Consider the following 61977-nt stretch of genomic DNA (forward strand, 5'->3'; position numbering starts at 1 on the left):
TTTTTCGACTATTGGTATATGACTTTGGAAGGTGACAATCCTTTTTTGAGGTATTTGATGTCTAGGTAAAGACTTTAAATTTTAGCATTTTCTGGGAGGCACCCACGCTCATGCTTACGGTAATATCCTTCCTTATTTCTTTTCCATCAAGTGGTAACAGTTTCTCCTTGTTCATGTTTTTAATTTCATCTTTAGAACATTGAGGACAATGTTAGATTTAAGTTTGGGGGTGGGGAAGAAACTTTTTGTTACTTTTAGTTACAATAAATAAACTCCAAAGCCTAGAAATTTATGCATATTAAGGATGGCGCTAACCAATCTAAGTGGATAGAAGCATCTTGATTGTAGGAGTTGAGGAACCAATCTGAATGGATGGAAATAGAGTCTATTCATAAAAGCACAGAGCTCAGGTGTTAGAAATAACATGGTAGTTTCGCCATATCTCGTTGAGTCCTTTTCACCTTCTGTTTTTATTTTCTTTTCTTTTAAATATGTTTCTAAGTGATTTGGCGGGGCACACGAATCAAGTTGTTACCACTGCTAGGGTGACATAGATTGATTGAGATACCTATTAAAAAAAGAAAAAAAAAACTGAGACTAGACCATCAGACCAACCGAAATAAATTCAATAAAGTCGACCGTTGGTTACCTTGTATATGCCAGTTGTGTTGACTTAAAGTTAGGATTATTGACCGCTGGTCCCCTTGTATATGCCAATTGTGTTGACATTAGTCAGACCAGTATCTCAGTCCATTAGGATAGGTTCATCTTGGCAGTGGTCTTCAGGCAGATATGGGAAACACCGTTCACCTTAGTTAACATCGAAAACCATCTACGTTTTTTCTCTCTATATCCATCTTCTTGATCTTTTCATGTGATTGGTTTGACTCCGGATATGATGTCCATAGTGCGACTATATGAGTAGAGATATGTCACTTATATATGAAATTTTAGTATGCTTAAGTGCAAACTCGTGTACAACAATTGGAATTTCGCATCAAGGTACTTCCTCGTGTAGTCAATGAAAGTATGCCAACCAAGGAGATTCTTTAGTGCCTTCCAAGGTTCTGCGTAGATAGCTAGGGTATGGAGTAAAGGTTTTGTGGGTACACCTTTTGCAAACCCTCCCGAGACTATAACTCGGCCACTAGGACCACCTAGGGGTTCAAAGGCTTGTTGCACATGCTAAGTGCAATCGCGATGCTTGCGACAGTGAGATAGGATTTTATTTTCTAGATTAGTTTTGCTCGAGGACTAGCAAATAATAAGTTTGGGGGTATTTGATAGACACATTTTTGTGTCTGCATTGTCCTCAGTGTCTGTATTGTTAGTGCTTGATTTTATCCTTATTAATATGGTGTTTTTATGTTTGTATAGGTGTTTTTGGAGAAGTACACTTGGGCGGAAAAAGTTGGTCGAAAAGTGCTATTTGGACCCCACGAAGAAAATTATTGAAGGCACCCTCAATTTGGATAAGGGCACCCCAGGGCATCCCTCAAGGCGCCTGCTATCGGCACCCCAGACTTCGCTAATGACACCCTCTTCTTCCTCATGAGTTACAGAATTTTGGCGGGAAAATGGAATTTAAAAGTAGCAGAATTTGGGTTGGATTTTAGAGGAGTTTTAGGGAGACTAAAGGGCTGAGATCGATTGGGTATGTTCCTATGGGCTATACAGGAATGATACAAGTGTTATATTCGATCCAGTTTGGATGGATAATCCGAGAGAAGAAATCAGGGTAACACGTTCACCGAAGGAGCATTTCACGGGATTACATGAGTTTTGGAAAGATTTTATGTGTCTGCAACGTGTTGGATCACTTTTACAACGTGTTATATCATGTTTGGAATGTTTCTGCATCATTTCAGCGCATGAAGAGTTAAATCAGGGAAGAAAAGATTCGCGAGAATATTCGCGAGAATATTTTTCTTCAATGCCGAGTAATGGAAGATTTGTTGGAGTTAGGGAGGAGTACTCTCGGCTCTGGGAGGCTATATAAGGTGAAGAGGAGTAGTAGAGCGTGGAGGGAGAGATTGGTACAGTTTAGAGCAACAAGAGAAAGGTTTGATCGAGTTGCAGAGAATATTTTTCTACTGCTGCTGTGAAGAACATGAAGAACATAAGACGCTTTGTAGCAGTCGTAAAGCTACAGTGACAGCGACAGTTTGCATATATATCGTTCTCTGTAACAGTTGAGTTTGTAACAAATATATTTGTTACAAACCCGGTTTTCACCATTTTCTCTTATTTTCATCGTTGTAAACACATTTTGAGCAATGAGAAACCATTTTAAGCGTGTCTGCAACATGAGAAGCTAGACCCATTCTCTGGGGCGACATAGGAAGCCAAGTTTCACAAATGTGGTAATTATATCAATTCTTGTTACGACTATTTACACTATTATTCAATTTATTTATGAGTTTCATTGAATGGTTGTGATTACAATTGATGGGTCATGCTTAGCTTAGATGTTTTGATGTCCCATGCTTTAGTTTTACACCCATTACTTTCGAAATCTACCTTAGACAATGGATTAGAGTCAATGCCACTTTATCATTTGAGCTTTTATTGTTTAGAATTGATATCTGAACCATATGGGTGCGAAAATTGGTGGAATCCTAGCCCAAGTCTCTCCATAATTTTCACAACACTTTATTGTTTGAAGTTTGCTATATTTTTAGTTTTAAAATTAAGTCTAAAATCTATTGCTTTGACAAGTCTCAACGAACCTATTACTACAACACCATTGAAAATACCATCACAATCATCCTGAGACAACGTGTTAGAAGTATTTGTCACAAAAGCGTTGTGAGAAACATTCTCATCTTTAGTGAATATTGATTGAAAATGAGAAATAAGGTTTTCCTTTATCAGATGATGCTCAGATATCCACTGTCCATCTTGTTTTTTTAGAGCAAATATCTTGTTTTTGCTTCTCCTATGAATGACAGAAACATGAAATACCTGGGAATTTTTATCAATGGATGGTACCCATTTTGATTTGTTTCTTTTCATCCAGAACATTTCGTCTCTTTTCTGAAGGCAAGAAATTTTGTTGCAGATTGCTTTTTCCTCCTTTCTTCTGTCAGTCAGATGGGTTGTAACCTGTAAGTCAACAAGTTTTTGTTTCTCATTTTCTATCTCTCTCCTTATATCACCAAATGTTTCCTTACTTCATTTTTTAAAATTTTCCCCCACACCTTGAAGCTTTGCAGTTGTGTCTCCCGAAGAGCTGTCCCAACTAGCTTTTAGGACATTTTTGAAATCTGGATGGTCAGTCCAGTAGAATTCAAATTTGTAGTTGGGTTGTCTTTAGGGTGGTTTTCTCATGGTGTTGAGGATAATAGGAGCATGATCACTCTCAATTCTGGGGAGATGTAACACTGCTGCATCAGAGAACAATAACCTCCATTCTGTGTTACAGAGAGCTCTATCTAATCTCTCAAAAATTGGAGAAGTTTGAGTTGCATTGTTAGACCAAGTGAAGGAAGGACTTGCATATCCCAGGTCTAAAACATCTCTTTCACTGATCATCTTTCTGAACTCACTGCAACTAGTATCAGTATCTGCAGAGCCCCCATGTTTTTCATAAGAGTGCATTAAAACATTAAGGTCTCCAATTATGCACCAGGGAGAGTTGATATTTGATATAGTGGTACTTGTATTTACCTGAGGATGTGCAGGAGGTCCATAGACGCACAGCTGCTCCCAACTCGTAATGCTTAAATGATCTTCAACAGTGCAATGAATTAAGTTCTGGGACTGAGAATTTATTGCCAGTTGTACATTGTCTTTCCAGATGAGAGCCAAACCACCACTTCTACCATTAGCTGCTACAAAAGTGTAATGTTTGTAATCCAAAGAGCTGCAAACTTTTCTGCTATTACTTTCATTTAATCTTGTCTCAGAGAGGAAAAGTATAGAAGGGTTACAGCTGCGCAGGAATGATTTGAGTGTTAGAACTGTCGTATCATTCCCTAATCCACGACAGTTCCAGGATTGTATTAACATCTCTCATGCGACCTTTCATGGAAAGTCGCCACAGCCTCTGTAAGTGAATTGCAGTGTTGTTTCATTAGTGGATCACAGTCCATTGGCTCAGCATGTCGTTTAACACCAATTTGCTCTATTAACTTTTGACCAGAAGTTTTATGGGTTTCTCTAGCATGACGTTTCCATTGTCTCATCATCTTGCTTTGGTTGTTGGTGGAATTATGGTTTCTGGAGGTGGGTGTGGTGTCTTGTGGGGGAGGTGATGATAATTGGGTGAATGGGGGTTTTGGTGGGTTTGAGACATTGGGTATGTTTCCAATAGAATATTTGTTGTTACTATGGTCTTTCTTAGGTGGAAATATTTTTTTGGGGCCACTGGGATTGGAAATGGTGTTTTGAGACATCACAGGCAGCATATTGTTTTGGGTGTTATGGGTTTTGGGTGGGTTGTCAGAGAGAGGAATGGTGGTTGTTTTCTTTGGTTATTTTTTTTGGGTATGGAGGGTGGCTTTTTTCTGGTTGCTGGCTAGGGTTTGAGGTGGTGTTGCTGACATGATATCAAGATTGACTCTTTCTTTCTCAGTAATTAATGTTGTACGATGATCCTGCATGGCTAAATTATTCTTCATGCACGTAGTTTCCTTAGAATTGGTTGTTGCAGGATTCACAATATTTGGATCTATATTTTCCATCTGTTGAGTCAATGGGGTAGAGATATTGAAGGAATTTTTTATAACTGGCATATGACTCATACTGGATTCTGGATGAAAATTAGCCGGAGATATTGAGGAGGGAATGTTGACTGGCTTTTCTTTTTCTGGGAAATTTTGCGATTTTTTTCTGAGGTTTTGTTGATGATGCTGAATCTTGAGTTTGAAGTTTGCATTGATCTCATCTGTGAGACGAGAAAATTTAGTATCCTGCATCTTTTCCATGAAAGTTTCCGGAGAAAAGAATCTCATTTTTTCACACTCCTTTGACAGCTGTGGACATAGTTTCATGATGTGACCAAATCTCCCACAAAAGAAACATACTTTAGGGAGGCGCTCATATCTCAGCTTAACTGTACATTTCTTCTTTGAAGGTAACAAGAAAGACAATTCTTGCCTAATTGGCTGTGTAACATCTATCTTCACTCTGACTTTGGAAAAACTCCCCCATTTTTCTTGTTCTGTTGATTGAATTGGATAAGGTGTTCCAATTTTTGAAGCAATGAATTCCACCATCTTGATTTTTTGATTGCTTATTGATAAACCATGCACTTGGACTGTAAAGTCTACAAACTAAAAATCATACTCATGTGGTTGCTTGTCTGGGTCACATACCTCCATGAGAAGTAGATCTTTATTTAATCCCCATGGTGATATCAAAATAACATTATTGTAATCACAGCCAAGCTCAAACTTAACTTTGTATACTGCTTGACTGAAGTTGGAAACCTCAATGCCTCCTGATGGTCTCCAAGATCTTTGCAGCATGTTGTAGAGAATAGTAAGGCCATATTCTCTTCTTGTGATGGTAGTAATGATCAGTGTGTATTGGTGTTCATCACTTGGTTTAGCCGCATCATATGGAACCTCGAAAATCAAATCATCCTCTCTTAGTAACGATGTCATTCTTGTTGTGATGTCTGTAATCTTCATCAGCAGCTGAAGATGTTTCAACCATGTCTATTTAGGCGACACAGCCAACCACAGATGAGAAACCCTAATCTCTGTAAAATATGATGATCAAGGAGAGATCGATAAAAAGATAACAAACTCAAGTTAACCTGCAAAAATCACAAACCAAACAACATAAAATACAATAGAAAGATTAAGAAAATCGTCCTATTGACGAGAGAAAATCATCCAGGGATGAGATAAAAATCTCATTTCTTTAGGAGAGAGAAAATCGTCCTATTGACGAGAGAAAATTCAACTTAGTAAGATGCTAAATCTTTAGCATTGTTAAGCAAAATAGGTCATTTTTGGACCTTTTTACTAATATCTGCATGTAAATGAAAAAAGTGAAAATAATTTGAGGTTAAAATTGTAAAATATATTACTTAAAAAATGAAAGGAAAAAACGTCACTCACTTTTTTTTTGTTTCTATCTTTTGATTTAAATTTCAAATTACAAATATATTTTATTCCTAAGTCTCAAATCGTCTGTCTTTCCTTCTCAACCTTACTCGCTTTTTTCTCTTTTGCTTCACAACAAAATAATTTTATGGGTTGTTTTAATAAGTAGTTATCTTCGTAAATTATATTTTTAGACCAATAATTTTTCGATCCATTAATTCATAGTGTAAATTTGGGTATCTCGTAGATACCCTAAAATGAACAAGAGGACCCGAGAATGGTTTAATACCCAAAAGAGTACCCGACGGTGAATGGGGATGAGAATTATAGAGAAGATGTTACATGCTCTTGGAGGATTGTCGTCCACTTAAAGGAGTGCGACCGCAAAACTGAGCAAAAGCTGAAGAGTGACTTCGAAGGATGGTCTCCCCTTAGTAAAATAGTGATTGTAGAGTAATAATCCATTATAAAGTACAAGTATACGGAGAGTGTCGATAGGTTTGTAGAGGAGGAAATCAACGATACACATGTAAGCCATCTGAGGACATTCTTTCTTATAAAAGGAAGTGGCTCATTCTAAGAAAGGAAAAACATATTTCTGGTAGTAATGTGTATTCTCCCTCCGTCTTTTTTATCTGTCCTATTTGACTAAAGTCAAAACATTAAAGAAACTGGAAAAGATGTCATGACTACCCTTATTAAATGCTAGATTATTACTAAAATTAAAAATAACATGTATATGAGATAATTTTATTATTTTTTGGAAAGGTTTAAAATAAAATAAAAACAGATATATCCCACTAATTATCAATCTTATATTTGGAGTGTGTGATATGTTATTTAGAGTATATGATTTAATATCAATAGGTAAAAGCTTTATTAGAAATCTTATAGTCATAAATATTTTTATTAAAAAAGGGAATGAAGATTAATAGAAAAGATATTAACAAGATTTATTTCTTTTTATATGGAGATACTTAAGATTTTGGATTGAGTTTATGTTAAAAATGATTTTATAATTATAAAAACTTAAGGGTATATTTGATAGTTTAATGAGGAAATGTCTACATAACAGAGTGGACAGTTAAAAAAAGACAGACCAAAGTATAATAGAGGAAAAAGACAGAGGGAGTATGTACTTGGATGTGTACCTTTCATTTGGAGACTTTGCTGGTCTCTCATCTTCTTGACTGGGACATGATATTACGGAAATGGAACAAACATCCCTGGAAATAATGGAAGCACTTGTCGATAGGACACATGAAACACCAATAGCAGAGAACTCGCAAAATCAATAACATAGCGAACAACTAAGAGAAGAGCAAATAATACATAACCTAAGGAAGCAAACAAGAATGACAGAACTACAACAACAAAATGAAGTACAAAGAACGAAACGTGAATTAGAAGAATTTGAGAAGTATCATACGGTAATCCTAGAAAGATTATCAGTTCTCCGACCAGAGATAGAGGAAGAAAAACTTGACCCATTTAAATTGCAACTAAATCCTCAGCAAACAGGAAACCGGAGTCAACAAGATATGGATCTTAAGGTACTAGTAGCAATACAAGGCGTGCCTCTTCCTCGAGACAAAATGTATCTGGTGGTGGAATGCCATATGCATCATTCACAAAGAGAAGTCTTTTTTTTTTTTTTAACTCAGAAAAGGGAAATATATTAGAAATAGGAAAGCAGGTTTCCATAAAGCACTGGTAAATCTGAAGAGTACAAAACAACAACGCTACCTAGTAACCAATAAAAATATACCAAAATAAGGTCTAAGAGAAGCAAAAAATGAGAAACAAAAACATTAAAAATTCCCTACTACACCATCCCAATTATGCACAACCATGTCAAGGGTAATAGAGCCAAAGATGTTAGAGCACTACTCGGTCGAACTCGCATGCGTTCCTATCTCAAGCATGTTTGTGAATATTAGTGATCAAAACTATAAGTCTTGATTTCTAGTCTACTATTAGCTAAGTCTCGGACTAGTATAGAAAGTGTAGTTGAGCTCTAGACTCCATGGTGATCATCATACAAAGACGAAGAATTACTCAAGGAACTGGTGGAACTTCATCGACTAAAAGGTATGTGGAGACTTGAACTTATCTATCACTCAAAAGTCTATTTACTCTATCTCCTATCGTGAGACAAAAGTCGTATTGCTATATAGACTATGATTATACACATTTTCTATTTCGAGCCGAGTTTATCTCGCTTATCTATTTCTCGAAATATGTGTTGGTAAGCTTTCGCTTTGGCCAAGTTCATCTTTACTAGTGATGAAAGTCATATTAGTTTCAATTACTTGAAAATGACTTTGACGAAAAATAATTTGTGAACAACAACTATATAACGTCCTCTAAGAATGTTTCAATAATTTAAATGGGAGTTTAGAATATAACCTTGAAAGGATATAAACATTGTGTGATAACTCATACGTGTGTAAGTCCTTATTCCTTGAACCAAAGTATGCGTACTTTGCTGCTCAGGAAAACTGGAACTAAAGTCCGCGTACCAGTACGCACACTGTCGGAAGTTCACATCCCGTGAATTTCTGCTGGAGTTTGTGAACTAAAAACAAACTTATTCCGGGTAATTAAGTTCGCGTACCAGTATGCGTAGGTTAGTTTCTAAAAACGATTATTCGTGAACTTAAACTTATATAAACTTAGGAATGCATACTTGCAAACCGTGGGTATAAAGTTCATGAATTGATTCGAGTGAATCAAATCGTTTTTTCTTCGATTGTGTCTTATATACTTCTATGAGATCTAAGAAATTGAACAACTCTCTAACTAGTTCTCTTGAGTCATTTGAACTAGTTATGGTTAAGATGAATATGGTTGATATGAAAGTGCTCATATGGCTAACCATTTTGTTAACTAATGTTGAACCAACTAAATGTACATGTTTGGGTACGGTTACACAAACCTAAACAAACGTCCATTTAATTTATGTGTAACAAGCTAAGTTTGATCTAACGTTTGAAAGATATTAACTTGAATCTAATCAGGTTTGCATCTAACGGTGAATATTGAATGCTTTGTTACTAAGCTAACATTGATTGCAAATCCTGATTTGAAAGACTATATAAAGGAGAACTCTAGAAACTGGGAAACCTAATACCCACACCTCTTGTGTGATACTAGTTGTATTAGCTAGACTCAGATCTCCTTTAACCTTAGGTTTCTATAGAGACCCTGTAGGTTAACGACTTGAAGACTTCATTGGGATTGTGAAGCCAGACCCAACTATTTTCTCTGTAGTTGCGTGATCTGATCTTGATGTTTCTATCGTACTTGAGTACAATCATAAGATTGGCTTGAGATTAATTTCTCCAATAGGCAAGATATAAAAGTAGTCACAAACATCTTCGTCTAATCGTTTGTGATTCCACAATATCTTGTTTCGCTAGTCGATTAAGATTATTGTGAGGTGATTGATAATTCTAGGCTGTTCTTCGGGAATATAAGTACGGGTTATCAATTGGTTCTTGTTCACCTTGATTTATCAAAAGACGGAAGAAAAACTCTTAGGTATTTCTGTGGGAGACATATTTATCTATTACCGTAGACTTTTCTGTGTGATACAGATTTGTTTATTAAAGTCTTCGACTTTGGGTCGTAGCAACTCTTAGTTGTGGGTGAGATCACATAAGGGAATCAAGTGCGTAGTATCCTGCTAGGATCAGAGACGTAAGGAGAGCAACTGTACCTTGGATCAGTGTGAGATTGATTGGGGTTCAACTACAGTCCAGACCGAAGTTAGTTTGTAGTAGGCTAATGTCTGTAGCGGCTTAATACAGTGTGTGCTCAATCTGGACAAGGTCCCGGGGTTTTTCTGCATTTATGGTTTCCTCGTTAACAAAACTTCTGGTGTCTGTGTTATTTCTTTTCCGCATTATATTTTGTTATATAATTGAAATATCACAGGTTGTGCATTGAACCGATCAATTGGGAAATCCAACCTTTGGTTGTTGATTGATCCTTGAACATTGGTCTTTGGTACCGTTCAAGTGATTTCTCTTGTATTCAATTAGACTCGCAGATTTCTATTTGCTTGAGTAAGTATTGAATCGACAAAGTGAGATATAACTCTTTGATATACTTTTAATAAGATTGAGTCTGACTGTCTAGTTGATTCTCTTAAAAGTATATTGGAGTTTGTCCATACAGATTGCTAAGCCAACTATTAGGTGTGGTTGTTAGACCCCCGCTTTTTCAAAAGATATTAGTGCCTAAAAACCAATTGTAAAAAAACATTTTAATTCATTCAATAACAACTTCCAAGATTTATATTTGCTTGCAAAAGCCTTCTATTTCTCTCATTCCACAATGTCCACCAAATTGCAAATGAAATCATACTTCAAAGCTTGTCCTGCAGTTTCTTACCTTTATTTTTATTCCACTCCTACATAGTAGCTCAAACGTCATCCCTGAAAATCCAGACAATCTGAAATTAGATAGAAATTTTTTCCATATCTTCCTTGTTTCATATGAACTGGATTCAACAACTTTTTCACATAGAATGCATCTATTAATAACAACTGAATTCCTTAATTTATCTGAAATTGGAGCAACATTGTAACACGTAGTCCCTGTGAAAAAGATTACTTTTTTCACAAAGAGAAGTCTTCTGCAGTAAGAACCTTGAAAGTCAATCGTTAGGAGCAGGACAAGCCGAGATAACATTGTCCGAGTTTACAATTGCAAAGTACTTGGAAAAGCATTACGGGCTAACACCACGAAAAACCATATACAATAGACAAGACGATTGTTCTGTATCTTTAATTTATGTATTTTCTCTTTAACCGTGAAACAATACACTGTTTTATTAATATTATACGAAAGACTTTCATTATGAATATCAGATTGTTTGGCTTAGCGTTTTGAGTTAATTTATGAAATTATAATTCTTAAAGCCGGTGATGTAGATTTGATGCTTCAAGTTTAGGTTATAATATTGTTAGCTAAGCAGGTGTCTTTGTTGAGGCGTCATGACGCTGCCGACCAAATAGAAACCACCAAAATTCGAACTGTTTGAGGGCACCGGAAGCGAAACAGAACATATGCACACATTCCTCAGGGAACTCAATGAGCACGCATCGAATGACTTCATATGTTTGAGATAATTTGGAATAAAAAAAATATCATAGCTTACTGGACTAAAAGAAAATATCATTGCCCACTTTCACATGGTTTACTGGACTAAAAGAAAATATCATTGCCTCATGGGAGTGACATTGCACTCTATCCATGCAGAAATTCTTCTCACGACCAAAACTATTAACACCTATGTAAAAATAAATATAAAGTGGTAAGATAAATACTTAGATTTTGCGTAGTCTTTCCGAACAGAATGTTTACAAAGCAATAACGAAGTCCCGAAGAGGGGATTAGTTAAAATATGCATTCTCATGCTACTACCAGAACTACGCTTCATCTTGGGAACTGTACCAATGGAAACCTTTTCACTGACTTTGAAGATGCGTGTGCATGCGCTGATGATATGACATAATCAATACCAGCGGACTCCAGACAATGGACACACTCAATAGTAGATGCAAAGAAGGAATGAGGTAGTAATCAGAACAAGCGATCCCCTGACTTTGAAAGCGTAAAAAGATTCACCAAAAGTGGCGACACATTTGACAAGCGGGCACCAACTCTATATTTCGCATGTTCTTTAGAGACGACCATGAAGCTCCTGACCGAATGGAAAAAATATGACGATCACACACTACCAGTAACCAAAGAGCCAGCCGAACTAGACAAGAGGCATGCAAAATATTGTTATTATTAGAGAAGACTAGATCATCCGACAAAAGATTATCGCACATTAAATTAAATGGAAGATTCACAACAGAATGCTGAAGGGAGAAATTGACTTGGACATGACACCCTCATCCAGAAAGACTCGTTGCTGACACATCAAGTGTTCTTGTTCACCCATGATCCAATAACATAAAACGAAAAAGTGTGCATGGTGTCAGAAATGGATAATATAGAATATATCGCAGCAACAGTTGCAAAGTTTCCTCAATTCATGAACTTTTTTGATACCTTGAACTTTATAGCAATACAAAGAAAGGTTGTAATGATGCTCTTTACCCTAGTTAGTAAGTTCGCGAATGATTCGCGAATCATTCGCGAATTTTTCCGTATCACGAATTTTACCGTCTTATTCGCGTACGTTTGCAACTCCGAACCCAAGTCACGTATTATGTGACATTTCCGAATTATTCGCGAACCGTTCACGAATTTTACGTATCCCGAATGATACGTCCGTTTAATTCGCCATAAATTCTTTAGCTTTTACTTTTCAAAGACTCCATTTTTTGGGCTTTACTGCCTCCCGAGCATACACGACCGAATATTAGACGTGTTGTGATTTTTATGAAACAAAAACGACTGAAGAGATTTGAAGGTGAAGGTGAGAGAGATCTCAAACTCACTAACCAAGCATCTAAACCACCATACGACGTCCTCTTGGATAACTAATGTTGTATATATTATTAATATCATCATATTAAGTTTATTTTTTCTTTAAATAACTCACACATATGCATAAAAATTGGTCTATGACCTTATAAATACAAATTATTTGTTATATATAGATACCGAATTTTCAGAGCCGAACTCACATTTATAAATCGAATCATACACGTACGTATGCCGTTCCGAATTACTGACGAATCACGTCCCATTGACCGAATTTTGGTCCGAATCTGAATTTTACAAAACCGTATAATACTCGTACGTTTACCGTTCCGTACGTTTGCCGAATCCCAAATTACTAACTAGGCTCTTTACCAAATTGCAGCTAATGAAGGCCTACATAAATACCTAGAAAAGAGGTAGCCTCTCATAACCAATGTCATTACATTGTCAAAGGAGGACCATAAAGTCAATTGTGATCGTAGAAGATCTGTTGTACATCACGACTGCAATAAAGAAATGCGCCTTCAAGGGAGCATTCGTGGATATTGAAGTGTCATTCAACCTGATTTATCTTCACATAACAAAGAGCATTGGTATCAAGGAAGATGATACTAACAAATTTCATACCAAAATCCAAGGATTTGGTAAACTCACACAATAGACAATAGGAACGGTCAAACTGGAAATCCGAGCCGGAACAATTCGAACTACCGAACCATTCTACTGATGGATGTTCACTCGGCTTATCACCGGTTGCTGAGCAAACCTTCGCTTCATAAATACAAAATATTCTCTTCAATATACCATTAGTGTATCAAGTTCATTCTAAAAGAAAAACAAAGAGAGTACATGCCCCTGTAAACCATTCACAACATAAGAAACACATTTAACAGAAGCGACATTCTATATGTCTCTTCAACATTCTCAATATATCTCTTTGAGATGTATTTTGATTGAGTGTGAATCTAGACTTGACTATTTCGGTAGTTAAAGTTAGGTTGATCTAACCAGACAAAAGAGTTTATTAGATTAAACGGAAGAGCCTTTGTCAACGACTCATCTATATCTTGTAACAAAGATTGATTAGAGCGGTTACCAAACAGATTCTACCTTTGCTGTTTGGAATACTATCCAAAGGACTTGCTATTCACGTGCATGATTCTAGAAGTCGAAGGCGCAGGGACACTGAGGGAACTAAGTAGCTAGGGGTAGTCTGCTTGGTCTCAACTATATGAAGTTGGTATAAGATTTTGTATCGCGGCTTGTTAAGTGCATATTTTGCATATATTTTAGTGTCGAAAGAATGAAGTCAATCCGACGCCGAGTGAAGAATTTATGGGCGAAATAAGAAGTGAATCCTGTCGGTTCTCTGGAACTGACAGTTCAAACAGTTAAATGGCGATTGTTAAAGGCAAACAACTATTTTACTCGGGGATACCACCATCATCTTCTTCTAAATTCACGACCAGAATATTCTTTTCTTCAACAACACGAGTAAAACAACAATGATGGAAAAGGGAGTTTGCTGGTGATGTTGTTGTCATTGCCGCATGGCAGTGATTGAGTCTTGTTGACTGAATGATGGAGTAAGTGGTATAGTAGTCGCTGCTAAACCAGTGAGCAGCAGACGATGGGAGTGATGTATTGCTGGCAGTGAGAACGAGAATGGAGCTGCAGTCATGGATGCCGAGGTGGAGTTTAATGGCAACTGCAAGATGAAACTTAGCTTATATAAAGACAACTCTCTTTATTGATGTTTAGAAAATCTCTCAAAACTAAACACAAGCTCTAATCTTGCTCATATGATCAACCACAACTTTGGTGATCATATATATATAGAACTATGAATTCCTTTTCCTATTCCTATTACCTTATTACATGTCTTTCCTTTTCTTAGAACTAGATGACTTCTAATTCCCTTAGTATTACATCAATTTCCTAATCTTGTCCTAACCAGCTTGTTAGTGACTTCTATGTTGAAGTTAATCCAACATTCTCCCCATTAAGCTTCAACTGTGCTTGTGAGAAATCTTGTACTCCTATTAATTTCCTCATTTCTTCGAACTTGATCCGAGCTAATGCCTTTTTCAATATATCTGCCTTCTGCTCAGTTCCAGGTATGTGTTCTACGTTAATGACCTCCTTCTCGATGCATTCTCGTATGAAATGATACCTTTTGTGAATGTGTTTCGTCTTCCCATGAAACACTGGATTTTTAGTGAGTGCAATTGCAGACTTATTATCAATCTTGATGAGAACTTTTTCAGGTTCTCTTCCTTTGATTTCACCCAATAATTCTTGAAGCCATATTGATTGTTTAGCTGCTTTTGTTGCAGCCATAAACTCAGCTTCACAGGATGAGAGGGAAACAATGTCTTGCTTCTGTGAACACCATGTAATATGTGCTTCTCCTAGATAAAATATATGACCAGTTGTACTTTTTCCATCATCTTGGTCAATATTGTGACTGCTGTCACTATACCCAACAATTCCTTTTGATCCTCCTCGACCATACTTCAATCCATAGCTGATTGTTCCTCTTAGATATCTCAATATCTGCTTTATTACATCACCATGAGACTTGCATGGACTCTGCATATAACGGCTTGCTACTCCCACAGAGAAAGCCAAGTATGGTCTTGTGTGTAACAAGTATCTAAGGCATCCAACATTTCTTCTATAACTCGTTGGATCAATCTCAGCTTCTTATTGTGCCTTTGAAACTTTAAGTCCAAACTCCATTGGTATCTTAGTTGGATTACAAGTTTCAAGTCCTGCTTCTTTCAGAATTCTCCTTGCATAAGCTTCTTGTTTAATCTGAATCCCATCTACTCCTTGATGGACTTCTATGCCAAGGTAATAAGTGAGTTTTCCGAGGTATGACATCTCAAACTTTGATGACATTTCTCTCTTGAACTCATTGATCACCTTAAGGGAGTTTCCAGTCAAAACTAGATCATATACATAGACTTCAATCACAAGAAGCATTCCATTTTCTTCTCTTCTGTATACTGATGTTTCTTTAGAGCACTTAACAAATCTGATTTCTCTTAAGATTTGATATAACTTTGTATTCCAGGCTCGACGAGCTTGTCTTAGACCATATAGATATTTTGATAACTTATAAACCTTATGCTCTTGTCCTTTTACTTCAAAACCTTCTGGTTGAAGATCCACTTAAGACCAATCACTTTTACCCCACCTGGCTTATCAACTAGAAACCAAGTCTTGTTTCTGTTGATTGAAATAATTTCTTCTCTACATGCTTGTGTCCATTTAGTCGAGACATTTGCTTCCTGAAAATTCCTTGGTTCATCATTAACAAAAAGTAGCATTATCTCACATTCTTCTGCAGCTTGAAGAACATAATCCTCCAGATACTGTGGCTTTTGTATCTGTCTTGTTGATTTTCGCAGTGGAATGGGTTGAGTTATTTCATCGATCTCTTCTTCTTCTTCTTCTTCGTCTTCTACTTCTTAGTTATTCTAAGTGTTTTCATTATTCTCTTCTTCTTCTTGATTAACATCATTGTTTCCATTGGTATTGATGATTATGGGTCCCTCGCCTTCATCAATTACTTAACCCCATCTCATGTGAAACATTCCTGGATCCCTACTTGGTCCATCATTAGTTTCTTTCCAGTTCCAGTTTGCTTTTTCATCGAATACCACATCTCGACTCACTATTACTCTTTTCGTTGTTAGATTGAATAATCTGTAAGCTTTGGATCCAGGCTCAATTCCTAGATTCACAAGAGTCTGAGATCGATCATCCAGTTTCTTAAGAGTTGCAGAATCAACTTTTGCGTATGCTTTGCAACCAAACACTCTTAAATGATCTATGTTTGGTTTTCTCTTTCGCAAGCTTTCATATGGCGTCATGTCTTTCAGAGCTTTCGTAGGTATCCTGTTTATTAGGTATGTGGAGTGTCGTACAACTTCTCCCCATAGATAATTAGGTACCTGCATAGCCTTTAAAGAACTTGTTGTCATCTCCATTAGAGTCCTGTTTCTCCTCTCCACCACTCCGTTTTGTTGTGGTGTATATGGTGTTGTGAGTTGCCTTTTGATTCCATTTGACTCACAGAACTTGTTGAACTCTACGGAAGTGAACTCTCCTCCTCTATCAGTTCTAAGCATTTTGACCTCCTCTTTTAACTCTTTTTCTATCAGATTTCTGAAAGCTTTTAATCTGTCAAATGCTTCACTCTTTTCTTTCATAAGAATAGACCACATATATCTTGAGAAGTCATCTATAATAACAAATATGTATTTGTTATTTGCAAGGGTTTGTGGTGTAATAGGACCACATAAATCAGCATGAAGAAGCTCTAATGGCTTTGAGGCTCTGAATGTTGTTGCTTTTGGGAAACCTTGACGAGTTTTTTTCCCAACTAAACATAATTCACATATTTTTGCTTCATCATTTATCTGTGGTAGTCCTCGAACCATCTTGTTTTGAGACATTTCTTTTAAAGTTCTAAAGCTTATGTGTCCTAACCTTGCGTGCCACTTCCATGTCTGATCTTCCAGTCTCATATACAGACACAATGGCCTTCCAATCATGAGACTTATCTTGTAGAGTCTATTCTGTGAGCGTGAGACTCTAACTAAAAGTCTTCCACTTGGGTCATGAACTGTTAGATAATCTTGTCGCATTCTAACATCACATCCAACTTCTGTAGCTTGTCCTAAACTTAGAATGTTGCTTTGTAAGTTTGGGATGAAGTAGATGTTTGTGACAAGCTTCTGTTCTCCGGTCTTGCTCTGAAATAGAATTGATCCTTTCCCTTCAATTTCTACAGAAGATCCATCCCCAAACTTCACTTGTCCTTTGATTTTCTCATTGAGTTCAGAAAAGTAGTGTCTCTTACCAGTCATGTGATTGCTGGCTCCATTATCTAAATACCAAATTCCTTCTTCTCCATCCTTTGATTCGTAGTGCTTTGGTATTAGTTTCCCTTCGTTTAAGAAGACAACTTCGTGCATGAAAAGAGCTGTCTGCTTCCCTTGTTTCATTCTTGTTTGTTTCTTCCATCTTTTGTATTCTTTCAGGGCATACAGAGGAGAAGTGTCCTGGTTTATCACATCTGTAACAAATAATGTTTGATCTATCCTTCTTTTTTTTCCCTTGGTTTTGATCATTCTGACTTGTTGTTCTATCTTGTGAGTTAAACCTTCCTCCCCTTCCTCGGCCTCTGTTTCCTCTACCACCTCTTTCACGACCTCTTCCTCTTGTCGCAGGGTTTTGTTGGTAAGAGTTTGTGTACAAGAGTTTTCCTTGAGTTTCTCCATTGTTTTCTTCATCAAGGATTCTTTCTTCATATGCTTTCAATCTTCCAATTATATCTTCATATCTAGTCTTATTTAAATCTAAGACTTGTCCGAGAGAAGCTATGATATGAATATACTTGGATCTTGGTAAACTATTGAGAAACTTCTTTACCAGTTTATCTTCATCAATGGATTGTCCAAGTGACACAGCTTTTGAGGCTATCTCTGATAGCTTTCCTGCAAAGCTATCAATAGTATCAGTGTCTTTCATCTTCACTCTTTCAAATTCAGACATTAAGGTTTGCAGACGGGCTTCTTTAACTCGATCAGCTCCGAGATTACGTGCGTTTATTGCATCCCAAATTTTCTTTGAAGTTTCCTGTTCACCAACTTGTAGAACAAGACATTCTGGTATTTCTTGAAAGAGTAATCCAATGGAAACATTGTTTTTGTCTGGGTCCAATGTACCAGGATCAATTGTTTCCCAAACTTTGTAGATTTTCATTAGTACCTTCATTCTCATGGCCCATACTGTGTAGTTTGTGGAGTTGAGGATTGAAACTTTTATTGATGGTGGAGTGAACTGTTTTGCACCCACAACGGTGGTTTCGTTTTCCATGGCTCAGAAACAAGCTCTGATACCAATTAATGGGAACTGCAAGATGAAACTTAGCTTATATAAAGACAACTCTCTTTATTGATGTTTAGAAAATCTCTCAAAACTAAACACAAGATCTAATCTTGCTCATATGATCAACCACAACTTTGGTGATCATATATATATAGAACTATGAATTCCTTTTCCTATTCCTATTACCTTATTACATGTCTTTCCTTTTCTTAGAACTAGATGACTTCTAATTCCCTTAGGATTACATCAATTTCCTAATCTTGTCCTAACCATCTTGTTAGTGACTTCTATGTTGAAGTTAATCCAACAGAGTTATCGTGATCAGACGTATATGCCATTGATGGCAAAGAAAAGGAGCTCGAGTTGACTGTGTACGGGGAATGATGGTGACGATATAACTTTCAAGCACCTCATTGTTCTAGGCTGTACGAGAATAGAGTTGAAGCCCGAGTAATGGTTTCCGTCATTGATTCGCAGACGATAACGAGAAGAAGAGGTCCTTGCTGTAATGATCAGTGATTGATCACTATTGGTGACTGTAGGTGGATACCCAGTGATGGCAGTGATGGGATTTTAATGGTGATGGAATGGACTGTTATGGTGCAGAGCCATCGAGATATATAGAAAGTCTTAGCCGTGAGTTACGGAGTAAGAGTAACAGATCTAGAAGGAGTTTCGGCTGAAAGTCCTAGACGTAATTGAAAGAAGAAAAACCAAGAAAAGATCCAGGAGAAGTTACGGACAGAAAATCCTGTCTGTGAGAGGAAAACTGGAGTCTAATGAAGTTTGCACTGTCAGTCCATGTATCCGACAGTTGAACGATGAAATGGGATGGACTTTGGCATTTGACTCAAGCGCGTTAGCATTTTTGAGAAAGTAGAAATTAACGTTTCATCTCAAACTAGTTGGGCTTTAGACATTCTAGTCTTGCCTCTTCAAGCCTAGTACTAGGAGGTCCAAATTTACATATTCCGGAACGAGTTAGTCCTTAAATAAACGATTCAGTCCAAAACGTTTTTTTATGATGACAAAAATGGCCTTTATATAAAAACAATATACTGATTCTAAATCATTTTTTCCTTGTTCTCTATCCGCAGAGTTGTGCAGCGAATAAAAAAACTAGATTAGTCGTTCATCATGTTTCGTCTCGATTGTTCCTTTCAAATTTCTTTGATTGATGTCTTAATTTCTTCTTCTTCTCGATTTAGTTTTTCTCTAAAACCCTATAAATGATAGAGATACATCAGATCTATGGTAAGGTTTATGTGGAGAGATTAGATACGAACAAGGAGATTCAGATTTTAATTTAGTGTGTGATTCAATGTTCGTTCGATCTATTAGTTTTGATTGATACCAAGAGTTTTGGATCTTCTTCTTTGGAAAATAAGTCATTCGAATTCTTCTGACGCGGACGATAGTGAGATGTGATTTTCTACTCAAAGATCTGCTCAAGAGTTCTAAATTTTAAGGTAATTTGGTTTGTCTTTAATTTCATTATATATTTATTTTTTTGATTTCTATTTGAGAATTCAGTTGATATAAAAAATTTCAATAAATTCTATGATTCGTCTTTCATACATTTGTAACAGTGAGTTTGTAAAACCAGTTGTTGTGTAGTACATATGACGAATTGCTGAATTATGACGCTAGTCGTATCATTTCAATTTCCTGAGCATTATGTTTCTGAGAAAGAATTCCCTATTATATGTTCCTCTAAGTGACACTCCTACTTTTGGAGCTTAGGTCCTTTTAAATCCTTTCATTTTGGACACTAGTTGTTGTGTAGTCCAATGTTAATGGTATCATTTTGAAAAGTTGAGCTTTGTAAGAAATGACCGAATGAATTCTTTGATTTTTGTCCCTGATAGTTATGGATTTAGTTTGGTATTGTTGGTCTTAATGATTTGCATGATGTTAATTTTTTAAAGTGGTTTTACCTATATGACTATGTATGCTTACAAATAGCTTGGGAGAGTTAATTTAGCCTGTTAAGAAATTTAAGGTTGGGTATGTGTGGAGAGACATTGGGATTTCCCATTATAAACTTCATGTGAAATTTCTAATCAAGTTACGTTAATGTCAACTTGTACAACAACATCCGTGATAATTACATTACTGATGGGTATGTTTGTGTTTGTAAATTCCATACACGAATAAGTTTTTTGGACTGTTTCTATTTTTTATAGGTTTATACACGAGGATTATGATGATTGAGTATGTTGTGGATGGATTTTTTTTTTCCGGTTTGCATGAAAATGGAAAAAGAAAAAAAATCTATACATTACAGAGGTTATATAGGGATTGGAATGATCACTGCTAATCACATAAAGGGTAGAAATCGTCATCTAGTAGTAACCAAGTACTAGAAAGACAAAAATGTTCTTGTCATTTTGTTTTGTTCATCATTTTCTAGTGATCCGTTATCCAGCTCGGACTTTCTAGAGAGAGGTAATTACTATTAGTACTCATTTTTTATATCATATAAGTGATAGTAAAGGTCGGACGTCTAAATTTTAGTGTGCATTTTCACCGCCATCCACATTACTGGAGTACATTTGGTACATTAATATTAAGAGGGTTGGAATACATTTGGTACATTAATACGAAGAGGGGTTCCGTCGCCAATTTTTTAAGTTAACTAGGGTGTACTTCATAAGCTTATGCATGTGTAAATAACTGGGGTGTACAAACTGGTGCACATATAGAAAAATGAATACATAAGCCTCAATTGCTATCGTTCTATTTTGTCATGCCATTCTTACATAATTTTGTTCATGACATTAGTCTTTAGGAGTTATCGTTCTATTTTGTCAGAAGAGACATGTTTAATTTAAACACTTGCTTTAGTAGTTTGTGCACATTTTGTTTTTAATGTGTACATATTTCTACACATGTTGATTATTTAGGTGTACACAGTTATACACATTTCTTATTGACCTCAAATTGATCCTTTCTCTATTTATGTTGGTCTTTTCTTCCTTTTTAATTCATGGTGAAATGTGTGACCTGTCAAGGCACCCATTTCTAGCTGAACTTCTCTCACGTGGATTCTTACTAATCCTTTTAATTTTTCAGCAATTACTTTAACTTGTACTAGCAATGGAAGGTGTATATGGAGTAGTTCCTGATTGGAAGGGAGAAAAACTCTTTTGGTAAGCATCTTCTCATTCACCAACACGAAGTATTCTCATCCTAACTAATTTTCTTGTACATTAGCGCTTATGAAATTTTATTATGTTGGTAAGGTTTAATATAGAACCATCTAATGAGATGTCATCCTAAAACGCCACAGTCTTTTCCTTCACTTTGCTGAAATACTGATGATATGCTATCATAAAATGCTACAGTCTTATCCTTCACTTTGCTGGAATGAACAATCATAGACCTGTAAATCGCATATTTTTACCTTATTGGTTCGTTTTTTATTATTCTCAACTAATTGTTCTCTAAATTGTTGTTGCATGTACTATTTTGAGATGTGTAGCTCAATACATATTTGTTCTGAATAGTTGAACTTATCTTTGGAAATATTTGAATGTTTTAGTTAACAGAATTTGTGAACTCATGTTATAAAACAATAAATTTGATTTTTTAAGTTGTGTCAACTGCAGTAGGGAAGCTCAAAGTATACCTAATTGTACACCTATTGATTCTTAACGTGTATATAGTTATACACCTTCATCAAATATAATGTTGTTGTGTTCATTTATAGTCAAATTTCTAGAGTGTTCTCTAAAAATGTTCTTATCTCCTCGTGTGTTTAATGGCTGATATGCATTCAACATTTTGTAGTAGTTCATAAGATATAAATAATATAACCTGATTCTTAACGTGTACACTACTGTAAACACGTCGATTTTTAATGTGAACGTAGTTGTACACATGATGATTCTTAACCTGTACTCAATTGTACACGTGTTTAATTTGCACATAGTTGTACACCCGTTGATTGTTAACGTGCACATAATTGTACACCTATTGATTTTTAGGATACATATGCGAGTTATCCCAAAACCAAATCAGGCGATAGATAATGTCTGGCATTCCTCTGAATGTAACATTACCTGGAGCCTAGATTTGACTTGCATTCATCTCTTTGATGATTAGAGATCAGATGAGTAGTGCTTCTGGTGCGGAATTTAAGGTGTGATTACACCGTCTTGTGGGTTTTTCTGTTTCTGCAGCATTATTAGTTTTATTACTATTGTTGCTTATTTTCCTTCGAAATTGTGTTTGATGAACTCTTTTATTAATCACAGGATGTATGGACCATAGAATATCGGAATGTTTGTTTTAAGGTAAAGGAGAGCGCATGTAACACAAGAAGATTTTGGGATGTTAGCGGCCAAAGTAATGAAGAAGGAAACACACAAGAACAGGTCACTCAGAGTTTGAAAGTTGAAACTGAAGTCATCAAAAGCTCATATTTGGGACACTCCCGGTCAAGAAAGGTCAGTTATTTCTTTCTTTCTCCTTTAGGATTTTCAGATTTTGAGCAAGTATCAAACCTTTTTTTGTCATCTCTACCGTTACTCACAGAGTCTGCAAGTTCTCGTTAACCTTTCCTATAAGGCATAGGGATAGTCCTTTCCGATCCTGTACAGTAATTGTGATCCTGCACATGTGAGTCTATATATGTGTTATGAGCAGGATTAATTTTTTCGTTAACAAATAATTAATTTTGCGTTCTTTGAGCCATAGAATTTCAGACATGTGTAGCTCATATGTGATTTAATCTTACAGGTATCTAATTTATACAATATACACCTTTGAGATCAATTTTTTTTTTCTTCATTTTATGCATCTAATTTAGGGACTCACAAGCTCAAAATGGTAGAGCGCCCAAGCCTATCACAAGGTTTGCGGAGGTTGATGGTTCAAATCCATCTGAGTTTCCTTGTTATGCTTATACGATATGGGTAGGTGGGTACATACTAGTGCACCTATATAAATCCCATGAAATAGATTTGTTTGTAGGCAAATATGGTTGATTGTTTCCATGTTTTGTATGGATGCACATATATTTGCACCTGTGCTTTTCCATTAAAAATAAGTCGGCGTAGGGTATGGAATTAATGGTGTATTTTATGCATGTTTTGTAGGGGTGTACATATCGGTGCACCTGTGTAATTCTCATGAAAAAGTAGGTTTGTGTGTGTCTATGAATGATCGATTGTATGCATGTTTGGAGGGGTGTACATATTGATGCACTCGTGTAATTCCCATGAAAAAAAATGGTTAGGTTGTGGTTATGAATGATTGATTTTATGCATGTTTTGCAGGGATGTACATATTGTGCACCAGTGTATTTTTCCATGAAAAAGTAAATTTGTGTGTGATTATGAATAAACAGTTTCATGCATGTTTTGCAGGGGTGTACATATAGGTTTACCAATGTAATTCCCATGAAAAAGTAGGTCAGAAAGTGGATATGAATGACTATTTCATGCATGCACATATTGAGGCACCACTGTATTTTTCCATGAAATCGTATTTTTGTGTGTGGTTATAAATAGACGGTTTCATGCATGTTTTGCAGGATGCACATATTGGTGCACAAATGTAATTCCCATAAAAAAAAGAAGGTTAGGTGTGGTGATGAATGATCGATTTTATGCATGTGTTTGCAGGGGTGTACATATCGATGCACCAGTGTATTTTCCCATGAAAAAGTAAATTTGTGTGTGTTATGAACAAACGGTTTCATGCATGTTTTGCAGTGGTGTACATATTGGTGCACTAGTGTAATTTCCATGAAAAAGTAGGTTTGAAAGTGGATATGAATGACCAATTTTATGTATGTTTTGTAGGCGTGTACAAAGTGGTGCACATGTGAAAAACTGACTGAAAAACTTATGAAAATTTCGTGCATGTGCACCTTTTTGAAGCAAAAATTAAAAAAATGAAGATTATATAATCATATGGGTACTCTTTTTGTAGCTATCGGAAAGAGCTTTCTGAATATATAAAGTTCATGAATTTTGGACGAGCGGTTCGAAAAATAAATTGTTTTTAAATTATTTTTAAATTATTTAAAATTGATGACATCATTATAAGTCAGTGTGGACTAAATTGCAAATATTTGGACTAAGTTGTAATAATAAGGGTTATTAGTGTACTTTTCATATTTTAAACAAATAATGGATTAATTTGTACCTAGTTGAATGGGTGTGGACTAACTAGTATTTTTAGATATGATTTTGGACTAAACCATATTTTTCCCTTTGAGAAATTGTTTACACGGCCAAGAGTGGGACGTGACTTAGTTTTGGAATTCGACCAGTTTTGGCGACCCTTTCTTGACCGGGATTCTAGCACGGGCACTTCTGCAATTTGGACATCTATATAAGAGACACCTCTTGACCTAATATATATCATATCTATACATCTCATAATACACTTTTGTTCTTCATTAATATTCTAGGGTTTACCCCTTTTAGGGGGAAACCGGAAACGGTGTAAACATGAGAGGCTAAACTTTATTGATTAAGGATGAATTCAATGTTCTAGCGTGAAGCTTTATTATTTTACAAGTTTGTCATGAGTTTTAATCCTCTTATCGTTTGTTTTCACTACATCTAATGTTTATGAGTGATTACTGGTTTGATTTGGAGTGCATGCTAGATTGATCTATTAATTGTTCTATTGCTAGTATTGATTTAGGAGATAAGTAATCGTCGAATAATTCATACACAAGTAGAAATCGCGAGACCTTGCAGAGGGATTCTGTGGAGCAATTGTGAGTGAAGACAACACCAGCAAGTGGACCTTGAGCTAAGAGTTTAACTACTGGGGTCAACCTAATTCACAAAGCCTAAAGCGTTCGATTGGATTACACCTTGAGTGAGCTACTACTTGGTGGTTCCGTTGGATAGAATCTGATATTGGAGAGCTTCCGTATCCGTGGTAAAAGTAGTTTTGGTGATAACACTGAGCTAGATGTTGTTCTACGGTTGGTGATGAATGATTCTAACGAAGATAAATAAGTATACTAAACCAGTTATCGCTTGGTAACGGCGAAGAATTCCTTGATCATGTCTTTCTTTTATTTGTTATTCTTTTTATTTTACTTTAAACCAATCCCTCTTTGTTTTATCTTATTTTGCTATCTAAATAACATATCAATTACATAACTCTCTGTGGGAACGATCTTTACTACCGCTATATTATTATTTAGTTAGTGGGAAATATTTCGATTAATTTTTTGTGGTTATGACACGCATCAAATTTTGGCGCCGCTGCCGGGGAGCGGTTTCTAATTGATTTGTTATTTGTTTAGCTTGTTTTTGTTTTTTTTAGATTTTTTCTTTTGTTCTTGTGAGTCGTCATGTTTCCTTACGGACATAACATGTACAGAGCACAAGACCAATCATCATATTATAGTGGTAATCAATTTTGTTTTCAATCTCAATATTATGACAGCTACCAACCATTCCATGGGTATAATCAAAACCAATCTTTTGGCTATGATCAATATCCTACGGAACCTTATGGTTGTTCTCATGTATATCAACAACCTTATGACGGGTATGTAAGTGAAAAACCACAAGGATGGAGGGATAGTTATGCTTCTAATCATGATTCTTCTAGTCTTACAGATCTAATGCACCGATTTATGGATAATATGGATCGGTAAAATCAAAAGTTGGACCAGCACATTCAAATGATGGATGAACGCGACCAAAATATGGAAAGTTATGCTCCTAAAGATAGTTATTCTACTCTCGAAGATCTAATGCACCAATTTATGAATGGTTTGGATCTGAAAAACCAACAGCTGGATGGACATAACAAAAATACTGAAGATACACTTCAAGAACTTCAAGAGGTTATTGACAACCTAAGAAGAGAAATGGATCAAATTAAGAAGGGAATAACGAAGGAAGAAGTTTGGCCTCAAAGCCAAATCAATTTTGAAGTTCCCATGATCAATAATGGATATACGATTCATGAGTATCTTGAAGATGATAAACCTTTGGAAAGTCCTTGTAATAATGGTAAAGTTATTCCAACTCTGAATCATTATAATGATCACTCGCCTATTCAAAAGGAGGAGAATGAATATGACGTAACCGTTGTTATAAATGGTGTAACGTACTCAAACAATGATTTTAGGATTTGCACAAATGAACTAGACTTTCTAGGAGATGATTCTGATTCCGATGACGAGGTTGTTGAAGAGCCAGAGATTGAGAATGAAACCAAATTGGTTGAAGTTGTGGAAGACCCAAATGAGCTAGCCAAGGATTATAATGATGCTGAGATTTTGATTGAAGCAAAAACTGACGAAAAATGGCTAAATAGTTTGATAGAGGACCACGATAAAAATGAGGTAAATAATTCATTGCAATTCTTTAAGAATGATGAGGATCCCGTAATACAAGAGATTGTGGAAGGTTTGTCTAATCCTTTGCATATTTCTAAATCTTTTGATCCACATTACTTAGGATTGAGTATTTTTTCTTCTAAAATTCTTAAGGATTATTTTACTTCTAAGTATCCACCACTTGATGTGTTTGATTCTAGCATTGTGCAGGTTCACCAAGAGGAACCCGAAGAAGTTCCCTTATTTTATGTTCTCTATCCACTTTCGAGTGTAGAAAGGACTAAGTGTGGGGGAAGCTTTCAAGCTATAACAATTTCATTATTCATGTGTTGTACTAATTATTGTGTGAATTTGCTACTAGAGTTGCAGATTGTTTTCTGGTCAGACTACCAGATTTTCATATTATTGATATATGGACGATAACAAAAGAGTCGGGCTGACGACTTTAAACCAAGCGCTAAATGGGAGGCAACTCATAGGTTTTGTATCCCTTTTATTTTTTGTTTTTATTGTTTTCATATCACATTTGCATCCCCATGTTTAATTTCATTGAGTCCGGAATTTATTTTAGAATAAAATTAAGACGAATACCTTTTCGTCAGAAAAATTTAGACTGCAAGTAGTTCAGTCCAGAGACCATAACTGTCATACCGTTTATCGAAACACCGTGACCTTTTGAAACTGTGTAGAAAAGACGCAGATGAACAACGTTTGTGAAATTGAGTTTTTCCAAATTCCTTACCAATTTGCACAGTTTTTGTGTTTTATCTGCTGCTATGTCAGAATTCAGATTTTTCGGTTTTACACACTGAGGACAATGTGAAGTATAAGTGTGGGGGAGTCTTTTGCATATAGAGTTTTTAGCCTTTTTGAGTCAAAATTTTCAAATTTTTTGTATATATTTGAATAAAACCTCCAACTTGTAGAGATTTTAGAGTCACTAGCATACTTCTAGGTATGTTTACATAAAGATTTCTGACCGACATAACTGAACTTGGAAGTGTTAGGGAACTACGTTCGATTTCTTCTTAGAGTGTTAAATAATGGATTTAATCATGCCGGTGATGCAAATTAGGAGCAGGGAGAAATGCATTATTAGATTTGATGATCAATCATTAGTGGAGACTACCTATTTTCAAATTTCAATAAGGCCATGGGGAAGAAAAATCTATAAGGAAGTTTCAAGCAACAAGAAAATTCAAGACAAAGAGTTACAAATTGTCAGAGTTCTACAAAGTTCAAGATTTTATCATCAGCAGTTGAAGACCGAAGACCAAGAAGATGAAGAAGACGAGCTGAAGACTACGTTTCTATTGGATGTTGTGAGAGTGGTGTTTTCTTCACTGCCAATCGGATGTGAAGGTGGTAAGTACTCTCATCCTTGCATATGGTTGATTTCCTTTCTTAGAGATCATCAGAAAAATATTTTTGTTTTCCAGGATTTTGTGGAGTATCCAGATATAATTCGGAAGGTTTCCTTCCCACCATTCAACGTGTGTAGGATTTCTCTCTTCATTCCTACCTGCACACATGTGAGACCCATAAAACATCCATCTTATTGAGTGCAATTATCATAAAATCATTTTAAGTGAGGCAGAAGTCGAGGCGAAATGCTTGTTGGTCGCTTTCAAACACGCGTTCTCTCATTATGGTGTGGTTATTTCTCACTCAACATTTAAGAATGACAATATGTTCTTTAGTATTTCTAACTTCTTATTACTAGCATGCAAAAACTTTATGTCCTCATACCTTTTTGGATGCTTGGGAAGCTGGAACGCTTTGAAGTTGGAGCAGGTTTTGTGGGTATACCTCTCGTAAGCCCTCACGAGACTATAACTCGTCCACTAGGGACACCTAGGGGTTTAAAGGCTTGTTGCACATGCTAAGTGCAACCGTATCCTCGACGACATGGAGTTGTTGTATTTTATATAGTTTGCTCGAGGACTAGCAAAAGCCAAGTGTGGGGAAATTTTTTAAGTGCATATTTTGCATATATTTAGTGTCGAATCCATGCAATTAATTGTTATATATTCTTGCGAATTATTGTATATTACTCTTTTTTTCTCTTGTTTATGTTTTGCTAGGTGAATCGTCCAAAAGAAGTGAATTTGCACGTAATTGTGCAATAAAAGAAGTTAGATACAAGTGGAGAAGGGCCAATGACCAAGTGGAACTCGTTCTCATCTAATATTTCTTGCTATCACCTTGAAGAGGGCGAAAAGACGAAGCCAACTACGAAAGAATGAAGTTAATCCGACGCCGAGTGAAGAATTTATGGGTGAAATAAGAAGTGAAGCCTGAGATAGTTAAATGGTGGTTGTTAAAGGCAGACGACTATTTTAATCGGGGCTACCACCATCATCTTCTTCTAAATTCACGACCAGAATATTATTTTTCTTCAACAACACGAGCAAAACAGCAGTGATGGAAAAAGGAGTTTGCTGGTGATGTTGCTGTCATTGCCGCATGGCAGTGATTGAGTCTTGTTGACTGAATGATGGATTAAGTGGTATAGTAGTCGATGCTAAACCAGTGAGCAGCATACAATGGGAGTGATGTATTGCTGGCATTGAGAACGAGAATGAAGCTGCATTCATGGATGTCGAGATGGAGTTATCGTGATCAGACGTATATGCCATTGATGGCAAAGAAAAGGAGCTCGAGTTGACTGTGTACGGGGAATGATGGTGACGATATAACTTTCGAGCACCTCATTGTTCTTGGCTGTACGAGAATAGAGTTGAAGCCCGAGTAATGGTTTCTGCCATTGATTCGCAGAAGATAACGAGAAGAAGAGGTCTTTGCTGTAATGATCGGTGATTGATCACTATTGGTGACTGTAGGTGGACAGACAGTGATGGCAGTGATGGGATTTTAATGGTGATGGAACGGACTGCTATGGTACAGAGCGATCGAGATATATAGAAAGTCTTAGTCGTGAGTTACGGAGTAAGAGTAAAAGATCCAGGAGGAGTTTCGGCTAAAAGTCCCAGACGTAATTGAAAGAAGAAAAACCAAGAAAAGATCCAGGAGAAGTTACGGACAGAAAATCCTGTCTGTGAGAGGAAAACTGAAGTCTAATGAAGTTTGCACTGTCATTCCATGTATCCGACAGTTGAAAGATGAAATGGGATGGACTTTGGCATTTGACTCAAGCCCGTTAGCAGTTTTGAGAAATTGTTTACACGGCCAAGAGTGGGACGTGACTTACACTATGTTTGTTTACTCCTGACTCATCTATGTCGTCTGCATCTGAGTCATCTGGATCTGAGTGAAATCACCTGACTCATCTGGATCTGACTCGATATGTTTGTTTTGAGTCAGATCTGACTCATCTGACTCAAAAAAATGTGAGTCAGTGGTTTGGTCCCGTGAGTTAGGGGTATTTTTTTACCTGACTCAAATGGGTCCAAGTCAGGGGTTATGTCTGAGTCATAGGTCGAGTCAGATCTGACTCAAAATGCAAAACAAACGGTCTGACTGTTGACTCGGCCCGAGTCAGAGGTTGACTCAGATCCAGACGCCGAGTCAGTTGCAAACAAACAAGATGTTAGTTTTGGAATTCGACCAGTTTTGGCGACCCTTTCTTGACCAGGATTCGAGCACGGGAACTTCTGCAATTTGGACATCTATATAAGAGACACCTCTTGACCTAATATATATCATATCTCTACATCTCATAATACACTTTTGTTCTTCATTAAAATTCTAGGGTTTACCCCTTTTAGGGGGAAACCAGAAACGGTGTAAACATGAGAGGCTAAACTTTATTGATTAAGGATGAATTCAATGTTCTAGCGTGAAGCTTTATTATTTTACAAGTTTGTCATGAGTTTTAATCGTCTTATCGTTTGTTTTCACTACATCTAATGTTTATGAGTGATTACTGGATTGATTTGGGGAGTGCACGCTAGATTGATCTATTAATTGTTTTATTGCTAGTATTGAGTTAGGAGATAAGTAATCGTCGAGTAATTTATACACAAATAGAAATCGCGAGAACTTGCAGAGGGATTCTGTGGAGCAAATGTGAGTGAAGACAACACCAGCAAGTGGACCTTGAGCTAAGAGTTTAACTACTGGGATCAACCTAATTCATAAATACTAAAGCGTTCGATTGGATTACACCCTGAGTGAGCTACTACTTGGTGGTTCCGTTGGATAGAATCTGATATTGGAGAGCTTCTGTATCCGTGGTAAAAGGAGTTTTGATGATAGCACTGAGCTAGCTGTTATTCTACGGTTGGTGATGAATGATTCTAACAAAGATAGATAAGTATACTAAACCAGTTATCGCTTGGTAACGGTGAAGAATTTCTTGGTCATCTCTTTCTTTTATTTGTTATTCTTTTTATTTTACTTTAAACCAATCCCCCTTTGTTTTATCTTATTTTGCTATCTAAATAACATATCAATTACACATCTCTCTGTGAGAACGATCCTTACTACCGCTATATTATCATTTAATTAGTGGGAAATATTTCGATTAATTTGTTGTGGTTACAACACGCATCACGGCTTAATTCTGAGAGTATTCAAAAATGGACTACGTCCCAGGGTTTTTCTGCATTTGTGGTTTCCTTGTTAACAAAATCTTGTTGTGTCTTTTACTTTGATTTCCGTATTATAATTGTTTATTATAATAAAGTAAAATACACATATATGTTAACTCTACATTACTTTATAGAGATCCTATAGAGTTTGGTTATTACCGAACCTATTATCAAGTAACATACTTCGCTATTGTATTGTCTCAATCTTGTATCCATAGTGAATCACACAAGTTATCTTGTTATCGTATTGTCTCGACCTCGTATCCATAGACGATCACACAAAGTGTAAACCGAATTATCGTATTTTATCGACTCTGTCCATAGACGATCACATTCGGTAGAGGACTTATAGGTTGAAACAAAAAGATACCATTTTTTCTCTGTTTTCCTCCCTAAAACCAACCATTCTCCTCCTTTATAGCCGAAGCATCAATCAAACGGTCATTTGCATGATTTAAGCAAGTGATGTACGATTTTGGTCTCGCAGGGAAAAAAAATCACCTCATAGAACTACAATAAATATATCTTTCAGCTATTAATTCATAAAATAGGAAAATTAATTCTGACTTCTAGTAAGAAACTCATAAATCTTTTAAGTTGGCTAGTTTTTGTAGCAGAGATGGAAGCTCTAAATCCCGGAACGGGCCAATGCTAAATTGACCGGTGGCTTTTCCCCTAAAACAATTCCGAGTAAGAAGAACCTGGGACCCACTTTGCCTGTTATTTATCTATGGTAATTCTAGAATTACTCTTCTTTTTAATCTTTTAACTGAGTGTAATGATCAATCCTCATTGAAATCCCAACGTTTCAGTCAACCCTTACAGACAGACAAGTTTCCAGTCATCCTTCATTGACGGACAAACCGATCTTTTTGTGTTTATTAAATTTAGATTTTTCTGCCATTTTTACCCCTCAATCATAATTAGTAAGTAATCCAACCGTAGTTAACCCTTATGCATGGGTTTCGAAGTTGATTTCTTTTTGAGGACCCGGATCTCATATTTCATATTCTTCCTCTCTTTTAGGACTGACCTGGTATCTTTCTAGCAATATTCGACCACCTTTTGGTTTCTAATTTGAATTGAAATATCGCTCTATTAGTATACATATTGGTCGTTGTGTTGGAGGTGTAGCGGACATGATGAGGGATCAATGATATTATAACATTTCTTCATTAAATATATTGTCAAAACATATATATTAATGACACGAAAAAATAAACACATGGTCAGACGATCATATAACATTAATTGGGTACCACACTAGCAAGTAGCTTGTTATAATTTATACTGTATTTACTATAAAACCATTCCTTTTTATGACAGGCAAGATTAATTTATGGAATTCTTTTGCATCTCTAAACAGAAGACAACACAAAATTTCTTTCATCCAGAAAATTTCACAAAAGTCTGTGACTATGTATGCCACTAATCTTTGTTAGAGGCACGAGAGATGAAAAACGAACTGCTATATGCCAGAATCCTCCTGACCTTCAGTCAAAAAAGGAGAATAGGAGGTTTGCTAGGTAGTGAACTCACGACCTAATGTTGTCGAAATTGCAGAGCTATTTTTTACACGCTACTTATTTACCGTGGAAGCAAACATACTGCAATTTGATAACAAACACTAAAATTAGAAAATCAGCACACAGACAAGCCAAGTAAGTGAATTCAAAGAGGAATCACATTTGGTTATATAATATATATGCATTTGAAGTTGAGTATCACACTAAGACGGTCATATGAAATAAATATATTTTTTTCCGACAATCGTATAAAATAAGTTGGGTATTACACTAAGGCTGTCATATAAAATAAATTGATCTATTATTTCATGGTCGTATAAATTAGTATGGTAGCTAGTTCAGGTGGTCGTATAAATTAAATTGGGTAACCAATTCAGAGGTCACCTATAAAAAAAACAGAGTAATTCTAGTTTAAACAAACACTGCAAATTCTAAAAAGAGAGTATGCATACTAAAGGCAACACAATGATTACATACTTGGTTTATGGAACTGACATTGGCGGATATCAAGGATGTAATCTCCTCCAAACCAGCATTACTACCATCCATATGCAAGCATACCACATTTTGTACAGCTTCTACGTGAGATATGTAAGTAGCCCCTGAAGCAGCAACCTTCTCCCTTAAAGCCGACACAGACTACTCATTAAACAAGGTTCAAAACCCAAAAAATAACGTGAACATGAAGATATGATCTATATTAGGGGTAGGATTTGGGTTGGTTGGGCGGGTTAGAAGGCTTGGCCGAGGCAGACCTGAGCTAGGAATTCTTTGCCCAGATTGTCCATCGAACCCGTGGAGGTACTTCCCAAGTCCGCCCAAATTATGTTCTTCGGGCTCCCCGGGTTCCTCGGGTTGGCCCAAATTTCGCTAGACATAAGAGTTTGTTAATATGATAATAACAAATTTTAGTAATAATAAGATTTAATTCCTCAATTTAACTTAAATTTCCAAATAACTGAAAATTATTTACAATAATATAATTTATTTTTCATATTAAATGATTAATGAGATAAATATAATATATATTTTCATTATTAGATTAAAAATATAATATCTAGAAATAGATAATGATACCAATTATAAAAATAATTCTATATAACTATAAATGAAACAAGAGCCCTTGTTAAGTGAAACAAGAGCCCTTGTTATAAAAATAATTCTATATAATTATAGTTATAATTATATATAACTATAATTCTATAATTCTATATTTGCTGCTAAATGAAACAAGAGCCCTTGTTAAACAATGAAGCTAAACCACTCTGGCATTCTTTTTTTCAAGCTAAACCACCAAATTATTTTTTTTCAAGCTAAATCATTCTGGTATTAAATGGTGTATACCTACAAAACCGATAGACTCTTGAAAATGACTAGGATATATCGAATAAGACGGAATAAACCTAGGTTGAGCAAAGAATGGACTAAATGCAAGTAAAACAATGCAACAATAATGTTTTTGCATCGCCTAGAATCAAATTCAACCAATCTGGTAAAAACCCTTGATCTTTTCTCCATTATCTCCACCATTACCTCCAGCACCACCATCCAATTTCAGTTGTGTTTCATGGCCAAAATATTTAACCCCATCACATTTAACTCTTCTAAGAAGTCTATAGTTTTGAGATTGCTTGAGGTTTGAGAAATTAGGGCTTCAATTGAAGAAGTATTAAAATTTAAGGGCTCAGTGAATTTTGGATTTGAATGGAAAATTTAACTTTAGTTGATTTCGTACAAGGATTTTTCAATGAAGAAGTAGAAGTAAAAGGAAAGATCTATAATAAGCTTATCTCCCTTCGTCCTTCGGTAAAACACTAAACAGAAAACCAAAACAAAAAACCTAAAAGATAGTTCTTCGTACTGGTAGTAGGAGTAGAAGAAGAAGGTTGAGGCTGAAACGATTACAAATGAGAAGACGTAAAATTGGGTATCGGGTTCAGATTAATAAACGGGTATGATAACTTGGTTGGTTAAGTTAACTGATGAAGGGATATCACCGTAATTTAAATGTGAATCGATCCCAACCAGCACCGACCAGTTTCCCTGTGTCTGTCAACTTAGGTTGACTGAAATGTCGTTTGTCTATAAGAGCATCTCCAATGCAAAGGGTCAAGGTCATCCTACGTGGAGGTCTTATTAATACATTTTTATGTGTGGGTCGTAACTAAATGAGAAAAAAAAATGTAATTTTTTTTACCTTAAGTTGATTTCCAACCCCCAAAGTATTATCCAACAAACTTTACTTGAATTTAGAGACAAAATGATGATGTGGCTTTAAGACCTAAGGTCATAGAGAAAGTCTTATTTATACTTTCTCCATTACCTCCACTTAGCCATGTCATCTATCTCTATGACCTTGACCCTTGTGTTGAAGTTGGAAATTTGGTACAAAAAGTCTTAAATCCTATGTGTCATTCAATTTTAAGACTTTTACCTCTTGCATTGGGGATGCTCTAAGGAAACGAAAATGATATATACACCGAGCCAAATACACCGAGTTTGCACCGTGTGAGGGGATGGTGGGGCCCACTTCTGCCCCAGCCCTATCCCAGTGCAGAGAAGGGACATTTGGGACCGTGCGATCGCTTCTCGGTGCAACCCTTCAGTGGATATATAATCACCCTAGGGCTAACCCCTATGGGCTAGATTGAGCTGCTAGATTGGCCAAAAAGTGTTGTAATTCAAAAAAAAAAGTGTGGTTTAAAAGTTAACACTTGCACTTGCTAGTCCTTTCTCCTCGCATTTGCTCGCAGTTCAACTAGCAGCGAGATTCAAAAGCAGAACGATGCAGCGCTCAAAAAGTGACTTTAACGCTGAATGGAAACGCGCTAGCGCTGAACAATACAGCGCCCCAAAAACATTTCTCGCAACAACAAATAAAGTAAAGTTGTGCTATAGGTGAGGAGACAACTGACAGGGTCTGAGGTATTAATGATCACCTTGTCAGTTCTTTTCATTGTTGTCTTGTTATGGATTTTTATAACATGGAAGAGAGATAGGTGAACACGTGGAAGAGTTATGGAGAGAAGAAAAAATGTGACGGAGAGAGGAAATTGTTTTGTTTTTCTGTTGAGAGAGGAGAGAAAAAGTACGATGGAGAGAGAAAAACTAAAATGATTATTTTTGGAGCGTTGTTTGATTCAGCGTTGGGAGCTGTTTGGTTCAGTGACTATCTGCTAGATTAGCCATGCCATAGGACTTAGGAGGTTGCCCATGCTGACGTAGAGCCAATCTAACAGCTAGATATCTGATCCATAGGACTTAGCCTAAGGCAAAAACGAAAACCTAGGATTTCTAGGACGATTGCTCGAGTGTGATCGGTTAAACTACCAGCTGGCTGGTCCTACTCTTGTGGGGTTTTTATTTAAAAAATAATTAAAGCCATCAATTGACTCTTGTAAGGTCTTGAGTCTTGACTCTTGTGGGGTTTTTATTAAAAAATACTAATTAGCTATCAAGTCTTGGCAGTAGATATACCTTTCAGTTATCTAACTCATGTTAATTTCGCCTGGTCCCCAATCGAGACTCTAAGCTCGCCAGTTATATCATCCATTGTAGTTTGAGCCTTGTTCCAAGCAAACAAGCTGTTGTGTTGTGGAAGGATTGGAGCGTATATCCGATCATAATGGTGGTTCACAGGGGATTACCGCCACTTCATCAGCGACTCGATCTTTTTGTTTTGATATTGTTATTGATTATTAAATTCAGTTTTTTTAACTTCGCTGTCTCTCAGAAACTACCAAGAGCTGAAGGTATATGAATTCTCAGAACTCAAATCCTCATTTTACAATTATTTTCAATTGCCTACTAAGGAGGTAATGAGGTGGTACCTCATCCATAAGTATAAATTATTATTTGTCAAATATATATATATTTATATATATATATATATAATGCCGATCAAAAAGAACAAATATGCATATTTAATTGCAGTGGAGGCTCTAGAAGAAATAGCCAACACAATAGGGATGAAAGACTGGAATTTTGCTGCCACTGCCGATCCATGTATAGCTGTCGGCGTTAATTGTTCCTGCACTCTCTCTGGCAACGTATGCCATATTACCGGAATGTAAGCCCCTCAATTGGTCGAGCTTCTTTTTCTGGTTGTCTGGGAAACTCACGGGGCCATTATTCCTGAAGGAAAATTTCTTGTTTGGTCCTAAGCTCATAAGGTTATTTATAGTAGGGTCCAACCGGAAATTTTTTTTATCTGGAGGTCCAAAATTAATTGAAAATATTGAAATGACCATAATACCCTCTACTACCAAACGTGTGCGTGTCTACACCCTTATTATATTGAGTACATATCCGCTGCACTGCTTACAAATTTGAGTACACATAGCTTATATACTTATAAATTCGAGTACATATCTTCTGCACTGTTAACTATCAAAATCAACGGCAAGAAGCTTCACTCTCTTAACTGGTTTTTCGTCCAAGTTTTACAAACCCAATCTTTGAATATTCGACCAATGTTTCCATGTTTATCTCAAGTTCTAAATCAAGCTTTATCTGGAGTTGCCCGTATGTAGCATTTAAGAATCCTTTATATTAACTTGTCTTCTCTTCACTGCCTTCTCTTGGCAGCAAAACGACTTCAAAATCAACCCAAACTCTCCAAAATTGAATACCCAATCTTTATTTCCTTCTCAGCTTCGAGATCCCAGTCCTGATCTCCCTTGATCTTCATTCCAATCAATGACAGACAACAACTCTTTCCCAAATGGTTTCTCGGTATTAATCTCTCACTCTGTCTTGTTGTTCTGAGCTTCTGGATCACGCCTTTACTCCTCAAACACGACCACAAGAACCGTGACTAGCTGCTGGTCGACTTTGTTGGACAACGGTGAACTCTTGGCAGCAGCTCTTCGTATTTTGGTTGTAGACTGAGATGAAATGAGCGGAACTGGTCGAGTGTATTAGGAAAAATATGTACATGATCCTATAAATGTCCCCATAATGAACAATACTTCACTTAGTCCAACTTGGGTAATTATAGAGTGAATATACTTAAAAATTGAAACTAAAATCGTTATGGGTTGTCCAGCGGATAGACGACGGTGCTGGTATACTAAGAGAAAAAGGTATAGCAAGGAGATAAACTGTTTATTAGTTGTTTTTTTTTGGTATTCCTCTATGCGAAAAAAGAAACTTAAGCAAGAGTCTTACGTAGTTGTGTTGATAAGGTGTACCAATCTCTGCTTGTAAAAATGACTTTATGCAACCATATCAACTAGCACGTCTTGTTGAGCCCCCTGCTAAGTGACCAACTGAGATGATCAAAAAATGTATAAAAACTCCAAGCGGATTACTTGGTTATGCTTAGTGCAGAATAATAGTTATGGAGCAAAAAACCAGCAGCTACTGTAATGTTCTATGAAGTGTAGACTGTGATTTTTACAGAGTGCAACATTTATATACTGATTTCTCGTCAGTATAGCGTATATAAACTGAATTTTCAGCAGTGCAGCATATACGCACTGCCAAATTATACCAAATGAAGCTGCAAAAACCTTCTACAATACTTATCTGGGAATAATACAGTACATTCATTATGGACTCCATCAAACTCACTAAAAATGCATGAGAATGCAATACATGCATTACACACTCTCATCAAAACACACTAAAAATGCATGAGAATGCAGTACATACATTATGCACACCCATTAAAACACACTTCATACTAAACAAGATTACATAAACAAGAATATCGAAACACTTACATGTTTGCATTATATCGTCCCAAGAACTTCACCGGAGTTTGATCCTTCAGAGAAAGGACGCAACCATCAAGAAATTCAGGAAATCCCATTATACGCCACGACCACCACGATCCATTCCTACGCCTAACCCGAACTAAACTACCAACAGACAAACAGTGGAAAAACTTTGAATAAAACAAAATCAAATGAACTAAAAAATCAACTGCATGTAAAGAAAAAGTGACGAATCCATGAATATAGACGAATTAAAGCACATATTCAGTACTACACATACGTACTAATGGATCAACCCCAAAAAAAACAGTTTGTATCAGTATTCCACATAATGATATAACTAAGAACAAAAACACTATGGATGAAACAACAACAAATGATATAACTAAGAATAAAACATAATCAAAAGCAGTTCGTATCAGTATGACACATATGTACTGCTGATTCATGAACTAAAAAACAAACCGCATGTAATGAATCTATCAAAAAAACATAATCGAGAGTCTTATTTTAGTATGAAAGATATGTACTTATGGATCAAACCACAACAAGTGATAAAACTAAGAATAAAACAAAATCAAAAGAAGTTCAAATTAGTATGCAACATATGTACTGCCGGATAATACCCGTGAAACAACAAACAAACATGATTTTGAGAAAATAAAGAAACGAAAATAACAAGATAATCAAATTGAAAGTTCAAATAAGCTAAAAAAAATCATAATCTAACCCAAAAAGATCGAATAATTACGATCAAGATGCATAAAAACAGTACGTCATATACGAACTGATGGTTAATAAACAACCAAAACTGAAACCAAACCTATAGATGCATAGTAAACACGGAAAAATAGTACGTCATACACGTACTGATGGTTAATACACAAAAGCAAACTGAAACTAAACCAAAAGCCAACAAAAACAAAACTAAAAATATCAGATTTAGTAACGAAATGAACATAAAACATGATTTTATAACTAGATCTGAACTATTTTCATCAAAAACCACCAGTACATCATATACGTACTGATAATTAATATACAAAATCAGACTAAAAACAAATCAAAGACTAACAAAATGAAAATAAAATATCAGATATAATTAAGCACGAAGACCGGAAAACATAATCAAACATCAACTAATTAATGATTAAATCAACTTACCAGAAGCTCCATATAAACAGAATCGATCTTGGATTCGTGAATCGATCAAGACCTTATAAAAATATTCATCACCAGAACTTTTCATGATACACAAACGAGAGAGGATGAAGAAAATGAATTGGATTTCATCAAAATCCAGTAGCAGCAGTGAGAGGAAAGAGAAAAGAAAAAACAAATCTGGAAAAAATAATCAATCCCTTGTTTATATATTTATTGCACTAAAGGTTAATTTGGGTATTATAAATATGTACACCAATAGTCTCGCACGTGTCTAGGACATGGGAATAAAATTTTGGGTCCAATTTTTTTCTTCTCTAAAACTATGGACCTCTAGTTACTGGGCTTTAGTGGGTGGACCTGCCATTAACTAAGACTACCATAATAGTACCTATTGGTAATTCCTACATTCCTGAATGATTAACTTTAACTAGTAATTTTTTTTTTTTTGAAATGTAAATCTGAGCTGGTATGTTCTTGACGCATAAAAATCATAATTCGAAAAAATAAAAATAAACAACTAGACATTGAAACCCTAAATAGTGACTCCCGAAAGGATCCGAAAATTAATGATATTTTTTATATTCCCTCGAAATCTATTATTTTTTGTTCCGCCCAGTACTTTATTGTCAGCTCCGTAAATATATTTTCCTCTAGATATTTTACCTATTTATCACAGTAGGACAAGTCCCGTAGATAATTTCGTTATGGAAAATTAGCTATAGATCTAATTAACTTAAGGAGAATGATCCAGTCATCAGGTTGTAGCGAAATCCGAAAAATAATGAGTTTTTACCACTTTTAGGTTTTGATTTTCTGTAACATTCCCTACTTTCTCTGATGGATCGTGGAGGCGTCTGTTGATACGGAACCTGCGAAAAATTAAAGAAAAGGTGATTGGAGGTGGAGAAGAAGACGTAGGGTCGGTGGTGGAGAAAGAGAAGTTATCTGTAAATTGGGTTTTCTTTTCGGTCGTTGGAGGATTTTACCGGTGTGTATATAAAAAGTCAAAGAGATGGTAATTAGGATATATGACAATTTTCATGGGTAGTACATAGGATTATTGGTAAGGCTGCACAAAGAACCCGGTGTACCCGGAGTACCAGACTCGTACCGGAAAAAAAAATCTGAAACCGGACTGGAACCGGTGTAGCCGGTACAGGGACCAGGAATGGATTTTAGAACTGGTTGGGTACGAGTACAGGTACCGGTTCTAACTCAATTCCCGGCAGCACCGGACCCAGAAAACCCGGTGTATAATAACCATCCATCTAAGTGATTTCTAACCATCGATTCTAGGTTTTTAGGGCATCTTATCTATCGAACAACACTCTTCAATTCACTCGTTCTTCCTTTGTTTCCTCTTTTTCTTCTTTTCTCACTTGAAGTCTACTTTCACAGAGAGGAGATAAAATCAACCATGAAGATTGAATCTCTATCTTCGTCAAAGAAGAATAAGAAACCCAATCCCAGAAACTCATTAGCGGACATTAATTCATCATCTTCTTCATCTTCTACTTCTGCTAGTACTATTTCAATTCAAGCTTCATCAAGATGGTTATGAAAGTAACGATATAGGTATGACTCAATCAAAGTAAATCAGTAAATCACTTATCTGATTTTTGGTAATTTGTTTGATGAACTCTGGATTCTTCATAATTAATTGAATGTTTAGTTTAATTTTTTTAATTGCATTATTGAATCTGAGCTAGGGTTTTATTTGAGATGGATTTGGTTTTAGATGCAGATTAATTTATTCATCAAATTAATTTGTTACAGAAGATGGAGAAGATATAGTGGTGCTGCTGAGAGATGCATTAAATCTGATGAAGAATTAATTTGTATTTCGATCTGAAGATGCAGACGGGGTTCTTGAAGATGATTGCTAGATTTGGGGTTTAATTCAATTTATGTTTAGTTATGTTTATGTCTCTATGCAAATAATCATTCCATTGTATCTCTGCTCAGTTTCTTAGGAAACATTAATCGATTTTGTAACATGGGTTCTGATATTTGGTTTGAATTTTGTGGATTCTACTGAGTTTGAAAGTTTCATAGATTAAAATTGAGGTTAATTTGGGGGTTGATATTTTGTTCAATTGAAGTATGGGAAAAAACCCGGTCCCGGTTAGAACCGGACCTGTATAACCGGTACAAGTACAGGTCCAGGTACATGTACAGGTACCGATCCTCAATATGAAGACCCGGTCAACTCCAGGTACAGGTACCGGGTTCATAAGAAACCCGGACTGTACCGTCCCATTTGCAGCTATAATTATTGGTGATGGGAATTTATGTGGATGGGAAATAGGAAAAGTAGGGTTAGAGCAACTGCAGTGGTGCGATCAAAACCAAAGATCAAAGATCAAAAAAAAGACCAAAATTTGGGTTTAGTCCGTGGTGTGACGCAACGGTACATGATTAAAATTTCGTCAGGCGGACTTTAAAAGTCCGCCCCATTAAAATTCCATCAGGCGGACTTTAAAAGTCCGCCCCATCCTTTGTAAATTTTAACAGGCGGACTTTAAAAGTCCGCCTCATTAAAATTCCATCGGGCGGACTTTAAAAGTCCGCCCCATTCTTTGCAAATTTTAACAGGCGCCTCATTCCTTTTTTTTTTATTTAATTAAAATTTCATCGGGCGTAATTTAAATCTCCGCCCGTTAACAAGCGTACTTTAAATTTACGCCCAGCATCAAGCGTACTTTAAATTTACGCCCGACTATATTAGAATTTGGGATTTGGTCGCGACCATATTTGGTCTGGAATTTGATCTTTGGTCCAAATTTGATCTTTACTCCGTCCCACTGTGTTAGGATCTCATCCCATAAATTTGGTTATACTCGCGCACTGTGGATGCTCTTAGGAAATAGGGAATACCAAACCAATGATAATAATGCTTTAAATATTTGTGTAGACAACTTGAGAGACGAAATTTACCAGGCGTTTTACCTCCAGAGCTTGTCAAGCTTCCCTACCTCGAAGTACTGTAAGACTCGTTACTCTATTCTTCTCTCTACTGTCCATTCCTTTTATTGAGCATGTCCTAACTTGTTAATTTTTGTTACTCCACCAGTGACCTTACTCTTAACTATCTCAGCGGTACAATCCCTAAATCATGGGGTTCAATGAAATTGATAAAAATGTAAGCATAATCTCTACATTTCATTCTCCTATTGATAATTTGTAATTGCATTTGTTAGTCAAATACCATTATGATTAGATCTTACTGAAACAAATCAATGCAGATGTCTCATTGGGAATCGATTATCTGGTTCAATCCCGGAAGAGATAGGAAATATCACTACCCTAAAGGATTTGTAAGTTTTCCGTGTTCATTTCTCCTCTTGTCAATCCAGGTATACATTTGTTATTCAGGGATGTTATAATCTAACTGAAACTGCGGTTTATTTTCAGTTGGTTGGACTACAATCAATTCTCTGGGCCTCTTCCTCAAACACTTGGAAATATCGTAGGCATAAATCGAATGTAATGAATTTCGGTGCTGACTGTTTTCTTACTCGTTTATTGGTAATGGTTGAAGTATTGTACTTAAAGAGGATTTTAATTGGTATATGTGATTGTAGATGGTTAACGTCCAACAATTTTACTGGGGAATTGCCACAGACATTTTCTAAGCTGACCAACTTGACGGACGTGTAAGATTTATAAGGATTTCCAAGTTTGATTGATTGAACCATATCTAAATACTTCATTCCTGTGCGGTAAATGGTACTAATGTTTTATACTTGTTATGCAGACGGATAAGTGATAATCAACTTAGTGGAAAGATACCTAGCTTTATAAAGAATTGGACGAACCTTACGAAATTGTGAGTTTCATATTAACCTTTTGAGTTCCGTTTGTGTTATATTATGCAAGTTAGAATTCACTAATCTCTCTCCTTACGTCTAATTTATTTGATATCTGCAGAGAAATGCAGGCAAGCGGTTTTGAAGGGCCAATTCCATCAGGCATTTCTGTCTTGGAAAAATTATCTACACTGTTAGTTGTCTAGTCAAATTTTTATATTTCCAGTATGCCCATCCTGCTTATTTCTTCTTGATACAAAGTAGTTCATGCATCGAATGCTGCTTTATTTTGATCGTTAATGCTACTTGTCCAGATTTTTCAATTCTTTCTATACAAGCTTGGCCCATTACCTTCGAGTTGTTTCACATGTCTAACGGGACGCCTTATGCAGGAAAATAAGTGACTTAAAGGGTACAGAAGGTTCTTTTCCACCACTTAATAACCTGAAAAGCCTGAAGTACCTGTGAGTTGAACAACTCTCTCTCTGTCTCTATATATAACCATAAACACTTCTTTAGTTTCTCTTATTCAGAAAAATTTGTGTCTGTTATCTTTTAGTCTTGTAATTTGAATTTTCTTTTATTTGGTTGTGCCTAGAATTCTAAGGAGTTGCAATATCAACGGCACATTGCCTGACTACCTTGGCAATATGACAAGCCTTAAGGGCTTGTAAGTACAATCTCAATTACATTTTCTTTACTCTTCCAAATTTCCAATACTAATGGAAGGATATTATGCTATGGTTAGAATGTTTACCCCATTGTATATTTTTCATTACCATTTTAGTTTTCACATGGAGTATTATATTCAAGTCCAAGCACAGTGTCATACAAACTATATTGATTTTGTTTAACTAAATGAACATTATGGTAAATATGGTACTTTAACTGTTGTTGAATCAATATTTTGATTAAAAACGTGATATTCATTATTCAGCAAACTGGAGTAACATGTTTTTGTCACTACAATTTTTCTTCAGCTGTGACAGTATAACAAATCATGCTTAAACATATTAGTGTCGTTCCCTATTCATAAAATACCTTTCTGTTAGTAAGCACAAAGCGACATCCAAAACAAGAAACTGAAAACAGAGTTTAGTTTACATATTCTGAAGGCAGTTAGAAAGTAGCACAGTTAGAAGAGAATTTTCTATTCGAACAACGCTCTTTACTATTGTCTATCTGCCTCTTCTTGCAGAGATCTCAGCTTTAACAACCTTTCAGGAAAATTTCCAAACACCTTTGCTCGCCTTGCAGAGGTTAATGATTTCATGTAAGAAATTACATTATGCTTTTCTTGTCACATAAAACTTAGGGATACGAGATATGTATGTCTAATTCAATCAACTCAGCTGATCAATAGAAAATAATTTATGATGAATTGAGTTTCTAATAGGTACCTAACTGGCAACTTTCTGAATGGCCCTTTACCGAATTGGATGCGTAATGGAAAAGTACAAAACATGTAATTTTTACTTCCTTAGTGCTTAATCATCAGAATTCATCGTGATGGCCATTACGTTGTGATGTGTAGGTTCACAAATCATGCTTAGGTGTTCTATTATTGATTACTCATATTGCGTTATTCACGTGTAGTGATCTTTCATACAACAATTTTACACTGGAGAATTCACAGGGTTGTCAATATCGGACCACTATGTGAGTAAAACTCGTATCACCCAGCTTGTACTTTTCTTACTTTGTTAGGTTAACTAATCATATTAAATATACCTTTGTGATGAATTTCATTTCACATTTGATGTATTGCTTTTTCTACAGAAATTTATTTGGAACCTCTTCAATGAGAAACAACTCGTAAGTTTCCGATAATGTTTTTCTTGATAATTTGAAATATAAATTCAAGAGATGCTTACTCATAAACTGATCTCACAATCTTGCCATGCTCTCTTCACATTGATTAAATGAAGTACTGGCGTACCTCCATGCTTGAAGAACAGTCTTTTTTGCCAACCGAGTAAGTCTATTCTCTTGAAATATTACGAATACTAGAGGTTGTTTTCTTCTGAAGAATTGACAATAGTCTAATCTGTTTTGCCAGCTTAAAAGTTAAAACGGAGTTACTTATGGCCAGAGAAATTGCTAATCTAGAAAAAAAAAAGGAACTAATGAGTTGGAAAATTTTAAACTGTATCAAAATTCAGGACTTCATGTCCATCTATACAGATGTTAACAATTACCTTACACTTTTCCAGGCCGTCGTTCATTCAATATAAATTGTGGCGGAGGAGAATATGTTTATAAGGACGGAAACGGTATTAATACGACATATGATGCTGATAAGGATCCAGGTGGTGCTTCAGAGTTTCACCAAAGCAATAATTGGGCATTCAGTAGCACTGGCGATTTCATGGACAACAGTGATGGGGACACTTATACAATTGATAGTGCAAATACATCACTCTCAATGGCTGATCCAGAATTATACTTGACAGCACGCATATCCCCCCTCTCTCTAACTTATTATGGGTTTTGTTTGGTTAATGGTAATTATGTTGTGAAACTCCACTTTGCCGAGACAATACTTTATACTAATGACTCATTTGATAGTCTTGGGAGGCGCGTATTTGATGTCTACGTTCAGGTAAAATATGCAACCCGAAAATACAGTATAACACGTGAAATTTTAATTGCTGGACTATCTTACGAAATTCTGTACCTAACTTGATAGTTATTGTAGGGAAACCTAGAGTTGAAAGATTTTGATATTGTGAAAGCAGTGGGTGGGGCTGGTAAGGTGCACATTGAAAGTTTACCTGCAGTTGTGACTAGTAATACCTTGGAAATTCGGTTCTACTGGGCTGGCAAAGGCACACAAAGGGTCCCTAAGAACGGAATCTATGGTCCTCTTGTTTCAGCTATTTCTGTACTAAATACTGGTACTGCGCATGGCTTTTTATGCATCCTTTTAGTTAACTTCGCCGCAAGCCCACCTCTCTCCACGCACTTGCTATGCTAGTCTGCGTGGGCTGGCAAACCAAATGATTTGACTCTGTATTTGATGATGTCTCTTGTTTAGATGTAGTACCTCGTGGAAAAAAGATCGGTGTTGTGGTGGGCATTATTGTCGCTTCTGTATTATGTCTTGTGTGCAGTATTTTGGGTGCTCTCTGGTGGAAGGGTTATTTGGGAAGAAAAAATGAGATCGATGAAGGTAAGTCTATGCCAGACACTTATGTTTGATGATATGAAGTTTAGGGATATTTTTAGGGCCGTATGGGTGTCCATATTTCTTAGCTTCGCGATGTTGAAAATATCTAAAATTTTACGTTAAGCCGGAAGTTGACAGTTGACGACTCTCTTTGCATGTGACAAAACTTGAGGCCATGATAAATAGATGATTGCAATATGATGTTAAGAGAGGACGTATTCTGCCATATTAATATCCTAAAATCAGGATCATTGAGTATCGGTATTAAATTGAGTCCATGGTTTATCCTAAAATCAGGATCATTGAGTATCGGTATTAAATTGAGTCCATGGTTCGTTGACATAATCATTTTGTCCAAGTAGAGCATGTTTAGGATCCTACCCAAAATTTCAGAACTGATATTAAACACAAAACTAGAATGTGCATTTATAGTTTGTTGACATTCTTCAAGTAAGAAAGATGGATCTGATAAATCTATAAGCATGGAAGAGACACCTTACACTTTGAGGTGCCATTTTGCTTAGATGGAAACGTTTCTATAATGTTCTTGAGGTGTAACCTGCATCGAGCCAGGTAAGTGTATGTTATTTATTGTACACAGTAGAAGGACTAGTTTTCGTTTTGGTTTGGCATAAGGTGCATGCCTTCAAGCAAACTTCAATTCCTTATACATTTGTTTTTCTTGCATCGTCTCCCGACTAACGTCGGTTGAAATTAACTTATGAATTTTCCTACATGCTACTCTGTGTGTACGAACATCCATAAAGTCTAGTACCGTTTGTTGCATGTTTAATTCCCCACACACTTCATGATCTTCATTTTTCTGACTTGTAAGATTGTCGTTTTAGAAAAGAAACACTGATGAACCTTTTTTCCTGTAATATCTATTTGACAGAGCTGAGAGGTTTGGACCTAAACACTAATTCCTTCACGTTAAGACAAATAAAAGCTGCCACAAGCAACTTTGCTGCTGAAAACAAGATTGGTGAAGGTGGCTTTGGACCCGTTTATAAGGTATTACATCAAAAGCATTGGTGGAATCATTATCTTGAATCATGTCTGTTGGGTTTAAATAGGTGCATCCAAATATTACTTAATCTCATGTACAAATGCAGGGTCATCTTTTAGATGGCACGACAATTGCTGTTAAACAACTATCTTCCAAATCTAAGCAAGGAAATCGTGAATTTGTGAACGAGATTGGAATGATTTCTGCCCTACAACATCCCAACCTTACAAGGCTTTATGGATGTTGTATCGAAGGAAATCAGTTACTTCTCATATACGAATACATGGAAAACAATAGTCTTTCGCGTGCTTTATTTGGTGAGTTTTTGCCATCTTTTCTTTACTATTTCGACAACACACTGGGCTAATATAATAATATCAAAGACTAAGGTACACTAATCTTTTGGTTATTGTACAATATTCTCTTGTTTATTATAGGGGAAGAAGAGGTCCAATTGAAGCTTGATTGGCCAACAAGACACAAGATTTGTGTGGGTATAGCCAGGGGCCTAACTTATCTACACGAAGAATCAAGACTGAAGATTGTTCACAGAGACATTAAGGGTACCAATGTACTTCTTGATAAGGATCTTAACCCAAAGATTTCTGACTTTGGTTTGGCAAAACTTGATGAGGAGGATAACACCCATATTAGCACTCGAATTGCGGGCACTCGGTATGTTCGCATACTTTGTAGTAGGTTTGTGTAGGTGGGTGCTAAATGTATTCGGTATTCTTCACAATATAAGTAGGCATACTTCGATTCTTTCCTCTTGAGGCCTCCTAGATATAAAATTTTTGTCTGGATTCTGGTGCTTGAATAGCTCAACTCCTACTGGTTTTGTATGAAATATAATGGTGTATAATCTTTACTTTACAGTGGCTACATGGCACCAGAGTATGCATTGAGAGGCTATTTGACAGATAAAGCAGATGTTTACAGTTTTGGAGTTGTTGCATTAGAAATTGTCAGTGGGAAAAGCAATACAAGTTACATGCTAAAAGAAGCAGATTGTGTTTATCTTCTTGACTGGGTAATAAAATCTTTTAAAGTTCTGCTTTTGGTGATTCTGGTTCTTTTGTGTAGTACTGTCTGATTTCTTAAAGGCCTAACCTTGCAACCCTTTGGTCCTTTTCTATATATACATATCCTTTTTGACTCAGGCTTTGATTCTTCAAGAAAATGGAAATTTGATGGATCTGGTTGATCCAAAGTTGGAATCCGAATTCGATGAGGAAGAGGTTCTGCTGATGATTAATATAACTCTGACATGCACCGACACATCTCCAACACGAAGACCCAAAATGTCTTCGGTAGTCAGCATGCTTGAAAGACGGACTCCTCTTGATAAACTTGTTTCGAATCCAATAAGGGAATCTAGAGATGATTTGAAGTTGAAAGCTATTAGAGACTATCATGAGCAAAACCATGGCGAAAGCATGACAGATCACAGCCAAGCACAGAGTAATTCAAAGGATTTCAAATACTCAGAGTCATCAACATCTGCTGTTGATCTTTATCCGCTCGTTATGGATTCAGAGTACTGGAATAACAGAGAGCGCTCGGAGACTTGTGTTTGAACATATTTGAACCATTAGGTTGTATGCGTACATTAAGACCTAGGCACCTAGCTATTACACATCATGTAATAAATATATTCAAGTGTATAATCATATGAAACAACTTGTGTCAAAGTGAAGTTAGTTATTGAGACAGATTGCCTTAGCTTGGTTGAAGCCATCAAGAGAGAAAGCTCGAATCTGCCTTGCGAGCTGGGAGTATAGAGGCATAGTTGAAGACATTGCTTTTCTGTTAAGCTCAATTTTTTTTTTGAAGCACTGTTAAGCTCAATAAATGAACAGTCGGAGTTGAAAGCCCACCAATAGATTAGGGAATAAATGTGCTCATGAACTTGCAAATCATGCCCGAAGTAAAGGAGTCTCTTTCAGCTGGATTAATAGATCACCCGACTTCATTTTAAGTTGTATTTATTCAAACAATTCTACCACTTAATCAACATGGTAGGGGTGTGTGGAAAACTGTTTTAAAATCCGCTCAGTTCTTGATGATCATTTTATTTTTCAGTTGAAAAATGGAAAAGGTATACGATTCTAGATAGACAAATGAACAACAAATGGACCTTTCCAAAGATAGGTACCCTGCGGTCCCTGCAATTTATAGAGTTTGCTGTCAGAAAAATGATTGTATTGCAGATATGATACAAGGAGGGAGGCAGCGGAGGCTATGTTTCAAATCAGAAGAAATGTTTCGGCTAATGAACAATTGGAATGGAATCTCCTTTGTAATGAGCTTGGTGCGGTACCGGAGTTGGTTGCTGAAGAGGATTCTGTCGCAATCTTGGAGCCATTCTCTGTTCAGAAATGCTATGAGATGCAAAATGAAGATGGGAATAATTAGTTATTCTAGCAGCAGCAGCCTAAGCGAGAAGCAACAAGTGCGCTTCTTCACCCAAATCCATGTCAGTCCTTCTCGTCGAAGATGCATCTGCTTTATTCTTTCCATGTGACCCAGCAACGGCAGCAGGTATGAATTGCCAAGCTGCCTTCCCATCAACCGATAAGTTAATAAGAGACCAGCAAACAACTAAATCAAAAAGTAATTCAGGGAATACCCCAAACCAGTCATTGCTAGGTGTAAGAGAAAACCAAACTTTTCTTGCTACTTTACAGTGTATAAGCAAGTGACCAACTGATTCTTCATTATTGCCACACATTATGCAAGAATTATGAATTTCAATGCCCTTCCTTATCAGCAAGTCTTTTAGACGCCTTCAACACCGCACACCACATAAAAAAATTTAACCTTTGGCGGAATTTTGCGGTTGAATATAAAATTTGTAGGGAACCATCAGCAGCTGTAAGAGGATACAAAGACTTGACGGAATATAACGTCAGCAGCAAGCTTCCACTTCACTACTCGTACAATCGAAGCAGAACATTGCTTTAGCCTTCCATAAGGTGAGTTTTCCTTCTTCTCTCTTCTGGGTTTTAGCTTAAGGTTTCATGGTCCATTTTTAGGTTAATGTCAATTTCCCAATTCTAAATTTGAACTTGTTCATACTACTTCGGATAATAATTCATTAATGCGACTGAGTTTGGTAGTTTTTATACTAATTGAACTACTTTGTCATCTATTTCTAGTATTGTTTTATTGATTTCTAAGGGGAATTTCTTCAGGAATGTCTACGACAATATCACTGGGTTTGTTAATGGGTTTAGTTGGATATGCTTATCGAGCAATTCAACCTCCCCCGCCAAGGATTTGTGGCTCTTCAAATGGACCACCTATTACAGCATCTAGAGTAAAGCTCAGTGATGGAAGACATTTAGCCTACAAAGAACATGGAGTTCCAAAAGATGAAGCCAAATATAAGATTGCTTACATTCATGGGTTCGATTCGTACAGACTTAATACCATACCCCTATCTCCAGTACTTTTCTGTTCTTCCGGTTTCCTGTTTTAGTTTTAGTTTTTAGATCTTTGGGAGGTTGATTTATTAGTTTGATTGGTAATTGTAGGAACTTGCTGAAGAACTTGGGATATATATGGTGTCATTCGACAGACCTGGGTATGGAGAGAGTGATCCAAATCCAAAACGAACTGAGAAGGGTATTGCATTAGATGTAGAAGAGCTTGCTGATCAGTTGAATCTAGGGAACAAATTCTATGTACTTGGATTTTCCATGGGAGGTCAGGCGACATGGGGCTGCCTCAAATACATCCCTCACCGGTATAGTTCACCCATTGATTTTGTAAACTTAACTGTTAGTTTATGAAGCTTGATATTTAGAAGTAGAACATTGTACTTGAACGGGGAAGATATAATGATGCATGAAGTATAACAAGTAGAATATAAGATTTCTGATAACAACAAGCAGTAACTATCTTAGTAAAACTCAATCGAACATTTCTGGTCTGTTTTTTGTGCCAAAGAGTAGTAAGAATCGAACATTTCTGGTCTGTTTTTTGTGCCAAAGAGTAGTAAGTCGCATAGACAAAGTTAGATTCCCAAGTTGCTATACTGTTCTGTACCTACATCTGGATATCGTGTGTTAATAGTGTCTGCCGAGTTTGATTCTTTCTCATTTGAGAACCCTGGAGTACTTGCAGGTTAGCAGGAGCAACACTAGTCGCTCCAGTTATCAATTACTGGTGGCCTGGTTTTCCTGCCAATTTGTCTAAAGAAGAGTATCAAAAGCAGTTTCTACAAGACCAGTGGACTCTTCGAGTGGCTCATTATGCCCCATTCCTCACCTACTGGTGGAACACTCAGAAATTTTTTCCTGCTTCAAGTGTGGCATCCAAAGCCCCTGGGATTTTTTCTCCTCAAGATGCAGAGCTCCTCCCCAAGATTCCTCCGGTAGATAAGGTATTTGCTTTGTTTCTGCTCTAAAGCCCAGCCAACTAAGTTGATAAAATGCCAAACTGGAATATCAGGCTATAATTTTAACTATTAGGTACGTCACTCTATTTGCTAGCAAGTAATCGCTCTCTTGCATCCTCAGGCACCAATAAGGCAGCAAGGTGATTTTGAATCACTTCACCGTGACCTTAATGTTGGTTTTGGAAAATGGGAATTTGATCCAATGGATCTTGAAAATCCATTTGCCGACAGTGAAGGTGCAGTCCACTTGTGGCATGGAGACGAAGATTTGTTAGTGCCTGTTAGTCTGCAACACTACATTGTAGGAAAGCTCCCATGGATTCAGTATCACGAATTGAAAGGTGCGGGACACTTGTTCCCTTATGCTGACGGTGTGAATGATGCCATCATAAAGTCACTTGTACTTGGAAAAAAGAAATAGGGCTAAGTGAACTCTTCCTGTTAGTTGAGGGTGCATTTTCATTGGAGTGAAATGGTATCCAAAAATATAAAACACTCCATAACTAATGTAAGATAAAATGATTACACATACCATTATCTCTTTCTTACAGTTAGGTTGTGCCTGTATTTGTATGTGGTGATAGGGACCGAATGAGTAACAAAATGAGGAGGAGAGAATTCTTTTGTTTTGCTTTTTACTTTATTTTCTTGGGAAATCTACAAAACGGTCCTACAATTGGGACCCGATTTACAAAATGGTCATACAGGTACAAACCATTAACAAATCAGTCACACTTCCGTCAGTTGAAGGGTTAAGTCGGTAGGTCCCTCCAAATCAGAGTTAAATCAGGTAGTGAATTTCCGTTTTTGTCCCTAACCTAACTATACTAGATTTTTAACCGTAGATATTTTTAATATTAATCTCTAGGATCGATTAGACGGTGAGGAACAAACAGATTAAACTCAAGTATAATAGATCTGTACCCGTAGATCGTTTTACGTACATCTCTAGGATCGCTTAGACGGGTGTGATTTGTCAGAACTAAATCGGGTTTATAACAGTTTAAGGTTTTATTTCCTTTTCATTTTTTTCTGCCGCTTCTCTCTTTCCATTTTCATTATCAAAGCTCTGCAAAAATGGCGATTCACAGAGGATAGAGAGATTTCGAGTGACAGAAATCGCAAAACAGATAGTGGAAAGATCATATAGTTCTTGTGTATAGTTTGTTAATCCTTGTATGGTGTTTTTGTGATGATTTTGGAGGAAAATCTAGTAGCTGGTTGTTGAATATGGTGGTTTTATTAAAAGAGATTAATACAATATTCGCAAACATAACGAGGTTGGTAACCACAAACCCATATTGTGAATTTCTTATTATTCTCAGAAACCTTAATTTAACGATTTTAGGGATTTTTTTCATAAACCCTAATTAGGGAAAATTGAAGATTAAAATCTGTCATGTACGGTTGATGGTTGTGTTACTCATTGATTGTGTATTGTATTTTGTTATGTGTCTGTACAGGAAATATGTGAAGAACCTAGTTAGGGTTTGCAGAGAAGAGATGATGCTGGTAGTAAATTTTCCCTAATTTGTTGTTGTTGGTGGATTGGAGGAATTTGAATGCTTTGCAGGAATTGATGAAAATGGGTTTGTTGATGGATCTGAGATATGCCCGATTTATCCAGATGGGCTTGTTTGAGCTCAGACTGAAATATGAAGAAGGTGTTTACTGTTGGTGGAATGAGTTGGAGGTGATGTTTCTGTGAACGGGATTGAAGCTGAATGGTGTAAGAAGAAGTTGTTACTGCAATGGATGTGTGCAGTTTTAGATGGCTCTAATGTTGTGGTTTGAGAATGAGTAGGAACTGAAACTGCAAGGAAGGAGATTATGGAGCTGGCTTGGGCAGACTCCAATGTGCAAGTGGATGGGTTTGCTGGTGGTTGTGTTATACTGTGGTTTACGGGTCTGGTGATAGAGATGGAGTTACAATACATACAGCTGAAGGTGAAGCAACTTGAATGGGTTCTGGAATTGATTTGATTTTGTTGGTGATTGAAGTTCGTTGTACTGGTGATGTCTGAAACAGATGGGAATAGTTATTGCAGCTAAAAGCATTGCAAGTATTGAGCTGAAGCTGGTGCTTGTATGTAGAAATGGGTGATGTGTTGTTGTTGAGGACAATAACAAGGTCTGAATTGCAGTGGTGATGGTTGTAGCTGAGTTGAAGTCTTAATGCATCTAAGCTTGATGTTGCTATGAGGTGGAAATGTTATTTTAGTGAGATGCAGTATGTTTGGCTTGTGTTTTTTACTGATAGATGGAAGGGATATAGAGCATAGGGAAGAAAGTTGCAGGATGAACGCAAATGGCTCAGGCCTTGGCAATTAGACTAGTCAGCCTGAGCCAGTCTTCTAGGTCCTGGACACAAAATTGCCACCACGTCAGCGAGATGCCACCACGTCAGCGATGGGTTAACTGTGGTTAACATTTTCCTGAGTTAAGAACGACGGTGTTTTGGGGATAATTAACCCCGTTTTTTGCAAAACTGTTATGTCGGCCATAGTAGGATCATTTTGTAACCAAATTATAAAAGTAGGATCATTTTGTAACTGAATTACAAAAAGTATGACCATTTTGTAAATGGCCCTATTTTCTTTTGCTTCTGTTTCTGTCATTCTAGATTGACTTATATCCACAGTGGTGTGTGCCTGTACGGTACAAGCTAAATCTATATTCTATATTTAGCTTTAGCAGATGGTTTTGCTCGTGTGGGCAAAAAATTTAATTTACCAGACAAAAAATTTAATTCAGCTGGGCTCTATTTCTGATAGATTTTCGCCTTAAACTGCTTCTGAGACTGAGCTTCATCGAAGGTCAGTCTCAAGCCGAATATTTCGCGTACCATTTTTACGTATTTTTCGGACTGAACTGAAACGCTTATTACACTCTTCCTCCATTTCTAGAAAAGAGGTATTATCTTTTTTTTTTTTTGCAAATTGGTAATATATTAACCAAACTAACTTGAGGGGTTAGCAATCTTAATTACATGATGAGTATAGCTATCTAATGTGGAAGCGATGAGGGATTTCCCCGCATTAGATTTATCTACTTCTAAAGCATTAACAATATAAGGAGGAAGAATAAGATTCCAATCTAAGGTACAGCGAAAGAGTTTTACTTCTTTTGCCAAAATATCCGCTACTCTATTTGCCGTTCTAGGCACTAAGAAAAAACTTAGAAAATTTGGACATTCCCTGACTTCCAATAAAACTTCCTCCATGATTGCTTGATTTGTCCAAGAGATAGAAGATTGAATTCCATTGACGTAGTCAAAAAGATTCTTGCGGTCGCCTTTAATGCTGAAATTTGAGAGTTGAAGCTCCTTAGCCCATTTTGCTGCCCGTAATAAACCTACTGCTTCTACTTCTTCCGGAGATGAAGTTCTTGATGATCCAGCTCTTCCTTGTTCAAATTCACCTATTGCATTTCTAAGGATTAAGGCAAAGCCTGATGGATTGTTAATAGATAACCAAGTTGCATCTATATTAATTTTAAGAGTATTTGTTCCTGGTGGTTTCCAATCTTCTGTACGATGTTTGGTCAGGTTCTGTCCTTGTACTCTATCATTCCCTTTCCTGTTCCAAAATGTGATATGTCCCTAAATATCTAATGCTAATTGGTTAGCTGATCTATGCTTGTCTTGGAAAACTCCGTTGCACCTTTCTTTCCATATGAACCATATTTTAGTTAAGATGACCTCTAAGGTTATAATACTATTGGGATTACTTAACCAAGAGTTGCGTAAGTTTAAAAATCTGGCACCACCATCTAAGTTGAAAGATACCAGGTTAGGAGCTGGAGCTCAGACAGATTTAACATAACTACAATGAAAGAACAGATGTTCTGTAGTTTCGTGTGTTTCACAATCAAAAGTACAATTTGGATGAATATCTCCACGAAATTTGTAAAGCTTTGAATTAGTAGAAACTGCATTCTGTAAACGTTTCCATGTGACAATTTTAATACTCTGAGACACATCTAGTTTCCATATGCTTTTCCAGAAAGAGTCAGGCATATTCAGGTTATTGGTATTGATTTTGTTTTCATTCAATTTTGCATACATAGATTTGACAAAGAACTCTCATGTGTTTTTCAACAGCCACCTTAATTTGTCAGGTCTTGTATTCCTAGTTGGGAAGAGTCATACATTACAGTTGAACGTTGAGGTTATCAAAGGAATATTCCACTTTTTTGTTCAATCACAAGTGTTAAATGGTTGTGGAGATTGTTTTTATGTTGAGACATGGTATCACCTAAGTTACGCATCCAATTATCTTCCCAAATATTTATGCTTTTGCCATTCCCTACCTCCCATATGTTGTTTTGTTCCACTAAATTGATTCTTTTACTAATGCATTTCCAAATCCAGGAGCTATTTGGGGCAGCCTTAACTCTAAAAACTAATTTATTCCTGAAATATTTGGGTTTTAGTTGAGATGCCTTGGAGGGAATCAGGTCCAGTGATGAGTCTCCAAGCTAACTTAGCAATCACTGCTAAGTTAGTATTGTGAGCATTTCTGAAACCCAAACCACCTTTATACAAAAGTAAATTTTAGGGCAATACTCTCTAGTGTTAGTTTCTTTTCCCCACCAGAAATCTCTTTGAATTGCATCTATCTTTTTAGAGGTATTATCAATTTTTTATTTTAGACTAAAACTAGGCCAAATTGAACAAACAAAAGTAACTCTTTTCAAGCAACGGTGGAGTAGTACATTACTATCCTTCCTCTTGCTTAGCTTACGCGCTACATGGCCAACCATTAGATCACGATGTTGGCTGTTGATTGAGTATGCGGCGTATGTGCTCATATTCGCTATAAAAACTTAAACCACCCCCAAATGATCATTGGCTATGCATTTTTTTTCTATTATTTTTTTTATTTTAATAATAATTTAATGTATTTTGTGTACTGAATTCATATTCCTAAAACGAATTATACACGTATGTATGTCGTTTCGAGTTAGTGCGAAATCATCAATCGTTGACCAAATTTTGACCAAAATTGATTTTTACAAATCCGACCTCGTACTTCTCACCAGACATTTGTCAAATCCTGAATTTATAACTTGGGTCTCAAATAGGGCTCAATTTGAGAGTGTCAGTAAACCAAACCCAATCTTAGAACCCTAGTTAGCAATTCGAGATAAGGGAAAGTTCGATATGGTGAACGTATAAGTATTATTCGTTTTGACGGAATGTAAATCTGGTCCATTATTCGTTTTAGTATAATGTGGAAAGTAAAGTAAAGTATTAATTTAATTGCAATAACAATAATTATAATGCAGAAAGTAAAATATAGTCAGACAACAAAATTTTGTTAACGAGGAAAACTACAAGGCATAAAACCCCCGGGACCTAGTCCAATTTTGAATACTTTCATAATTAATCCATTATACAAATTGACTCCCGCATCTTCGTATAGCGTATCCAGGTAAATACCCCTAATTACTACAAGGCATAAAAACCCCGGGACTTAGTCCAGTTTTGTATAACGGCTTAATTCTGAGAGTATTCAAAACTAGACAAGGTCCCGGGGTTTTTCTGGACTTGCTATAGATCCTATAGTAAATCGATTTCGGAGCATGACTATTATCAAGTGAATATTCGTATTGTCTGGACTTTGTCCATAAACGATCACACTTGGTATCAGACTTATAGGTTGATATAAAAAAATTGTGGTGTATTTGGGTACCCTTGTCTTTTCATCTATGCTCCGAAAAAGGCATCACCAAGAAAATACAGAAAATACACTTATGGGGATTGAAAGCGAAGATTATCTTTTTTCTTTTCTAGTTTCTAATTTTTTTTTAACTTAGATGAAGATGTTGACCAGTAAGACCCAAACTGGGTTTCAAAAAAAAAAAGAGGTAACTCCTCGATGCAAAGATGGGTTGAAAGGGAAAAACTAAAAAAATTTGATAAAAAAAATCATCATCTTTCAGAAGACTAAAGATGAGTTTTCAAAATAAAGTAATTTAAATAAAAAATAGAATTCACTTTTTACAACAAAGAAGAGTTTCGAAAAACGAAGTTTCAGAAGATTTTTTTTTAAAAAAATCTTGAAACTGGAAAGGAAAAAAATAAAAGAGGACAAAGATTTCGGAGAAAGTAAAGAATCACTAGATCCAACTTTGAGGAACCATTTTGGAAGCATAATTTCCCTTTTCTAAAACCCCAAAATGAGATGGCGAAAAATCTCAAAGATAGAAAATTAAAGATCCGGGATGATGACGCCAATGTGAGAAATTTAAAAGGAGATTATTACATGTCCCTCCGATCCCGGAAGATTTACTCAAACGCTGCAATCCAAACTGTTTTTGTATTTTTTAGGGTTTACTATTTTAGAGAAGAGAGAAAGGAGAGTACATAGTTTAATGGTAAAGTTTATCTTTAGTTCCTTGTGTATCTTTTTATCTTGTTTGTTTTGTTCTTATTAGATTGAGTCACTTTTTATGCTCATTTTTCGAGTCTTTATTTCTTTTTGTAATCTAATTATTTAGGTGCAATGATCTCTTAAAAGACTGCAAGTGTTTGTTATCTAGTAATAATAGCTTTAAAGTTGTTTATATTAAGTATGTACTCTCCTTTATCAGAGTTATTTTATGACCAAAATAAAGCAGCAACATTTTTACCTTCGGCATAATCATCATCTTCTTCGTTTAGTAGTTTGGGTTTCTTCTTTTGATAGTGTTCATCAGTTTTTATTGGGTATTGTTTTAAATTTATGTAATCTTAGTTTTGGGATTTTGTTTTTTGATTTATATTGTCCGTTCTTTTCTTCATTTAGTTGAAGACATACTCAAGTGGAAGAACATGGTTATCTATGGAAAAAAAAATCAAATCCAGTAACTACAAGAACATCATCAGCACTAACTAAGGAAACAAAGACACTAACAAGATCAAGATCATTCACAAGTTCATCAATTAGAACAAGTGTTACTAAGACTCCTAGACAATTCGTCCTGATTAAGACACCTAAAGACCTATTCAGAAGGCTCATGTTACTGTGATTCTTGTTACTTTAAATTTTGTAAAACCTGGTACTTTGAAAACTTTAATAATGTTACTTAAATATACATGTTCGTGAAATCACGGGGTTGGATCTGATTCAACCACTGCTTTGTGCAATCAATCAAATTAGTTCTCTTTCAAAACTAATTAGCCATTGTGATACGATTTGGTCTCTTTGGAACTCGGAAATGGTGGTTAAGTCTGTAAAATCAAGATGATTAGTCAAGAACTAGGAAGATATTATGAATCCGATGATTGCGTAATGAAATTCAAAAATCCTGTAATTGTTTCCGATATCCAAATCAGTCATATTACTGTAACTTACTGAGAATTTTCCTCTTTATGATTTTTTATTTTATTTTGTGTGTCAAAAATCATCTAGCTGGCCGGCTTGCTCTCCGGATTAAAAATTATTGTATTAAGCATAACTGAGTTTCCTTTTCACTTTTTTTTTTGTTAAATCTTGTAAAGAAGGAATCTTTAGTTGACGTCTGTAAATATCTTCTAAATTAATATAAGGTGTACTAGATTTGTGCTTGTGCTACGCACCGGGCATATTTTTACACTAACTTTGTTGTGCGCAAGGCTTCGCGCCTCCCGTGGCAATGCATTTTTAATTTGGTGTGTATTGGGGTTCGACCCTCCCCATGGCGATGCGTTTTTTGATTTGGCTTCGCCACGCCCCGTGGCGATGTATTTTTGATTTGGTGTGATGGGGGCAAATACATTAAATAGGTGGAGATATGTGTAGATTTTATTTATTTTTTCTTTTAACTTGATGTAGGCGGGGCTTTGCCTTGCCCCATGGCAATGCACTTTTGATCTGGTGTGTGTTGGGCTTTGTCCCGCCCCGTAGCGATGTATTGATGTGGTGTGGCAGGGAAAATGCTTTAAATAGGCAGAGAATATGTGCAAATTTTATTTATTTTTTTCTTTTATTTTTGCGGAAAGTATGTGGAATTTTTTCTCCTTATATATTAATTTGAAAAAAGAGTCATAATATTTATTTTTTCCTTTTATTTTTGTAGAAAATATGTGCACTTTTTTCTCTTTTATATGTTAATTCAGGAAAAAGAGTCCTGATATTATTTTTTCTTTTTATTTTTGTAGAAAATATGTGGATCTTTTCCCCTTTATATATTAATTTGGAAGAAAATCCTAATATAGCAGTTACTCGATTTCCAAAGTGAATTCGGACTTCTATAAAATTCCAAACACAGTAAGTTAGGCTTTCCTTCTAACTTTGTAATTTTCAAATTAATAATACATTACCAAGTGTCCTAACTTAAATATTGAATTTGGTTTCTTATTTTAAAATTTTTTTCCTATTCTTTTTAAATCAACCATACGTTGTCAAGTGTCCTCACACAAAACTCAAAATAAAGCCTATTTCACCTAAGAAGCGAGGTTTCCTCACCGTCTAGGCCTTTAAATCTTTAGATATCTTGATTAGCTTTATCCCGAGCCGCCGTACAATCCCAGCTTTCCAAAATAATAAAATCTGAACCGTTATAATATAGATGAGTAGTTTAGTGCAAATGTATTGATTCGTGCACACATTAAGGTGAATAAATCCGCATCATAGTTGATGATCAGAATTTTTTGAACTATAATTTTAGTCCAAAGAGATGTATCAGAGTGATCTGCATTTTTTACTCTAAAGTTTTCGTCCAAAGTGAACTAAGAGTGAGAAGTCCCGAAACTTTTAGTTGGAATAATACTATCAGCAGCATTCAGTGTAGCTATCGATCCACCTGACGGCTCTAATATTCTAGATACTAATATTATAGGAGTTTTCCCAGAAGATAATTTAACAGTTGTACCGGCCATCAAACATAGTTCAGGAGATGAGGTAATGTAGTCTAGGTGCACTGGTTTTTTAATACACTTAATTTCTAGTGAATAAGAATTTGTGAAAGCAAAAATACTACTTGCAGGGATCCCACAAATGATTTCAAAACTTGAAAGATATAAACAATACAATACACTACGAATTCATGGACAACTTTGTTACAATGACCTCTTTAATTGGCTGATCAAAAAACAAAAAAAAAAAAGACTACCACCTTCTTGTTTTGTGATTACTCAACTCGTTTAATGATCATCTTTCTACAATGCGACTGTATTGGGATGCTGCCGGGGGGATTGTGAGCTTTCTCCTATCATATTTGTTGTGCACCTTAGATTGACCAACTTGTAAATACTAACCGAAATGAGTATGGCTGCAACTTTAAGAAATATGAATTAAATGAATTAAAACCTACCTTGAGCCATTAAGTTACATCGGCCTTCGACCCTGATGTTTTCTTGGTCCGGGGCCTCCTGCCCCGGCTGTAGCCCCTTAAACTTTGGTAGGAATTGATATTTGGCATCAAGGTTGGCCGTTTTTACAAAACTAATCATAAAAATTCAAGGTGACCAAACTCTTGGTACAAAAACCTCACTCAAATATTAGGATCCATAAAAACTCCATCCTAAACAAAATTGATACAAAAACTCCAAATTTTTAAAAATTGATACAAAAACCCCAAATTTAAAAGTTGGTTTCATCAAATTTTATTTTGGTTTCATCATAAAATTTGATGAAACCAACTTTTAAATTTGAGGTTTTAATGTTAATTTTGTTTTGATGGGTTTTTGTGTTACTTTTGTTTTGATGAGTTTTTTGTGGAAGAATGGTAACACCTCTGGGATTATAACTTGCCGACCGCCGTTTTTAATTAAGAAATCTAATCATATCTGGAAACCTAGTCACAGCAACAGCTTTTTCCGGGGCATGATCGGCTCCTGGACCAACTGCTTCAGTTCCAAGTTTGGTTTCCTTTCAAAAAGCTTAAACATATTAGCTTCCGGTTCACATTATCCCCATCATAT

The 61977-nt window shown here is 36.1% G+C and overlaps 2 protein-coding genes and 2 long non-coding RNA genes across 6 annotated transcripts; 3 read left to right on the forward strand and 1 right to left on the reverse strand.

The window, feature by feature from the left end:
• Window positions 1–37938: 37938 nt before the first annotated feature.
• On the reverse strand, window positions 37939–38814 carry LOC113356370. Its single transcript, XR_003362954.1, has 2 exons — window positions 38539–38814; window positions 37939–38067 (listed from the first exon to the last, which is right to left on the reverse strand). It is a non-coding gene; the product is annotated as an uncharacterized LOC113356370 (long non-coding RNA).
• Window positions 38815–41889: 3075 nt separating this feature from the next.
• Window positions 41890–49560, forward strand: LOC113359532 (probable leucine-rich repeat receptor-like serine/threonine-protein kinase At3g14840). The gene is made up of 23 exons (XM_026603147.1): window positions 41890–42014; window positions 42611–42682; window positions 42770–42838; window positions 42942–43013; window positions 43111–43182; window positions 43281–43352; window positions 43454–43525; window positions 43627–43698; window positions 43898–43969; window positions 44104–44175; window positions 44704–44778; window positions 44902–44970; window positions 45102–45164; window positions 45285–45320; window positions 45434–45480; window positions 45719–46107; window positions 46204–46402; window positions 46543–46677; window positions 47570–47688; window positions 47790–48000; window positions 48121–48358; window positions 48563–48716; window positions 48847–49560. The coding sequence occupies exons 1-23, from the start codon at window positions 41890–41892 to the stop codon at window positions 49261–49263; spliced, it is 2922 nt and encodes a 973-aa protein (XP_026458932.1). The 3' UTR covers window positions 49264–49560.
• Window positions 49561–50329: 769 nt separating this feature from the next.
• LOC113356371 lies at window positions 50330–52718 on the forward strand. Of its 3 annotated transcripts, none has more exons than XM_026599483.1 (5): window positions 50330–50661; window positions 50881–51134; window positions 51223–51434; window positions 51815–52073; window positions 52210–52718. In XM_026599483.1, exons 2-5 carry the CDS (start codon window positions 50883–50885, stop codon window positions 52507–52509), a joined length of 1023 nt encoding a protein of 340 aa, XP_026455268.1. In that variant the 5' UTR covers window positions 50330–50661; window positions 50881–50882; the 3' UTR covers window positions 52510–52718. The 3 variants fall into 3 exon arrangements, with proteins under 3 accessions (XP_026455268.1, XP_026455269.1, XP_026455270.1); XM_026599484.1 differs by lacking the exon at window positions 50330–50661 and adding an exon at window positions 50712–50801; XM_026599485.1 differs by lacking the exon at window positions 50330–50661 and having other exon boundaries at window positions 50962–51094.
• Window positions 52719–53121: 403 nt separating this feature from the next.
• On the forward strand, window positions 53122–54784 carry LOC113356373. Its single transcript, XR_003362955.1, has 2 exons — window positions 53122–53368; window positions 53552–54784. It is a non-coding gene; the product is annotated as an uncharacterized LOC113356373 (long non-coding RNA).
• Window positions 54785–61977: the final 7193 nt, after the last annotated feature.

The sequence above is a fragment of the Papaver somniferum genome, chromosome 3 (genome assembly GCF_003573695.1).
Source record: "Papaver somniferum cultivar HN1 chromosome 3, ASM357369v1, whole genome shotgun sequence".
Taxonomy (NCBI): domain Eukaryota; kingdom Viridiplantae; phylum Streptophyta; class Magnoliopsida; order Ranunculales; family Papaveraceae; genus Papaver; species Papaver somniferum.

What these genes read in the sequence shown, in the direction of transcription:
- LOC113356371 (XM_026599483.1), top strand. Translation starts at nt 50,883, where the DNA reads ATGTCTACGACAATATCACTGGGTTTGTTAATGGGTTTAGTTGGATAT. An exon ending in ATACCATACCCCTATCTCCA is followed by an intron (nt 51,135 to 51,222) that starts GTACTTTTCTGT and finishes TGGTAATTGTAG; the next exon opens with GAACTTGCTGAAGAACTTGG. An exon ending in AGATTCCTCCGGTAGATAAG is followed by an intron (nt 52,074 to 52,209) that starts GTATTTGCTTTG and finishes TTGCATCCTCAG; the next exon opens with GCACCAATAAGGCAGCAAGG.
- LOC113359532 (XM_026603147.1), top strand. Translation starts at nt 41,890, where the DNA reads ATGAAGACCCGGTCAACTCCAGGTACAGGTACCGGGTTCATAAGAAAC. An exon ending in TCAATGAAATTGATAAAAAT is followed by an intron (nt 42,839 to 42,941) that starts GTAAGCATAATC and finishes AAATCAATGCAG; the next exon opens with ATGTCTCATTGGGAATCGAT. An exon ending in GTGTTTATCTTCTTGACTGG is followed by an intron (nt 48,717 to 48,846) that starts GTAATAAAATCT and finishes TTTTTGACTCAG; the next exon opens with GCTTTGATTCTTCAAGAAAA.